The sequence below is a fragment of the Phoenix dactylifera genome, unplaced genomic scaffold (genome assembly GCF_009389715.1).
Source record: "Phoenix dactylifera cultivar Barhee BC4 unplaced genomic scaffold, palm_55x_up_171113_PBpolish2nd_filt_p 000763F, whole genome shotgun sequence".
NCBI classification, from domain to species: Eukaryota; Viridiplantae; Streptophyta; class Magnoliopsida; order Arecales; family Arecaceae; genus Phoenix; species Phoenix dactylifera.
Window position 1 is genome coordinate 57,657 of NW_024068134.1, and position 72,089 is coordinate 129,745.

The 72,089-nt window shown below is 38.1% G+C and overlaps 4 protein-coding genes across 5 annotated transcripts; 2 read left to right on the forward strand and 2 right to left on the reverse strand.

The window, feature by feature from the left end:
* Nucleotides 1-3,857: 3,857 nt before the first annotated feature.
* On the reverse strand, nt 3,858-4,995 carry LOC120107096. Its single transcript, XM_039120254.1, has 5 exons — nt 4,801-4,995; nt 4,630-4,722; nt 4,428-4,529; nt 4,012-4,341; nt 3,858-3,908 (listed from the first exon to the last, which is right to left on the reverse strand). Exons 3-5 carry the CDS (start codon nt 4,527-4,529, stop codon nt 3,858-3,860), a joined length of 483 nt encoding a protein of 160 aa, XP_038976182.1. The 5' UTR covers nt 4,630-4,722; nt 4,801-4,995.
* A 157-nt stretch (nt 4,996-5,152) lies between these two features.
* Nucleotides 5,153-5,664, reverse strand: LOC120107099. The gene is made up of 2 exons (XM_039120257.1): nt 5,458-5,664; nt 5,153-5,364 (listed from the first exon to the last, which is right to left on the reverse strand). The coding sequence occupies exons 1-2, from the start codon at nt 5,630-5,632 to the stop codon at nt 5,168-5,170; spliced, it is 372 nt and encodes a 123-aa protein (XP_038976185.1). The 5' UTR covers nt 5,633-5,664; the 3' UTR covers nt 5,153-5,167.
* A 12,622-nt stretch (nt 5,665-18,286) lies between these two features.
* On the forward strand, nt 18,287-34,780 carry LOC103698308 (pentatricopeptide repeat-containing protein At4g21705, mitochondrial). 2 transcript variants are annotated; one of them, XM_039120252.1, is made up of 3 exons: nt 18,287-18,423; nt 18,504-18,926; nt 33,430-34,780. In XM_039120252.1, the coding sequence occupies exons 2-3, from the start codon at nt 18,642-18,644 to the stop codon at nt 34,669-34,671; spliced, it is 1,527 nt and encodes a 508-aa protein (XP_038976180.1). In that variant the 5' UTR covers nt 18,287-18,423; nt 18,504-18,641; the 3' UTR covers nt 34,672-34,780. The 2 variants fall into 2 exon arrangements, with proteins under 2 accessions (XP_038976180.1, XP_038976181.1); XM_039120253.1 differs by having other exon boundaries at nt 18,324-18,361; nt 18,457-18,926.
* A 6,235-nt stretch (nt 34,781-41,015) lies between these two features.
* Nucleotides 41,016-44,183, forward strand: LOC120107097. Its single transcript, XM_039120255.1, has 2 exons — nt 41,016-42,567; nt 44,152-44,183. The coding sequence occupies exons 1-2, from the start codon at nt 41,016-41,018 to the stop codon at nt 44,181-44,183; spliced, it is 1,584 nt and encodes a 527-aa protein (XP_038976183.1).
* The last annotated feature ends 27,906 nt before the right edge of the window (nt 44,184-72,089 follow it).

Genomic DNA, 72,089 nt, shown 5'->3' on the forward strand with positions numbered 1-72,089 from the left:
GAGAAATTTTTAGAAGTGCTTATGGATGATTTTTCTATTTTTGGCGATTCTTTTGATGATTGTTTATTATATTTACAAGCTGTCTTAGCTCGATGTATAGAAAAAAATCTGATACTGAATTGAAAGAAATGCCACTTCATGGTGCCAAAGGAAATTGTCCTAGGACATATTGTTTTATCGAAGGGCATGAAAGTTGATAGAGCCAAGATTGACTTAATCGCCAAGCTACCTACACCCAGGATGGTTAAAGATGTTAGATCATTTTTGGGTCACGCCGGATTTTATAGGAGGTTCATCAAGGACTTTAGTGTCATAGCTCGACCATTATGTAACCTCCTATCCCTTGATACACCGTTCAATTGGACTGAAACCTGTCAAGAGGCATTCGAAAAGTTGAAGTCTACGCTTAGCACTGCACCCATCGTGCGACCACCCGATTGGTCATTATCTTTTGAGATCATGTGCGACGCTAGCGACTATGCGATAGGAGCTATCCTAGGACAACGTAAGGATAATAAGCCATATGTCATTTACTATGCAAGCAAAATCTTAAACGATGCTCAAATGAATTACACCACCACCGAGAAGGAATTGCTTGCAGTAGTATTTGCATTAGACAAATTTTGCTCTTATATCCTTGGTGCTCCTATTGTTATCTTCACGGATCATGCAGCGCTAAAATATTTGCTAAATAAGAAAGAGGCCAAACCACACTTAATACGATGGATACTTCTACTCCAAGAATTTGACATCACTATCAAAGATAAAAAGGGAGTAGAGAATATGGTTGCTGACCATTTATCACGGCTAGTTTTTAATGATTTGGTGCCACAATTTTTCATCAAGGACTTATTCCTCGAAGAGTAGTTGTTTGCACTTTCTACTATGCCATGGTATGCTGATATTGTAAACTTTCTTGTCACGATCCGGATGCTGGAGCATTGGGGATCGAATGATAAGAATAATTTCTTGCGTGAAGTAAGGAGTTATTATTATGATGCCCCCTATTTGTTCAAGTATTGCAATGATCAAATCTTTAGAAGATGCATACCGGATCATGAGATGCAAAGTGTACTCTCTTTTTGTCATGCCAGTGCTTGCGGAGGACACTTTGCATCTAAGAAAATGGCAGCTAAGGTATTGCAATGTGGTTTTTATTGGCCAACACTATTTAAAGATGCCCACGAGTTCTGTAGGACATGTGACCCATGTCAACATGTTGGGAGTCTAACTTGTAGGCAAATGATGCCTCTTCAGCCCATTACTGCTATTGAAATTTTTGACATATGGGGCATTGATTTTATGGGTCCGTTTCCGCCATCTTTTGGATACAAATATATATTAGTTGGTATTGAATATGTATCCAAATGGGTTGAAGCGGTATCTTGTCGAACAAATGACCACAAACTAGTTTTAAAATTTCTTAAAGAAAACATATTTTCTAGGTTTGGGATGCCTAAGGCTATAATTAGTGATGGGGGGAAACATTTCTGTAATAAGCCGTTTGAGATCCTATTATGAAAGTACGGCATCACCCCTAGAATTGCAACCCCTTATCACCCGCAGACTAGTGGCCAAGTAGAGTTAGCCAATCAGAAGATTAAACGAATTTTAGAGAAAATGGTGAATCCATCACGCAAAGACTGGTCTTTAAAACTTTCTAACGCATTATGGGCTTACCGTACTGCTTATAAAACTATTCTTGGTATGTCCCCGTATCGGCTAGTCTATGGAAAAGTATGTCATCTACCTGTTGAAATAGAACATAAATCGTATTGGGCCATTAGAAAATTAAACTTTGAATTGCAAGATGCTGGTTTAGCTAGAAAATTACAATTAAGTGAGTTGAATGAAATTCGTCGGGATGCGTATGACAATGCTAGACTTTATAAAGAACAAATAAAAATTTGGCACGATAAATCAATTCTAAGAAAATCTTTTGAACCTTCACAAAAAGTTCTTTGTTATGACTCCTGCTTACATCTGTTTTCTGGAAAGTTACGATCAAGATGGACAGGTCCTTTCATTGTAAAAACTGTTTTTCCACACGGGGCAGTTGAGATTGAGAATCCACAGGATGACAAAATTTTTAAGGTAAATGGACACAGATTAAAATATTTTCTTGAGAATTTTGCAGATGAAGAGGACTCCTTTCCATTGGGAGAGCCTTCTTATGACTGAGCATGACGACAAAGGTATGTGTATATTAGTTAGAATTAATTTTTTTCTTTTATTTCTAGTTTTCTTCTTATTTTGTAGGTCTTCTTTTCTGTATATCAACAGCTCAAGGTATTCCTCTTCTCTCCAATATTATTTTCTCTATTGTCTCTCATATATAGTTTTCTTGCATCTTTTACATTGAGGATAATGCAATGTTTAAGTTGGGGGGAGGAAAATATTTTGCACAAAAAAAAAGAAAAAAAAAGAGAGATTTCATTTTTGCATTTGATTTTTTCTATTACTTTCTTTTCTAAGCAAATACACATGTATTTTCATATTGAGTTTGTGCAACTATTAAGGCAAGGAACACATGCATACTATGACTGATCAGAGACCTATTATTAGATCTCCGCACGTGTACTTAATGACAATAGGAAGGCCTCAAGAGTTTACATTTGTTAACTGTATTTTTGTTAGCCTTATCCGTAAAAGAAGTACGAGTATCCTTGTTCGTACCATAAGGTTCATGATTTGGTTTTCATATAAAGATAGAGGTTGAACATCCCGACTAAATTACTTAGGTGCCTTATGATCCAAGCTTGGTTGACCTATAGTCACGGTGCAGTCATATATATAATAAAAATACCTATATGGTTCAGTCTACCTTCTTTTTTCTTGCATAATTAATATATATATAAAAAATTCTTATGATGACAAGTCTGTCCTCGTGGCGTAGTCTGGTTCGAGTAATTAAGTCCAAGGGGTGTTTCACCTAATGTCTTGAGCCAACTGGGTCGGGGGGTCATTGGCTGAAAGCTCGCTACATGGATCTTACTAGAGCCTAATGGGGTTGGACAGTTGTAGTCGTCATATGTGTTGAAAAAAAAAATAAAATAAAAATAAGCATGAATTAGTTGGTTAGGCTGAACCCAGTGACATGTGGTAATGGCTGGTTTGACTCCATTGTATTGGACTTCTGTGTACCCGGGTTGTTTAGTTGGGATTGATAGCTTTTTCTTTACATGCGAACCATTCTTGACAAATTTAGACAACGTGTGATATTCTGAAAATTTGATGGATTAGGTTCTAACAAATTGTAGAAAACACTTGTGAACACTACAAGAATAATGGTCATTAGCGACGCATTTTTTGGCCTTTAACGACGCTTTTAGGCGTCGCTAAAAAACATCCCGACGCTTTCCTAAGCGTCGGCAAAGCGTCGCCTATGCTACAGTGGAGAAAATGTTTTCCGACGCGTCGAAAAGCGTCGAACATTAGCAATGCTTTACCGACGCTTTTTAGCGTCGGCAATTGCAAACTTAGCGACGCTTTAAAGCGTCGCTAATTGCAATTTAACGACGCTTTAGAGCGTCGGTAAATGTTCAATTTACCGACGCTTTAAAGCGTCGTTAATTCAAACCTACCGACGCTTTAAAGCGTCGCTAATTGATTTCTGGTCGAAATTTTAACGACGCTTTAAAGCGTCGTTAGAATATTAATTTTTTTTAAAAAAAATTGAAAAATTTTTAAACCCTGTTTACAATATCAAAGCCACACACACTAAGCGAGATATACACAAAATCAAACATATTTATCTAAACATTCATATTGTCAAATTACATTCATACTATCAATTTACGTTTACAATGTACTTCAAAAAGCATAAAAAAATACATATAAACTCCAAAATAAATGCTTCAGGGGTCGCTAGCATCACCATCTCTACGTGCAGATGAAGTATCAGGAACCTGTAATAAAAAAACTTAAGCAGTTAAGAATATGAAAATTATTAAGCTCTTTAAGAAAAATATGATACTTATGCAAAATATTCAAGTAGATGTAGTAATTTACCTGAGGAGGGATAAACTGATGCAACAAAGATGTAATCTGATTAATCTGAGCCCTCAAAGATTGCATCTCTGTCTGGTGGCTCTGCTTCAACTCTTTTATCTCTGCCTTCAGATCATTAACCTCTGCAGTGCTACTACTCTGTCTAACATCTTGAGTATATCTACCCACTGCAGACAACTGAGTGGGGGTAACTCCAACGCCATAACCCCTCACTCGACCATAACGCTCCGAGCCCATCAATTCGGTAAACACCTGAGCTTCGACACCTCTGGTGTTGCCGATTGAAGATGACTCTCCGATACGCTCTGAAATAAGGGATGTAGCTCTGTCCTATATCTCTCAAAAACAATCAAATTAATTTTTAAAAAATTAAAATATATAAAAAATCATTGCAGAAATTATTAATAAATACATACAACTATATCTCTCGACTCCTCTCGGACAAAGCTGCCATCTCGGTGGGTGTGAGTCATCTTATAGAACTCCACCTCACCAGGTTTCCTCCCATGGTCTTCCATCTACAACAAAAAGTATATTGGAAGAGTTTCATCTTATAGAACTATATCATGATACATGCTATATGATACATGAGTTTCAAAAAGTTTCAAAAAAACTTACGAATTCAGCTCTGAGCCTCGCATAACTCTTCGAGCCTAAAGTGTGAGGAATTGTCTGAGATGCTCGTGCGGCTCGACCAATGTCAGAATATGTCTACCACGAAAAAAGTAAACATTGTAATATATTAAATATATTAAACATTATATAAGGTATTGAGAGAGAATACACAACCTGTCCTCTCTCGGAAAACCAATAGTGAACAAGCTCCCTCCACTGATGATGGTATACATCAGGAGGACAAACACGAGCAACCTCCTCCTCTGTCGTACCCCCGCGCTTCCAGTCGGCCTTCAACTTCGACTTATATTCTTTCCATTTGCGGTTAAGGGACTTTAGCACCCAATCATGGCTCTCTGGAGGGAGCACAAACTTTTTCTACACCAAAATAAAGAAGTTATAATAATATTAAATCGAAAAATTAAATTTATAATAGTAAGCAAATTAACATACAGTAGCTATCAAATTAACAATATTAAATTCAATTCTTTATCTGTACAAATTTAAGAAGCTCAACTTTATAAGAAGGAAGCATATCATTCTACTTATGATAGTTGAGCGGACACAACTGACCCCTACGTGCAACTGATCCTAAGAAACTTGATAAAAGGCTTCCAGCCCTCTTGATGGGCTGCCCTAGTTCGTTGCATTCGACGACCATCTTCTCATCCTCACGAAGCTGCCACACATCCCGTGCTCGAGAGGAACCCCGTGTCAACCTCACTCTCCCTTGTTCATCTATAAAAAATGATAATTAAAACATTGGAGGCAAATTAATTAAAATAATTAGATTGTAAATGAACTTAATATATGCACTTTAAATCAAATTACCTTGGATATGCAAGTCATCCATAACCTCCTGGCCTGGATGTTGCTGAGACTGGAACTCATGCTGAGACTCGGACTCGTGCTGCTGGGGCTGCTGGGATCGCATGGACTGAGCAGAAGAAGATCCCACCTGAGACTGCTGGAACTCCACATCTCTGAATCGTTTTCCTCGGTGCATTTTGTTACCTAAGCAAGTACTTAAGCAATTGAAATCTGTTTAGAAATGCAAGAGTAACTAATGTATAAATCATAAAATATTAAAAATTCATGGGGTACTCCACAGAAGGAAAGGCCCTGATCGCTAATGTATAGTAACTAGTAATGCAATTGCAAGAGTAAATAATTACAGTCCAACTCTTCCACTGGATAATGAATCAACCAAACTCAGAATCATTTGATTCAGTTCTCACGAAATAATTTATGGTTCGATTATGTCACAGTTGTCTACTTCTGATGGGTGGACTCCCTGTCTCAGGAGCTATTATTCATCTTATCTGAATGGAAAACTGGTTTCGGTCCTGAGATACAATCAATGTTGAACACTCCGAGTCCAGTCATGCACCTTTAATCGTCTGTCAGATTCTGGAATTCTGATTATGTACTCTGTCATCCAAATTGCACACAATATATTGCAAAACCTTGAGAATGATATATCAAATGTTAAAAAAATACTGAAGTGAGAAAATTTCAAGCATCTAATTGCAAATAGTGGATGAAGCACAAACCTTTCCTCCAACTAGACATTGAGGTGTAGAAGAATGAAGTTTCAACAACTACTAATAAGTTACCCATGTATGAGATTTGCAAGCTACATTAAGCTCCCGACCTCCTCTCTTCTCTTTTTGCATGCAGAGTATGAAGTTCCTTATCATCTATAATCACTGAAGGCTTTTCAACGTTTAAATCTCAAAACTAGTCACCCGAAATTTAACATATGCTCATACAGTATTTGTTATGCTCTAGTATATGATATTGTTCTGACACCACTTCTCTTAGTTGGTTAAGCTTTATTTGTTGAAATGTTCTTTTTTTAGTGCAGGAAAAAAGTTTTCTGGCTCTATTCAACTAACATCCCTAGCATTATGGGTTGGCTGAAAAAAATTTTTAAAGGCTCCAGTCATAAAATTTTTAAAGGCTCCACCAATTGTGAAGGTGTTATGTCTACCACTGCATGTTTCGGAAATGTTTCATTCAGCAAATAGTGGTAGTATTGCTTTAGAATGAGTCCTAGTGTTTAGTGTGTCTTAGTGTTATTTTATATGGGGATCCATGGGAATCTAAATTCTATGACCATATAGTCTTGTGACATAATGAAATCCTAATCACCGATGACAAACAAGAAAACTTCAGAATTATGTGCTTTGCAGCCAACTACACTTAAAGCAAATTCTGCATAGAGAGTAAAGAGCTCTTCTAAATGATTGGTGTTCACTGTTTGTGTCCACAGTCTGATAGGCAGAACTTGTACAATAAGAGCCGGTGCCTCCAAGATCAAAGATCATTCATTACACATGACAACATAATATTCTTTTAATTATGAAAGGAGAGAATCCAAAATAACATACTGCAAAGCTAAGGGAATGATGATTACAATTAGTTTCTTCTTGCTCCACGAGATGCATGAGATGTTGCTTAATAGACTATTACTAAGCCCCCTGATAGCACTGAAGTATATTCCAAATATTTTACATTATTGGTTAAACAATTTGCAGTACCAAAAGTAGTTAAAACAAATTCATACGCTACTAGTAAAAAAGTCAGTATCGGTAACATAGAAACAGATTAGAAAATTTTTCTTACCATTACGAAACTATACTCTTTCATTGTCCATCAATTGGCATAATATTAAAAGGCATACACTGAGTATAAGTCTCATTATCCTCCTCTTCCAACCCTTTTCCTATATCATACAAGTCCCTAGGTTTAGTCTTAATGACAACAGACCAATCTTTATCTTTTGAGTCTTGTACAAAAAACACTTGTCGAGCTTGAGATGAAAAAATGAATGGGTCATCTTTCAATAGCACACCGGTATGTATCAACTTTGAAAAATTTACAAGTGTGAAACCATTTATGTCTTGTCTCAAACCTCTAGATGAGTTTATATCCACCCAATCACATCGAAATAGTACTACCTTAAAGTTTCCATAATAATCCAACTCATAAATATCCTTCAGTGCACCGTAATAAGTTTTTCCCTCTGCATCAACCATAACCCCACTGTTTTGGGTTTTTCTAAATTTCTCACGTTCTTTAGTATGAAATTTGAAACCATTTATAATTAACCCATCATATCTGTTGATAATATTATTCGGACCTCGAGCAATGACTATTAATTCATTGGAACAATTTTCCTCCATCATCGTGGGCACCTAAAAAATTATAGAAGCAATGATTAATTATTCAATGACAATGTATTAAAAAATTGTGAAAATACCTAATAATGTATTAAATGTCTAACCTGTTTGAATAGCCATTCAGGAAATAACTCAACCAACCATCTTTGCTCAATCCTTGGGGTAGGACGAATGTTATTGTTGATGCTTCGCTGAGTTACTAAAAATTCTCTGCATGATCAGAAACTCTTTAGCTAAGCATTTATATCTGATATGACAGATAAGAAGATTACAATCATACTAACCTGCGATACTCGGATATTATATCACTGTGAAGTAACACATAGCGATGTGCTTGTGCTAATGATTTTTGGTCAAGAACAACACTTTTAACTGTCCCCAAAACTCTTCCCGCAGATGAGAACTTGTAAATTTCTGCATTCTCTACAATATCAAAATTCCTTGGAGGTCGATTGAGAGCAGTTTCAACACCTTCGAGATATCTCGAGCAAAATGTCAAACACTCCTCAGCAATATATCCTTCAGCAATCGAGCCCTCGGGATAGGCTCGATTGCGTACATAATCCTTTAAGCGCATCAGAAACCTTCAACGATAAATTTTTAAGATCAATATCAACACCGATATGATTTATAAATATAGACATTAGAGTTTAGCAAAATCACCTCTCAATAGGATACATCCATTGGTATTGAACCGGTCCACCAAGTTTAGCTCATCTTTAGATTTCTCCCATCGTGAAGATCCACATATTTGGCACGACTCTTCGTTAATATTTCCACTACGGAATAAAATACAGTCATTCGGACAACTGTGTATCTTCTCGTATCCAAGATCCAATTCTTTTACTAATTTTTTGGCTTCATAAGAAGATGATGGCAAAGTAACGCCTTCCGAAAATGCATCATTTAATAATTGGAGAAGCATAGTAAAAGACTTGCATCATTCAAATACTTCAAATGGAATAAATGCACAAGAAAAAAAATCTTTGTAAAATTCTTACAACCCGGATATAGTTCTTCATCACAAGATTTCAGCAAGTTATGATACCGAGCTGTGTCATCATCAGAGTGTATATGTTCTTCAACATGCATAAAATCAGTTGCTGTACGCTCATCACCTATTTCAGTTGCTTCTTGTCCTCCACTAATGTCTGTTAAATTTCTAATACTATGTCCAAGAGCATCTCTGAGTAAGCCCCTTATATCATCTTCTCCTACAGGTTTTTTTTCTGTATTACTGGATGCAAAACTAGAGGTGTCTTCTATATACGAGGGTTGGTTACATGGAGATGACAATATCAACTCTCCATGAAATACCCATTCAGTATAACCTCTTGTAAAACCATTCTACACTAAATGTTCTTCAACAGTTTTTGGAGCAAGAGAAGAAGCATTTACACATTTTCGACATGGACATAAAATCTTCCCATTCATATTAGATTTCTGAAAAGCAAATTTAATGAAATTCTGAACTCCATTCAAATATTCGTCACTGTATCTCGGCTTATTCATCCAACTTTTGTCCATTCTAAGAAAAAACAAGGTAAATGATACAGTCAAAAATATGCATGCGTACACTGACTCAAGCAAATTAAGTTAAACAAATAGCACTTAATCAATTAATTCAATGATTGCATAGCCTACATTTAAGAGCTATATATATGTATTACAATATGTCATCCGTATTAGATACCGGTATTGAATCGGTATGCTACGGTACGCTCCATACTGTCTAGTTTGAGCCGGTACGATGTACCATAGGATTGATAGTTTATCTATCAATTATCAATATTCGAGTTATTCTTCATATTCATAGATACATATATATATTAGTCATTAGTATACATGCACTAGTGAATGGTACGTGTTGCTAGTAATCATTAGCATGGAATTTCAATTGAGAGATTCCACTATATGGAATCAACCATCTGGTTACCAAAAAAATTTGCTTATCTTCTATCTTATCTTTTTCTTTTAATTTGCTGGATTTCTTATTATGTTTAATAAAGAGTGAGGCTATGTGCAAATTAGAATTCAATTAAAGAAATGCATTCTTTAAAAAAAATTAACATGCTACCTCTGTTCTTTCGTTTTCTTTTTTTGAAATAGCATTAAGTGATTAGACTTGTGAGTCGTACCTTAAGCACCTTTGAAAATTTTTAAGACAATTTCTAAATTATAACCTAAGCATGAAGTATTTTGGTAGTATAGAATGCACAAAGAAAAATAGCATGGTCCTAATCTTTGGGTTGGATAAAAGTTTGAGTCCATATAAAGTTTTACTGCTTTTCATGTAAAATACAACTTCCAATGAGTTTCACCAATTGAGCAAGGACAGCTGCAAACCAAGATAAATAAGAATTAAGTGGTCTGATTTGGTAAAAATATGAGGATGAACCCTTCTTTTCTTGTTTTCAAATGAGGCCTTCATGTTTAAACTTATGACAGTCTACAAGTTCAATCTTTATTAATGAAAAAAACATAGCCACATTCATCGACGAGACCTAAGTTGCTCATCCTTGAATGATGATGATGATGACGGTGATGTTAAGTTCCCAAAATCTCTACCTATTGCAATGCTATAAATTAGTTCCCAAAATTTTGAAGATAGCTAATATAAATAATTAATTTGAAAGTTCCTAAGAAGATCAGGAAAAGAGCAACGCGCATAGCACATCGAGCTCATAACAAAATATCGATCTACGAGGGATTTAAACTTTATGACCTTCGATTCGAATAGCATATTAGCTAACTACAAGACTGTAACTAATATTTATCAAGCCTTAACATGAAGTGCGAGAGAGAAACATTCCATCTCATGATTCTTTTTAATGATTGTTGCTAGTCGTATCTTCTTGCTATGTTCGCATTGCCCGTGTGACAAGATGAGAGAGCAAAATTAATAAGCAGTATGCATAAAATAGTGCCTAATAAAAGTTAATAAATAGTTACAAAATAGCAAAACAAATGCATAATCTAATCGGACAAACTCAGTGAAATAAAAGTAAGAGAGCAAACGAAACCATATATTTCCAAGACTACCACCTCAAAACTTAGAAAATAAGCTAACAAAGCAAAGGAAACGCCAGAATCTATACATTTACAGAGAATTCTAAAGCATAAACCGGAGATTAAAAAAGGAAAAGAGGAAAACGAGTTCTCAAGTACCTGATAAGAGAGCAAGTCTTCCTTTGATAACCTTCCCAAATTTCTAAGCCAACGAAGAGATCTGAAGAGCAGTAGATCTAGATCGCATGCAATCGCTCCAATCCACTGAAATGAAAAATATTAATACAGTAATGAATGAACATTCCTAAAATAAGGAGACAGAAAGAGAAAGATATATAAATATCTCCAGGCAGAGCTCTCTCCTTCTGAAAGAGAAGAAGATAATCCTATGATCCTATGATCGAAGCAAGAGAAGAAGATAATCCTTGCCGGCTCCAAACTTCAAACGCAGTGTGAGTGCTCTGTGGCGGAGGAGGAGGAAGTCGTCCACGAAGAGGAGGCCAACAGAGAGGGGAGGAGGGGAAGGAGATGCGGCGGAGATCGGTGAAAAGGGCTGAGGACGGAAGGGGTCGGTCGCCGAAAGGGGACGGAAGGGCTGAGGATTTAGGGTTGTGGCCTGTGGGGGGAGGGGATCGATTAGGTCTTGTGGTGGGAGGAGTGAAGTCCGACGATGCTTATAAGCGTCATCGTATTTTTCCTATGCCGACGCTTATAAGCGTCGGTAATGGTTTTTTTCCCGACCCTCTTTACAAGGGTCGGCGGTTACCGTCGGGGAAAAAAAAATGCCGACGCTTTCATTTAGCGTCGGCAATATAGAGTCGCGACAGCCCTTTATTGTTGTAGTGGAACTTGAGTAATGCACCTAAAACTCAGACGGTACCATGTTGTGGTGGAGGTATTAGTGCTCTAAGAAAGTCATTCTGTTTATGCATACTACACTTTAGTATTCTTCTTGTTTTGATAGTTGCGATGCTTGAGAAAAATATATATCACGTGTGTATTGACTTAGATTTCATTATATATCATTTTATGAATGATGTTTGTAGGTAACATCACTGCAAACCCTCACGAGACAACACTCATCCACTAGGATAACCTAGGGGTTTAACGGCTTGTTGCACGTGCTAAGTGCAATCGTGATTCCTACGAAAGTGAGTACTTATCTTAATTTTATGCAATTAGTTCTAATAAAATATCAAAGGATCAACCAACACTTTTTGTACTCTCATGTTATTGTTACTCTGAATTGCTAGAGACTAGCAATAAGCTAGTTGAGGGGCATGATAAGAGCACAAAGTACGATCTAAGTACTAATTAACTTAGCCTAATGCTAGCAAAATAATGATAAATAATAGGTGTTAACATTTGCATGATTAAATATTTTATCTTTAGCACTTATTATAATTTTTATCATTATTTTATATAAATTCATCCAAAAAGAATGCATCTTCCCAGCTGCAGAACAGAGTCCATGACTCTTCTTCCGCACACCCGAGCGACTTCCCATATTCCACGATGCATCCCAAGCTTCCAGCCATCTGTAGTCAATTGACTTTGTGTTTCCAAATCAGCATCATCCCAAGCGCCAGCATCAGCTTTTTCCATCTTCACCATCCTAGGTTCCACGTCTGCATTGTCCCGCGAACAGAGCTCCCTAGCCATCCGCATGCAGCCCATCATCCCGCGAGCATCTCCGCGTGCGAGCCAGCGTCCACAGGCGAGCCAGCGTCCGCGTGCGATTCTCCCACACCCAAAGTGCTGCGATCTTCCATTTCCGCTTGCAAACCTCCCAGCGTCCGTGCCCCATTCTCGCGATCGTCCCAGCATCCGCATCCCATGCTTTCGGACCCGTATCAGATCCCCCAGCATCCACGATCTTTCGGAGTCTCAAATCCACATCGTCCGCACCCGTGATCAGCTTCCGCGTCCGTGAGCTAGCATCCGTGGCGATTCTTCCGCATCCAATTCCCTGCAATCTTCTGTTTCCGCGTGTGCCTCTTTCCCCGTTTCAAAGCTTTCGTGATCAACGTCCGCGAGCAATCTTCCGGATTCCTAGCATCCCATGAAGCGTCGCAACACCCACGATCAGCCCCAGTCATCCCGTTCGTCCGCTCATCCCAGCACCATCCGCCCATCGTCCTCAGCCGAGATTCGCGTCCATTCCTTCCAAACCATCCGCATCTCATCCAAATTCCAGCGTCCGTTTTGATTTGCTTGGAAGATTATTTGAAATTTGGAGAGATTTTCCTTGAATAAATAGGAGGGGTTAGCGAGCCAGAGTGAGCGGGGGGCTTCCTCTCTCTCTCGGGTTGTTCTTGTTCCCACTCAAAAATAGAGGGGCTCTTATTCAAAGAAAAAAAAAACAGAGAGGGGAAGATGATCGGCTAAAGTCCTAGTTGATGGGTGAAGGAAGATCCTTTGATATACCGAGTTCATGATATAAATTCTACTCCTTTACTTTATACGATTTATCTTTTTGATTATGCCATGATTCTTATATGTTGAAAATGCTTTTATGATTTATGCTTATTGAAACATGTCTTCCTCGATTATTTGCTTCATCGTTGACATTATAAGGCACATTGAATACTCAAAAAGAGAGTTCGTTTTATCAAGAACATACTCCATAATTAAATTTTATCTGCTTATAATTCTTAAAAAAACAAAAGAATCATAGAATTTATCGCATGAATTTGATATTATCAAAGGAGATTCTGGATCCCTACACCATCTTAATCTATCCAAACTTCGATTATCTATTTACTGATTTATTTTCTATTTGCAAAACACCATCTTAATCCACAAATTTATTGAATTAATTAATCTGAAATTATACTAAATAATCTCATATATATATTTCATTCCCTGAGGATTCGACCTCGGACTTCCGAGAATTTACTACTTGTACGATTCTCCTATACTTGGGAGATCAGTTTCGCGAAAGCATTTTTGCGAACGCGTCACCTAGCCACAATATGATAGGATGCAAACTACATAGAACTAGTCAATCAGGAGACCAAGCATGGTGAATTGGCTAATCTTTGGAGCAAAGTTCCAACGTTTCCAATAACTTAATCTCAGCAAGCCAAAGAAATATGGCTAAAAGTTATGAGGTGTCCTCAAAAGCCTTTAGTTGATGCAAGAAGTCACAGCAGACCTAGGTACATACTTCGGTCCAAAAGATTAGCCATTTTTGTTACGAATGGATGGTGATGTGATAACTTTTCAGATACAAGGGTTGGGGGCAGTGACATGAAATAGGAAAATTGCAATGAACGAGGTACATACTTTGGTCAAAAGTGCCAACCATCTCTTCATAAATAGATAGTAGCAAGGAGGTCCTATAGTAAAAAAGGCTTGAGGGCAACTATATCAGGAAGGAAGCTAGCATCACCCAGAAATCTTATATACGATGGTTCTATGCTAGGCGATATTATCATCTTACTTTTGTATCAAGATCCTATAAGTTATGGATTAAATTGATTAAGTCAATGTAGGTGAGAATCATGTGATTCTTGCCAAAGTCTAAGAGTTTGGCTATATCACATGGATGGAGACCTAAGCCAACTAGATAGAATTTTCTAGACATGGAAAAAATAGGCAACGATTAAATCTTGCATTAGTCTAATAGAAGACTGAGGCAAAGTTTGTTGGGAATTGTGTTCTAAAAGTCAATCATCGGTCTGTTGATGATTGAATTGTATATGAATTAATGAATTAATAAAAGATTATTTGGCATTATTCATCGCATATATTCTGTATATTTTTTTGAACTCTTGTGATGTGATGAAGTCCTTAGGACTCTTTTAAGAGATAAAGGAGGATTTGTCTATGAGTCCTTAAACCAGTTCGCGACCAAACGACATGCTATTACTAAGACAATAACATTATCAAGAATACGTCGTTGTGTGTCATATCGTTGGTTGTTCTATTAACCAAGGAGTGTAGAGATACTGATATGCCATACAGGTGAAGTGTAGGAGTACATTTTACTAAACGTGACCAGTTCCTGAATGCTCTGCTGTCAAGAGATGTTTCGAGTGGATATGGCTATATGTGTCCCTCCGACCTAAGATCACTATGGCGACTAATAAGCAACTCACTGTACTTTGGTATCAGACTATCTGAGTTTCTAATTCAGTGATGGAAGGTTACTGGGTGCAGTCAATTACTTGCGAAGTCGGTGTGTGAGTCAAGATGGAATTGACCCCTCCTGGTGACATGAGATAATGCTCTTGTATTTAATTTAGCAAAACCTTGGCCAGGGTAATCCTTGTGAGGAGTCACAGGATTTGTAAAGTTGAAACACATTTTGGATGAACTAATTAAAGAGTTGACAGTGAACTTTGAAGTCATCCTATGCATTCGAAGTCATAGGAATGAATTATACGGTAACCAAAGTCCAAGAATTTTTGAATGTTTATTTGCAATCATTCGGCCTATTCGGATGTCGGGTACCATTGCTAGATAGTCATTTCGATTAGTACAAGAAGTTGTTCTTGTGCTACCAACTTAGGTTCGAACCTATGGGGTCACATGCATAGAATTTTCTAGGTTGATGAAATGGTTGACAGATAATTAAGAATCATCCAGGGGTACATTGGTCAATTCGATTGACAAATTATCCTAAGCAAAGATTGCAGTAAAATAATTATTGAATTATTGAAGGATTAATTAGCAATTAGATTGCTAATGAACTCAATTTGATTGAATTTTTGGGCTTACGTTGAGCCAAATTGAATAAGATTCAATTTGGGCTACATTAGGGTTTGACCTAATTGGATTGGATTCGATCCAAGTAGATTGGGCTTCACCAAATTGATAGAACTTGGCCAAATTGGATTAGGCCTGATCCGAGTCAATTAGAATTCCTTATTTGATGAGGATTATGAGTCCAAATAACCAGAATTGGATAAGAAGAAAAATTTCTAAATTTTAGGAACCTACATTATCTTTCTTGGAGAAGAATGATATCTTGATTTATCCCCAAAATTTTCCACACCTATCCTCTTTATTTTTGGCCAAAAATTGGCGTGAGAAGAGAGGAGGCGTAGGGTTATATTTTCTATAAAAATGACACCTCAAATCTTCCTAAAAAGATAAAGATGAAATTCCTAATTTATAGGGATTGCATGGCACATGAAATAGGGTGGTCTGCGGCTGAATTTTGGGCACATGATTCCTATATTTTAGGAATTAAAAATGCACAAAATTTAGATATATTTATCTCCTCTTAGTTGCCGAATCATCAGAATTTTTTAGGGATTTTATCAGCTAAATTAATTGGCTAAATTAGGTGTGAGGCGTGGGGGGGTCTTTTGGCTATAAAAGGACCCCCACACCTAGGGTTCCATATATACAATATTTAGAGGTTTTAAAAAATTTTGAAAAAATTCTCTGAGGGCCGTCATCCCTTTTCCTCCTTCTTCCTCACGTCTATCCTCCATCTCCCTGAATAACAATCAAAGGTTGAGTATTTAGAAGGAGAAAGCTTCAGCCATTACAGCGTTCCTGCGCAAGCTAGCTCTCCCGCAAAAGACGATCTATCTAGGGCTTCGTGTGGACAATCTATAGAGGCCGGATGCGTGTGCGGCTGCAAAGCGTGATCAGGGAGTCATCCAAAATCTTCAAGAAATCAAGTATGAGAATTGATCTCATTAAAGTTAAGATTAGATCTTAAACATGGTTGCTGAAATTTCAGAATTGTATGTTAGACATACAATTATTGTTTCATGCTTTACATAAATATTTAAATCATGGTTCTTATTTTTGTTGTAGAGATCTGATCTCTAGCATGCATAAAAATTAAATAGTTTAATTTTTAAATGCTTCCGCTGTAATTTTTGAAAATAAATGCATGCAGCAAGGGTTCCTTTCAAAGATACCAATCTCAGATTATTAAGAATAGGAGATTAGTTTATAGGCTGCACGAAGGAAGATAGCGAATACAAGCTACATAAGAATAAAGATAAGTTAAGGCTGATGAGGCATGGCTATCGGCTTGGTACATGCAAAACGATCATGCTTATATGTAGTGGGGAGATAGTTGATAGTAGTTATTGGAACCATCAAAAGTGGAGAACAAATATGAAAAGTAACAGGTAGAGTGAATAGTTATCATATATGTGGATAATTATTATGTATTAGTACAAATAAGTGGAATTGTAATCTATAAGAGGACTCTTTGACAATCAATCAATCCAGTTCATTTATCTTATCTTTACATTTACCTTTATCTTTTATCCTATTAGTTGGTATAACATAGTTCTTCTAATGTAGCTTCACACTACACCCCTTATCATAGCTCAATGCAACATCCTTATCTTAGTTTAGTGTTACAACCTTTCTACTATAGTCCCGTACTACATTCCTATTTGGATCCATCTTCTTTGAATGTGATGGTGGTGAATGTTCTTGAAGAACTAGATATCTGAAGCCACGCTACTCTCTATCCTTCCTCTAGGTCATTATTCTTTCGGTCGATTCAATGACAATGTCATGCCCGTACATGAATCTTCCAGTGCTACTAGAACTTGTTATCCCTTGCCTGCCAACTGAGTTCCTCGGCGCACCTGGAACAGGATGGAGGAGGGCTAACACTTATTTACATGTCTCCATTTATATGACTATGCATGCATATGTTTACAAACATGCATATTCATATAGATGCATACAGGATAATGGAATGAAATAAATCTAATAGAAATGAAATTTAAATTAACATTCCAAGGCCCAAGTTTATCCTATGCTTACTATGTGAAATATATGAAGTAAGAACCCACACCATTTGTGATAATCTATGTATCTTAAATTAAATTATTAACAAAGTTTAAATAATTAAAGATCTTTAATAATTGAAATATGTAAATTAAGAACCACCACACCATTTTCGAAATTTCTCTCTCTCTTCCCCTTCCCTCCTTCCCACCTTCCCTCTCCCTTCTTGGCTTGACCTCCCTCCAATATTCGAGCAGGCCTCTGCCCAACAACTCCGACTACCCCACCGAGCCTCAATCTATTACCAGCAAGAACCTTGTCTCCCAAGATCCCCAACTTCGACCCCTCTCTCTCTCTCTCTCTCTCTCTCTCTCTCTACATCCCCCTACACCACCCCCCAACTTCTCTAATGTCTTCTGCTTAACGCCTCCTCCATTGTGCCCTCCCTCTCACCCCTGCCATTAGCCCCATTGGCGCCCTTCAAGTTCAAGTTTCCCGCCCTCAACTGGACCCCTTTTTCACCAGCACCCTCGTCTGCTTCTCATGGCCACCTCGTCTAGGTCCTCCGCCTCTTCACCATGGCATTGGTCTCCTCCTTGACCATCCTACCTTTGTTGCATCGGTCATTGCCATTCAAGGAAGTCAGGCTCATTTGGATCGCACCCATTTAGGCTTTAGGTTGGGCTTGGGTTCGAGCTCAGGCTAGACTCCTGCTATAGCCCGAAAATTCTTTTTAAGGATGCCTGAAGCTAAAACTTTTCCAAACAAAGCCTAGGCTGCCTTCTATGTAGCCCAGCCTCATCCGTTCCAGTCCTAATTATCATGTATATGTGCAATTGTCTATCAAATCTTATGAGTAACAGATTGATCGCAATGATACCACTAGGTAACTAATATATAACTTTCACATGATTTTCAGGAGGAAATGAATTAAAACTTGAATTGAATTTTTCTGATTTGCTCCAGCGAGTAATTGGATTTGAGTCTCGGGAGAGCCCGACTATTAGGTAGGCCGAGATTTCAATATCCGCTGCTGTCTTTTCGCGAGTGGATATAGTTCCTCTCAGCATCAGAATACGAGAATCCGAAACTCCCTTTCCCTCGATGGACTCCGGTCTCTTCTCCCTTGCTCGTGGCCTGAGAAGAGCCTTCCAAGCCCGTCTCCGGTCCCCAGAAACCTTCGGTCTCCAGCCGAGCCGGTCTTATTGCATGAAGAAAGCTCCTCGCCAAACTCTCCAGTCCATGATATGGCCGCTCGGCCATCCCAGCGTCAGCCTCGCGCCGGAGCTCGACCGCTGGGTCGAGAAGAGGAATCGCGTCCGCCTCGTCGAGCTCCATAACATCATTCGCGAACTCCGGAAGCGCCGGAGGTACAACCAAGCACTTGAGGTTCATCTCTTCAACTGACGCTCTTAACATGTTTGTCTCTTTTCCTCTTAGAATATATCTCACTCCAGTTATATGTGCAACGTCAATATAGTAAACATATTTTGCTTATGAAGCTATCCACTTCCTCTAATTTTACTCTCTTTCGTCGAATTCCTTCTTCACTGTACATGACTAATAAAAGGCACAACTTAGCATAATAGCACTTCCATTAAAAAAAAAATCATAAGCATGAGCACGAAGGTGAGGGAAGCAAGTTTGACTTCATTCAGAATGTTTCCTTTGTGTCTACATCTTGGAGATCTAAAAGTTCATCTTCAGTAAACACTTTTCCATGATATGCAAATGCTACTCTTTGGATTGTGAGTTAGTGGATTTGTGGGTGTGTCTCTAAATCACACGAGGATCAGTATGTGCTTTGTATGATTCTTGCGTAATTATTGGGGTTTCATTATCAAAATTTCTAGTGTATCACCCTTAGTTTGGGTTGCTTTCGGTGTAATTAGATTAATGATCCACCAAGCGACCATTACTTGGTGCAATGGTAAAGGATTGGGCTGACAAATGCATTGGCATGGATTGGAGTTTTACTGCAGCAACTCTTTTGAAAAAAAAGGAAAAAAAAAGGAAAAAGCTAAAGAAAACTTTAGGTCTATTCCCAATCTATCCCTCCTAGGTTCCAGGTTGCTGAGACGATGAGTAGCCCTTTACATTAGTGATTCACTGATTGTGTAGATTATAGATACTGTATTTTGCAAAAAATAATTAAAGTCTTTACTATTTTTGGTTGTATTCCATAATGACCTATGCAAGTATTCAAATAAAAACACAACATGTGCATGTGCTTTTTTGGGCACGATGTATTTTTACCCTTTTTATAGGTGATTGGTTTTGTTCTGCTGCAAGTATTCAAATAAAAGAACTATAGGTTGTGAGCACATGAGACCCTCTATGTCAAAGGTATTTGAAAATTTATTTTTTTCTTGTTTTGTTTTCTTTGTGGTGGTGGGTGAGGGGTGGGAGCAGTTGGATTGCATTGGGGTTGCAGCAGCGAGGAAAAAGTTTGGGGAGAATAATCTGATTTATTTAAGTTGTGTCTTCAAAGACATCCGATAAAGTCAAATTTACTAAAGTTGTCAAGGAACAATTTCATAGGCAGAATTTGGACAACAGTAGCGGGCCTAGGGCATTATAACGGACCTACCTATTTTCTTGGACAATTAAATGCCATCGACTTAATTTATATAGGGAAAAGTTACAAGATTTTATATTTATGGAAGAATGGTTCATTTTTTCATTAATGACTGGCATTACGTTGGAAACCTAATCACTTGTTGGGCGATATGAAGCATTATTAGTGCAATTTCAACATATTTTCATTTCTCATGAAAACAAAGATGTAGTAACTTCTTGATCTTGGCAATATTGCTGATAACAAATTATAACTTGGTAATAGTGCTGGTGAAGGAGAATTTTCTGTGTAAGTATCAATGTATTGCTAATCATGTTGGCGGCCATTTTGGCATGCGTATCCCTATTATAGATAGTGCTATCTATACCAAAAGATAGAGAAAAATGCCAAAATATATGCAACTAGTATTCTGAAGTACGACAGAGGTATGTACCTGAGATCTTCTACCTTATGTGCCACATTTGCTTTGGAGTCTTGTTGAAATCTTTTTCCTCTTAAGTGCTTCCTTACCCTTTTTTTTCAAGAGCGTTCCTTTCCCATTTCTGCACCTAAATTCATTCTGCTACACACTACTAGCTAGATAGATGCAAAAACCTATTTTCAGTTGTGAATGGACACGAACAAGGGCATTGTTGGAGAGTCTAACTTAACATGATCAAAATCCAGAAAATTATTAATAAATATCAAATAAAGCCAATTCTTAAAATAAAAAATATTTTTGAACCTTAGTCACTTCTCTTTCATGGTTATCATGGAAATATTTCTTAACATTTCTAGACTCAGTCTCTTCATTCTTTACCATCAGTTAAATAAAGAACATATAAATTTTCTGTTAATTCTATGTTGTAAATTTTTGAAAGTTTGATGTCTGACTTATGACTCTTGTGATACATTTAAGTTCTTTTTTTCCTTTTTAATTGATGTGACATTCAGTTAATTCTAATTAATTTTTCTCCCATCTAAACCATTTCCAGTTGCTTTTTTATGGCATGGAGATGGGCTTTGTGCTTTCAAAAATGTTAGCTGACTCCTTTATAGAAATCCCATATCCCAAGTCATAGTAGAGACGTATTCCGGTTGTTTAAACATCTCCTTGTTAGGGATTCTATGATGTAGGGGCGCAGCGAAAGCGCGGAATTTCATAAATTTTCATAATGAAATTCCGTAACATCAGACCCTAAAACCAAGATCATCTTAATGGTAACAATCAAACTTATAAAATAAATGTAGGAATAAAAGAATACCTGTAATGCTAATTCCAATATTCAGAATTTTTACTAGGCGCCCGAGTGTTCACCCTCCAACATTGATCCATATGGGAACTTGCTTTAAGATTCTAACTCCTAAAGAACTTGATTCTTGATGCTGAATTCTTCCAAAGAATTCAATTGGCTTCTAGGCAAAATAACATTTCTAAGTGCTTTGCCTTTCTCCCTTTTTTCTTGGCTTCCTTCTCCTTCTTTCTAATTGCCTTTTTCTTTCCTAATTCTCCTTCTAAGCCTTTTGTCCTAAAGAAGACCTTTTGTCTTAATTTAGAACAACCTTGGAGAGAGATGTAAGAAAGAAGGGATTGGATTGATTGTGTAGAACCCGGAAATGCCAACTATTTATAGTTGGCGAGGGGGTGCACTTGGCGTGAAATTCTTCACGCCTCATGAAGGAAGAGGTGCCTCATCAAGAGGCGCCAATCCCCACATTCCGCACATGCCCCACACGCTCCTCATGCCTAAAAAATAGGGAAGAGGCGCCTCTCATCCTTATCCCTTCATCCAATGGCTGATGGTGATCTAAAAGCCATAAAAGATGGCGCCTCATTCATCTTGGGCATGAGGATAAGAAGAGGTAGTTAAATAGATTAGAGTCCTTTAACCAAATGGACTTTTCATCCTAATCCAATCATGGCGCCATCAAATCCAATCCAATTGGGTTCAAACCAAGCCAATTAGGTGCCAACTTTTGGTTAGTCCAAACTAGGATATAATTTAACCAAAAAGCCAATTTAATTAGATCAATCCAAATCAAGAATCAGATTCGAAACCAATTCGAATTAGAAGCTAGAGTTTGCAACACGTGCTAGCATGTTCATTATGCAAACATGATCTAATCTAATTAGATCCTTGATTAGTTCTCTTGTGTGTGACCCATTGGGTTCCATATCTAGTCAGTAGTAGGTCCGGATGCAAGTTGACCTGATTTAATTAGAACTTTTCTAATCGATTTAGGTCCAAACTGTGCAAATCCGAGCTTAACAATTAGAACTCTTTCTAATTAGTGATCGAATTAATTTTTTTAATTCGATCAAATCTACAAGACAAGATTGACGTCTAGCAACGTATCATGTCTACTTGAAAAATATGAAATTTGGTGGAAATACCCAAATATACCCTTCAGTGGCAAGTTACCGTGCAATTTAATTCTTCAATCAAGCTGCATTCCGAATATGTTTATGAGTATGGATCTATGTCAAACTCAATTACATATTCATTTCTCTCTCAGTATTCTAATGATAATTCGAATAATGAAATATTAGAAACTCTTTCTAATTTTTATTCTGCTTTGATCAGAGACTTTCTGAATTTTCATACGATTAGCGTAAGGAAGTTGCGATTTTCTCTTACTAGAAGTGATTGATTCCTTGTTGACTTACTCACAACCTTCATACACAATCCACCATATCCAGAAGACCCCGTACACGACTTTAGTCATGAATGAGTATGAACCAAAATATAAATTCATGTACACAAGATACCATGGTGGTCTAAGGATGATAGTGTTATTTTGATGATTAACACAATCATTGAGGAAATATCTAATTAAGTACTACAAGTTAACGTGATACATCATTACTGAGTTCGACACTCTTGATACATTAGAAGAATGACATCAAGATGTCTTTTAATGATTAATAATGAGATAAAATTTGTAATAGAAAAGGGATAGAGAATTTCAAATTCTAATTCAGCAAAGTTTCAAGTGAAATGTACTCTTAAGGGCAAAATAGTAATTTTCATTGTTAAGAGTATGTAGCACTACCATGGCATACATTTAAAATTGCTTGAAATATATTTCATTGATTGTATGGATGAGTCTAACCTTAAGATGCAGCAAAGTGTGGAATGAGTCGACCCCAACATAGGTGGAGTCGACCCTGGCACATCATGGAACCATCAGGCACACCTCTGCGAAAATGGCACGGATGAACAGTAGTGGAGTCGACCCCAAGTATGCTTGAGTCGACCCCAGGAGCGGAGCCGACCCCAAAGAACCTTGAGTCGACCCCAGCTTCAAGCCTCAAGAAAATAAGTCTCCGGAATTTACTGAGAGGGCCGACCCCAACTTTTCTTGAGCCGACCCCAGATGGAGCCGATCCTAGAAATGCTTGAGTCGACCCCACTGTAGCTTGAGTCGACCCCAAAAAGAGTTGAGTCGATTCCAGTGAAAAATAGCTGAAATACAAGGTTCTGTGATTCCTGAGAGGGCCGACCCCGCTGTAGCAGGAGTCGACCCCAGTGAAAGTTGGGTCGACCCCAATGGAAGTTGAGTCGACCCCAAGTATGATGAACAGTGGTTTGAGTCGACCCCAGAAAAGTTTGGGTCGCCCCTAGCACGGGCAGATGCATAACGGCTAGTTCTGCAGAAGTACTTTTTAACCTCCCAACGGCTAGTAACGGATAGTTTTTCAAATCTAACCAATGGGGAATAACCTAAACATATGGGAAAGTATTTATAATGACACTATTCATCAGAACAAGTCATCCTTTGTATAAAAATCAAAGATTACTCAAGAAAGAAAAAGCCCTAGTATTCTTCATTGAGGTGCTTCATTCAAGAGTCAAAAGGAAGTGGTATCAGAGCAAGGTGCTTTCATAGTATTTGTTGATCTTACGATCAAGAGTCAAAGATCATGACAACCCAAGTAGGATGTTCTATTAGCGAGGGACAATCCACAAATAGACCACCATTGTTTAACGGCACTAATTATACTTATTGGAAAGCTAGGATGAGGATATTCATTCAAGCACTAGACTATGACATGTGGAACATCGTAACTAGGGGGCCACACACACCCATAGTTAGTATAGAGGGCACAATCATTCCTAAGCCTGAAATGGATTGGAATGAGAGTGATAGAAGACTTGCACAATTAAATGCTAAAGCAATTAATGTACTTTACTGCTCACTAGATATAAGTGAATTTAATAGAATATCCACATGCATCTCCGCGAAAGAAATTTGGGATAAACTAGAGGTCACACATGAAGGAACTAATCAAGTCAAAGAGTCAAAAATAAATATATTAGTACATAAGTATGAATTATTTAAAATGGAATCTACTGAGTCCATAACTGAATTGTTCACCCGTTCACTGAAATCATAAATGGACTAAAGAGTTTAGGAAAGTCTTATGCTAACTCTGAACTAGTGCGAAAAATTCTCAGGTCTCTACCAAGAGTTTGGAAGGCCAAAGTAACTGCAATTCAAGAAGCAAAGGATCTCAATACACTGCAATTGGAAGAACTTCTAGGATCACTCATGACCTATGAGCTGACCATGAAACAAAACTCAGAAGAGGAGGTTAAGAAAAGGAAGACCATTGCCTTGAAGTCTACAACTCCAAAGCAGAAAACTGAATTAGAGGAGTCCGATAATGAGGAGGAATATGATGAAGAAGGAATGGCAATGCTTGCAAGAAAAATTCAGAAAATTCATGAAAGGTAAAAAGAAATTCCATAAAAGAAAATCTTTCATAAGATGTAGCTCAAGCCGGAAAAAGGAAAAAGAAAAGGAAAAGAAAAAATAAGTGCCAATATGCTATGAGTGTAACAAGCTCGGGCACTTCAAGATAGATTGCTCGGAATTGAAATGGATGGCAAGAAAACTTAAAAAAAGGAACCTCATGGCTGAATAGAGTGAAAGTGAGGAGTCAAGTTCGGAAGAGGAAGATCAACAAGAGACGGCCCAAATCTGCTACATGGCCAATGACAATGAGGTAGATTCTGAACTTGAATGTGATTTTTCAGTAGAAGAGTTACATGATGCATTTTTAGAACTGATGGAGAACAAAAAAGCTAATCAATAAAAATAAAGTTCTAAAAGATGAAAATCAATTTCTTATCAAAGATAAGCTGAAACTATCTAATAACTATGAAACATTAAGTAGGAGGTTCACAAATGAAACCAAAAATCTAATTGCTGAAAATGTCAAGCTAAAAAAGGATGCAGAAAAATACAAATCCTTAGTGGACAAGTTTACACTTATTTCAACTAAATTAAATATGATTCTTAATAGTCAAAAAGCTGTATATAATAAGGCTGGTTTGGGATATAAAACAAATAGGAAGCAAAAATACTTAAAAAACATATTTGTGAAAGCCAAAATTGAAAATATAACTTGTCATTACTGCAACAAAGTAGGACCCAAAGCATATGAATGCAATCTTAGAAAGCCTAGCTATAACAAATTGAGTGATAAAAGTAAGCTAAAGTCCAAAAAAATTTGGGTTCCAAAAGGAACACCAAGTACTAACCTTAAAGGACCCAACATGGTTTGGGTACCTAAAGCACATTCTTGACTTTGATTGCAGGAGTGTCTTACAGCTAATAAGAGGGATAAACGATGGTATCTAGATAGCGGCTGTTCAAGACACATGACAGGTGACATAGAACAATTTGTCATCTTGGAATCTAAGGAGGGTGGAGTGGTAACCTATGGAGACAATGGAAAAGGACTTATCATTGGAAAGGGTAAAATCTATATTACTCCATCCATATTTATAGAAAATGTTTTATTAGTTAATGGTCTGAAACATAACTTGCTTAGCATAAGTCAATTTTGTAATAACCTATGAATTAATGGTCTCAAAGTCACATTTGAAGCTTCAGTATACGAATTACAAATTCAAAAGATAATAGCATTGTACTTATGGGACATAGGCATGGAAATATTTATATGGTACATCTTCATGATTTAGGCAAGAAAAATGGATTATGCTTAATTACTAATGAAGAAAGAAAAAGTGAAACAAGTTGGCTTTGGCACCGTAGACTAAGACATGCTAGTATGGACTTAATATCAAAACTAGTCAAGAAGGATCTGATAAAAAATGTGCCAAAATTAATCTTTGAAAAAGACAAAATCTGTGAACCATGCTCATTGGGAAAGCAAACAAAATCATCCTTCAAATCAAAGAATATAGTATCAACCACTATGCCCTTTGAACTCATACACATGGATCTATTTAGGCCTACTAGAACTGCAAGTCTAGGAGGGAAAAAGTATGGACTAGTCATAGTAGATGATTTCTCAAGATATACATGGGTTTCATTTCTTGCACATAAGAATGAAGCATTTTCAGCATTCTTGAAATATTATAAAAATATCATAACTGAAAAGAAGCTCATCTTAATTGCGATTCGAAGTGATCATGGAACTGAATTTGAAAATCAATACTTTGAAGAATTTTATAATGAAAATGGTATCTCCCATCAATTTTCAGCATCTAGAACGCCTCAACAAAATGGGGTTGTTGAAAGAAAAAATAGGACCTTGGCAGAGATGGTACGCACGATGTTGTGTGAGTCAAATCTTCCAAAGTACTTTTGGGCTGAAGCTGTAAGTACTGCTTGCCATATTTTAAATCGTGTTTTAATACGACCTATAACCAAGAAAACTCCTTATGAACTTTGGAAGAATAGGAAGCCAACTGCTAAATATCTTAGAGTATTTGGATGTAGATGTTTCATTTTAAACAATGGCAAGGAGGATCTAAATAAATTTGATGCCAAGTCAGATGAAGGTATCTTTTTAGGATACTCTACATCTAGCAAGGCATACAGAGTATTCAACAAAAGAACTCTTGTAGTTGAAGAGTCAATTCATATCATTTTTGATGAGTCTGATAGTGAGTCTCCTAGGAGAGAAAATACTTCTCATGATGATGCAGAAATTTTTGAGTTCGAAAAATTGAATCTTAATGACGTACCAAATCAAGAAAACGAAGATGATCATGTACCACCACAATCTCAAAACTTGCAAAAGGGATGGAGGTACGCATATGGGCATCCTAAAGACTTAATCATTGGTGATCCATCTCAAGGGGTAAGAACTCGATCCTCTCTTAGAAATATAAATGACTATCTTGCTTTTGTTTCACAAATAGAACCTAAGAATTATGAAGAAGCTGAAAAAGACATAAATTGGATAAATGCTATGCAAGAAGAATTAAATCAATTCAAAAGAAGCAATGTATGGACATTAACTGAGAGACCAAAACATAATTCTGTAATTGGAACAAAATAGGTCTTTAGAAATAAATTAAATGAAAATGGGGTAGTTATAAGAAATAAAGCTAGACTTGTAGCTAAGAGATACAATCAAGAAGAAAGGATAGATTTTGAGGAAATATTTGCTCTCGTAGCCAGATTAGAAGCTATTAGATTACTTCTAGCTTTTGCATGCTTCATGGATTTCAAATTGTATCAAATGGATGTAAAAAGTGCCTTCTTAAATGGTTATATAGAGGAAGAAGTATATGTAGAGCAATCTCCTGGTTTTGAGAATCATGAATTGCCAAATCATGTGTTTAGATACATAAGGCATTATATGGATTGAAACAAGCACCTAGGGCTTGGTATGATCGATTAAGCAAATTTCTGCTAAATAATGATTTTAGTAGAGGAAATGTAGATAAAACACTTTTTCTCAAAACAAAATTCAGTAGCATTGTCAACGGCTGAGGCTGAGTATATAGCTGCCGGAAGTTGCTGTGCTCAAGTACTATGGCTTAAGCAATAACTAGAGGACTATGGAATTAAATTAGACAACATTCCTATAAAGTGTGATAACACTAGTGCCATTAACCTTACCAAAAATCCGGTTCAGCACTCTAAAGCCAAGCACGTTGAAATAAGATATCATTTCATTAGAGATCATGTGCAAAATGGGAACATATGTATTGAGCATGTATGTACCGAAAAACAATTAGCTGACATATTCACAAAACCTTTAAGTGAAAATAGATTTTGCATGCTTAGGAGGGAATTAGGCATATGTGATCCCTTTGATTGAAAGAAAATGGAAGGAACAAGTTGCCTTATGATACTCCTCTCTTATTTTAAAAATCCCATGAAACATGAGTAAAATTATTCATTTCTAGATTCCTTACTCACATATCAATGTTCCACAAAGATTTGGCAAGGATTGGAAGAAAGGAAGAATTTAAAAAAAAAAAAAATTTGGCCTGAACTAGGGCCGACCTAAGCCAGAATGGGGTCGACCCCACGTTGAGTCGACCCTAGCAGAAACTGGGGTCGACCCAACGATGGGACCCCACTTTTAAAAGGGACCCATGAGCTACTCTAGGGCACTGTTTCATTTTGTGCTCTTCCTAAAATCCTATTTTTCACTCTCCAATCTCTTCCAATCATCTCCAAACAGTAGAAGATTGCATCCCCAAGCCGTTGGATCAAGACCTAAGGAAGCATTTGTGAAAATGGGACCCAAGCGAGCCGTTGCTAAGAGATCCGGGAGAGTTTCACGGTCAACCCTTATAAATAGACATGCTAGAGATTCTTCTACAGTGCCCCCACAAGGTGAGACACGTGTAGAGCCTCCTCCTCCTCCCTCCCCTTCAGTTCAACTTGCAAAATATGTGGGGAGACCGGTTACCACGGGAAGAAGGATCCACTCCGAATTTTTGGATCAAGAAGGGTTCCGTTTGGGGGATTGGATCCAAAGGCAAGGATGGGAGTATCTTTGCTCCCTAGATTTGGTGACCTATCCGGGCTTGGTTCGTGAGTTCTACGCCTTCCTAAAAGTTGGACCGGGAGGGCTTGTGTCTGAGGTCCGAGGAGTAAGGGTTAGGGTCTCGGAAGAAAGTTTGAGTGAGTTGCTTCATCTCCCCTGCGAAGGTACAATTCCAGAAAGATCGGAGAGCAAGTTGAGAGCTCTACAGTTGATCTTTGAGAGAGATGATTTTGAGTACTCCGAAAATGTGATAGCTAGCTCTCTATCAGCTGAGATGAGGTTGTTGCACAACTTCATAGGGCGGATTTTATTTTCGAAGAGTGGGAGATTTGATCACATATCTGAGCGAGATTTGGTTATTATGGAGCACGTCATTCAGGGCATTCCCTGAACCTCCCAGCTATGATGATCAGGCAGATGAGAGAGGCTATCTGCAAATCGAGAGTTTTCCTGCCCTATGGTATGATACTCACCCTGGTCTTCCGACAGCATGACATATCTGTGGCGGGAGAGATCTCTAGGCATCTATTATTCACTGACACTTACACTGCACGGTCCCTAGTTCGTATGGGTTATGAGAAGGTGAACGGGCAGTGGGTGCGTGGAGGAGCAGGGATACATGCACCGGAGGGTGATGCACCAGAGGTTAGAGACCCCATCCCTGAGGCTGAGGTACCTGAGGATCATCCTACGGCACCTTCAGAGGCTGGACCGTTGTCATCCATACCCACGGGGTGCACAGAGGAGTTTTGGAGTAGAATGACTGAGCTTGTGTCAGCTCAGGTGAGGACTCTCTCTGACGGATTGACAAGCAGGATGGACATTATGACTGCTGAGATTAGAGATCTCAGAGAGCAGGTGGGAGCATTACAGAGAGAGAGAGGCTCATGGTCCATCTGTGCCCTGAGCAACTGAGTCGGAGGATTCGGCACAGAGTCATCCAACTCAGCGAGGTCCACGCCAGACTCAGTCCCATCAGGCTCGACCTTTCCTCGCCACTTATGCTAGGAGGATGAGGACTAGATCACAGCCCTTAGATACCCCCTAGGCTGATGTTAGCATTATGATTAGTGCCTAGGATTTATCTAGCTCTCATATGCATTTTGCTTTGTTGATGTCCTTTGTACTTTGATTGAAGAACATTGTATTTTTAGCATTAATATACTACAATGTTCCATTTTGATCAATGAAATTTGAATATTTATTATTTACTGCTTCTATTTATCTATTGCCATACACTTGTTTGATGATAACAAAAAGGGGAAGAAGTAAGAAAAGAAAGAAGTTGAAATATAAAGGGACAAATAAGTTTGAAAATTATAGTAAGAGATAATATTCACTTAAGGGGAGCAATATGTAACAATGAAAATTTTAAAGTCTAAATTTTTAATCAAAATTTCAGAATTTGGCACATACCTCTCATGCCTCGATACATAACCTGAAACTCTTGCTTTATCTCAAATTTTTGAAGTTTCATCCTTAACCAAATACAAAAGAAAGGGGGAGAAAATCAAAAGTTCTAATTGGCAATATTTGGATGAAAGAGGGGGAGTCATCACTTTCAAATTTGAAAAGCTGAAATTCAGCAACCTGAGCTATTCTAAAACAAATCTTCTAATTTTAAGATAAGTATCAATCTGCTCATATTCAATATTTTGTAATCATCAAAAAGGGGGAGATTGAGGATGATAGTGTTATTTTGATGATTAACACAACCATTGAGGAAATATCTACTTAAGTACTACAAGTTAACGTGATACATTATTACTGAGTTCGACACTCTCGATACATTAGAAGAATGACATCAAGATGTCTTTCAATAATTAATAATGAGATAAAATTTGTAATAGAAAAGGGATAGAGAATTCCAAATTCTAATTCAGCAAAGTTTCAAGTGAAATGTACTCTTAAGGGCAAAATAGTAATTTTCATTATTAAGAGTATGTAGCACTACCATGGCATACATTCAAAATTACTTGAAATATATTTCATTGATTGTATGGATGAGTCTAACCTTAAGATGCAGCAAAATGTGGAATGAGTCGACCCCAACATAGGTGGAGTCGACCCTGGCACATCATGAAACCATCAGGCACACCTCTGCGAAAATGGCACGGATGAACAGTAGTGGAGTCGACCCCAAGTATGCTTAAGTCGACCTTAGGAGCGGAGCCGACCCCAAAGAACCTTAAGTCGACCCCAGCTTCAAGCCTCAAGAAAACAAGTCTCTGAAATTTACTGAGAGGGCCGACCCCAACTTTTCTTGAGCCGACCCCAGATGGAACCGACCCCAGGAATGTTTGAGTCAACCCCATTATAGCTTGAGTCGACCCCAAAAAGAGTTGAGTCAACCCCAGTGAAAAATAGCTGAAATACAAGGTCCTGTGATTCCTGAGAGGGCCGACCCCGCTGTAGCAGGAGTCGACCCCAGTGAAAGTTGGGTCGACCCCAGTGGAAGTTGAGTCGACTCCAAGTATGATGAACAGTGGTTTGAGTCGATCCCAGAAAAGTTTGAGTCGACCCTAGCACGGGCAGATGCATAACGGCTAGTTCTGCAGAAGTACTTTTTGACCTTCCAACGGCTAGTAACGGATGGTTTTTCAAATCTAACTAATGGGGAGTAACCTAAACATGTGGAAAAGTATTTATAATGACACTATTCATCATAACAAGTCATCCTTTGCATAAAAATCAAAGATTACTCAAGAAAGAAAAAGCCCTAGTATTCTTCATTGAGGTGCTTCATTCAAGAGTCAAAAGGAAGTGGTTGAGCAGATAAAAAAAGGCATTAAGAGCTCCACCAATGCTTGAAGAGCGAAGCATTCCTTGACAAAGAAGAGAAGAGCCTTGTCAAAGCGATAACTATATTCTAACTCTTTTTTGTAGCTTATAATTGTTATATCTGCTCATTTAAGAGTTTCAACCTTCTTCTTCTTAACAATCTTGTAAGGTTTGTTGGTGAGCCCGTAAAACCAACGGTGTAGGTTTGTTGGTGAACCCGTAAAACCAACGGTGAAGGTTTGTTGGTGAGCCCGTAAAACCAACACAGGTTTTTGGTGATCCCGGAAAACCAAGTGTAAAGGTTTTTGGATTGTGAGCCCGGAAAACAATCCAACTGTAATCCGTGGAATTATAGTGAATTCCCAAGGGGTCGCTTGGGGAGTGGACGTAGGTGCATAGCAGAGCACCGAACCACTATACTTCTTGTTGTTTGTATTGTGTATTGTTCTAACTTCACTACTTGCACTTAATTTATATTAACTAAATCACTCACTCATCAATTAATATAATTAAGGAATCGAAAATCAAGAAAAACCGATTCACCCCCCCCTCTTGGCTTGTCACCTTGGGCAACATGGTCTCAGGTTAAAGGACAAGTTGCACAACTTCCACTAAAAGAATCATCTTTTGACACGTAAGTAAGATTCCATAAGATATTCTCTTGGCAGGTCAATTCAGTGAAATCATTTTTTCTAATGAGCACCCATATCTTTGTATTAGTATCTCGACACAAGTGATTGTGAGATCAATCACCCTCTCCATCGAGCATACAGAAGATGTGCTAGTCTTTCCGGTAACATTGATCCCCGACTCAATATACCAACAACTGAGAATATTTTAGATTAAGGTTTTAGGATTTTAAATCTCACTTGCATGATCTCATCATAGTCATAAAACCATTGCCCTAATCTATGGGGTTCATCATAAATATAAGATGCAGCATATGATGAAACATCATGTCTTTTTCATTTATAATAAAATATCATGTACATGAGCTGGAAAATAAAAAAAAATCCTATCGCAATACAGATTGCGATTGGCTTGTAGGGCATTATTCTTTCACTCCTAAGCACGTGCACTATAGCATTAAATCAAGCACACAAATAAGTAGCACTTCATTTGGTAAAACAACAAAATTACAAAGCAATTTAACCCATATTTTGAGGTAAAAATCATGTTAGTTAGTCACTTAATAGATTTTAAAATATAATGTAAAGGAGTAACTTGGATGCATGTATCCTCAATGAACATATGATAGAAGGCAAGTTAAACACAAGAGCATTGAATAAACCTCTGGCAGTCTCCACAACAACTAAAATGTAATGAATCTCACTAATACGCTTTGGTATGGTTGACATGATAAAGTATCCTATCATAAGAGAGGTACATTGTACACTTGGTTGTATTAGTACTGGCATCATTGCAGTACTACTAGAATATATATAATAATACACTGGTATTCTAATCTTATTATCAAATAGTAGTTATTGAAAAGTGAATATAGTTGATTTTTTTTTATTAAAGACATGGAAGATGAAGAGCATGCTCAACAAAGAACTTAGCTTGAGTATTTGCACCTTCATCCTATGTGGTTAAAGTCGGCTTCCTCACAAATAGTTAATTTGGTTATCTATGTCATGTTTTTGTGTTTATGGCTTGTTGCATAAGTTGTGCTGAGAAAAATGAGGTCCTTGATATTGCTAAGATAAGTTATTTTGTAGCTTTTGTTATTTTGCTCACAAAAATTCTCAGTGTTTCCATGTGTGCCTAAAACGATGCATGGACAGGTTTCCGAGTGGATGAAAAATAAAGGCAAAGTATCATTTATGCCAAGCGACCATGCTGTGCATCTTGATCTGATTGGTGAAGTTCATGGATTGGCCTCTGCTGAAAGCTATTTCAATGGCATGCATGAGAAAGACAAGACGGAAAAAACATATGGTGCGCTCTTGAACTGTTATGTGAGAGAACGCCTAACTGAGAAGGCCTTGTCCCATATGCATAAGATGAAAGTGATGGGCTTAGCATCCTCCCCTCTGCCTTACAATGATATCATGTGCCTCTACACAAATACTGGCCAGCATGAAAAGGTTCCTCTTGTTCTGGCTGAAATGAAGGATAATGGGGTCTTACCTGATAATTTCAGCTACAGAATTTGCATAAATTCTTATGGCACAAGGCGTAATGTTGATGGCATGGAGAAAGTTCTAGAAGAGATGGAGCATCAGCCACAGATTGTCGTTGACTGGAACACGTATGCTGTGGTTGCAAACATCTATATAAAAGCAGGGCTTATTCACAAGGCTGTGTCTGCACTTCAAAAAGCAGAAGAAAAGCAGGACAAAAAAAATGGGCTTGGCTACAGCCATCTGATCTCCCTTTATGGACATTTAGGAATGAAATCCAAGATGCAGAAGCTATGGGAACTTCAGAAGTTAAATTGCAAGAAATTTATCAACAAGGACTATACGGCCATGCTTGGGGCGTTGGTGAAGCTTGGGGAGTTGGAAGAAGCTGAAGTGTTGCTTAAGGAATGGGAATCAAGTGGAAATGCTTTAGATTTTCGTGTTCCAAACATTCTCCTTATTGGGTACCGGCAAAAGGGTTTGCTAGAAAAGGCTGAGGCAATGCTTGATAATTTCTTAAACAAAGGGAAGACTCCACCAGCAAATAGTTGGGGAATTGTCGCAACTGGATATGCAGAGAAGGGCAAGTTGGACAAGGCATACGAGTTTATGAAGAATGCCCTTTGTGTTTATGTTCCAAATGCAGGGTGGCAACCAAACCCCAAGGTGGTTAAGAGTATACTGCATTATATCAACAATGAAGGGGACAATGGCATCAAGGATGTTGAGACTTTCATTGGTTTATTAAAAATTGCAATGCCCATGGATCAGGATATGTATCACACATTGATCAAGGCTAATGTTAGAGCAGGGAGAGATGTAGATGACCTTTTAAAGAGTATGGAAGCTAATGGAATACAACAGAATGAGGAGACGAGGAAGATTCTAAGATCAATATGTTAAAATTACTCCTGTTATTCATGAATAAGAATTTATATCTTAAGGAGGATATCAGATAAGAAAGGACATGCTTTAAGTTGATTTTTCCATGCTTCTTTTAGATTATTTTTAATATTGGTCTCTTCCAAGGTTGGTAGTTGATTTTTCCATGCTTTTCTAAGATTATTTTAAGTATTGGTCGCTTCCAAGGTTCATAATTGATATAGCTGGAGGATAAATGTCATTGGAAATGGAAGTAATACTGCATGGAAGACTCCAGTACATTTATGATAGATTATTAAAAAGTCTTGGTAGGTTTTATTTTGTGGGTGGTAGATTTTTTTTAACTTGCTTAACTTGAATTTCTCAAAAAAAATTAGAGAAAGATGGAAGAATCCCAAAAGTAGGGCTTAAATCCCTTTTTCTTTTATTGATGATCTACATCTCCTAAACTGAAGTACATAAGTCCTATTTATAATACTAGTGAAATCCTCTTTTTTAGAATTTGAGTCTAATTCCTTTTCTAGTTCTAATAGGAATTGTCCTCTAAAATTAAATATGACTAGTAAAAATAATTTAAAAAAATTAAAACTCTATAGGAGGTAAATCTTGACTTCTACATCAATTTTATCTCTTTCGCTTTGCCTAATTCTTTACAGATTGGAAGATAAGGTCGAGTCAAAAATTTTTCTAAAAAGAAAAGTTTTGGTTTAACTAGCCTATTTTAGGGCCCAAAAAATGAAATTTTATCTCAATTTAGCTTCTAGGGGTTGGCCCAAAGTTTTAGATTTCGAAAAGCTGCCTAATTGTAAGAAAATAATAATTTCAATCGGACATCATATGATCAAGTTATGGCTTTTGGAAGTTTGCCCCATGACTTGACTTTCTAATATGGCAAATTTTGTTTTTGGACTCTGTCCAGCCCTACTCTTAGTAGCCGAAGTGGTTCACATCGAGTCTGAAGATTCTCTTGGATCCAGGCCTACTTTCTTGTATCGCGGTTGAACCACAGTTTTTGTTCGAAGATGGTTTCTGGCGTGGCTTTTCTTTACTTTTGGGTCTCAATGAATCGCTTGCTTTGCTCCCGCATCTGGACTTCGTGATATGGGCGCTCATTGCCATCTTCATCGTCGACGATGACTAGGACGACTCATCCTCGATCTTGATCTCGGTAGATCGATTAGTGGAGCCAAGGGATGAGGGCTTGGCCTCTCATAAGTAGTATCGGATTCTTGTATTATCATCATAAACTTGTTGCAAGCATTAACAAGTTGCTTTGTTTGGGCAGCAGCTGCAAGGTCAATGTTATCTTGTGTTTTGGAGGCAGTGATCATAAACTCCTTTCCATCCTTTATGAATCAATACTTCTTCAAATGTTGGTAGAAGACTGTATCTCGATCCAAAGGTATGGCCTCTTAAGGATAACTTAGCAAATATCCAAAGGAACTACTTTACAAGTTACCTCATTAATATACCTCTCTATTATGGCGAACTTGAAGGTACATTGCTTGATGATCTTCACCTCGAAGTTCTTTTAAATTCAACCAAGAGGGTAAGGATATGGATGAAACTTGGACTTTAACCCCAACTTCTGAGCTAAATTTTAAGAGATAAGATTCTTCTGGCTTTTAGCATCTACAATAGTTTTGATAATACTCTGCTTCACCCGAATCTTCAAGTAAAAGAGTTCCTCTCGCTCCTTTAGATTAGAAACATTGTTGTTCCCATGTACGAACTTTACTAGGTAAGAGCATGGCTAGAAAGCTTAAGACACGTAAAAGCTACCTTTTAAACACTAGAGTATCTATAGATAGTAAAGTAGGTCTCTAACTAGTTTACACAATCAAATTGGCTCTAATTAGAAAAATAGGAAGAGAGGAAAAGTGATGTGGGAGATGACCTTAGGATGGCTCAAGATAGGGGTGAGAGAGAGTGAGCTGGGTTTTGGTTCAAGGGTTAGAGATATCAAGAGAGAAAACGAGGTAGCAATAAATAAAGTGTGCGGGAGAGAGAGATCTAGAAAGAGGTAGAGAAAGATAGAGAGAGGCAAACAGAGATAGAGAGAAAGAATGAGATAAAGATCTAGAGAGAGAGAGAGAGGGTAGAGAGAGTGAGCTAGAGGCACGGGGAAAAAAGGAATTGGGCTCGTCTGTGAGGGAGAGAGACGAAGGAGGAGAGAAGGAAGAGGCAGGTGTTCTGCCCCTTGATAACTGCATGTGCCACAGCCATGACATCTTATAGGAGAGAGAGGGAGAGAGATGAGGGAAAAAAGAGGGGAGATAGAGATAGAGAGAGGGAGGAGGTGAAGGGTGGTGGGAGGTTAGTCTTCGTCAGTAAGGTAGCCATTTCCCACTAAAAATTTGAAAATAGTGGTAAACCCAAAATCTCCAAAACAAGAACAATGGATAGATAAAAACTTACCATCCAAAGGAATCCACCTAAGCAATACAGAGTTTGATGAAAAAAAAAACTCACCACCCAAAGAAATCCATCCTAGGGATGCAGAGCTCTAGTGATCACCAATTACAGACAATCTTCTTGAGATATAAAGCAAGAACATGCTCACTATGCTAAAAAAAGCCTAGAAATATAGAACACCCAAAAGAAGAAAAACAAGCCAAAGGCTTACTTTTTTAATTCACTCAAACTCGAATTAAGTTCTCCCCCTAAAAACAAAACATAGGGCATGCTTTTATATAGGCACGTTTGGAATGCTTTCTAAGCAATTACAAATAATTCTAAACTTAGGGAGAAAGACAAAGTGCCATAAATAGGTGTTCTCTAAGTAGGCATCCCATAAAAAAGAAAAATATCATATATTGGCGTTCCATAAGAGCCCTAAATGTGAGGAAAAAGAAAAAGACCATATTTAGGTGTTCCAAAATTTATCTTTGCTTAGGCATAAACCAAAAATAAATTGCCATAAAAGGAATTCCTTTTTGGCTCCCTTGATTGAAAAGGACTCTCCTTAAGCACTCATGTTAAAATCACCATAGATAAAATTTCTTTTTAGCTCTCTCGTTTGAAAAAGACTCTCCTTGAGCACCCGTATCAGAGAACTAAGAAGAAGAAGGAAGACAAGAAGAAGAAGAATATGAAGAAGAAAAAGAAGGAGAAGAAGGAGAAGAAGAGGAAGAAGTAGAAGAAGAAGAAGAAGAAGAGGAAGAAGTAGAAGGAGAAGAAGAAGAAGGAGAGCGAAGAGGTAGAAGGAGAAGGAGATGCAAAAGAAGTAGAAGAAGAAGAAGAAGGAGAAGAAGGAGGAGGAAGAGGAGGAGGAGGAGGAGGAGGAGAAGAAGAAGAAGAAGAAGGAGTGATGCCGGAAAAAATAGAAGAGAAAGACAATAACGAACACTCCAGCACCAACCAAAAATTTGAGAATAGTGGTAAATCCAAAAATTTCCAAGAACAAGAACAATGGATAAATAAAAATTCACCACCCAAAGGAATCCACCCAAGGGATATAGAGTTTGATGGAAAAAAAAATCACCACCCAAAGAAATCTATCCTAAGAATATAGAGTTCTGGTGATCCTTATAGACAATCTATCTGAGATACAGAGTAAGAACACACTCACCATCCAAAGAAAATCCTAGAGATACAGAACATCCAAAAGAAGAAAAACAAGCCAAAGGCTTAATTTCCTAATTCATACAAACTCGAATTAAATTCTTTTCCAAAAATAAAACATAGGGCATGCATTTATATAGGCACGTTTGGAATACTTTTTAAGCAATTACAATTAATCCGAAACTTAGGAAGAAAGATAAATTGCTATAAATAGTTATTTCCTAAGTAGGCATCCCATAAGAAAGAAAAATATCATATATTGGCATTCCATAAGAGTCCTAAATGTGAGGAAAAAAAGACCATATTTAGGCGTCCCAAAATTTGCCTTTGCTTAGGCATAAACCAAAAATAAATTGCCATAGAAAAAATTCTTTTTGGCTCCCCAAGTTGAAAAGACTCTCTTTAGGCACCCATGTCATGCTCTCCCGATTGAAAAAGACTCGTCCTCAAGTCTGGACCAGCTTCATCTTCATCTCAATGATAAGGGGACAAGTTAGATACATTGAATGTAGTTGAAATACCATAGTCTCCTGAAAGTTCAACCTTGTAAGTATTCTCCCCAATACATCGTAATACCTTGAATGGACCATCAGCTTGAGGCATTAGCTTCCCATACTTTCCAGTTAAAAATGCTCCTTTTGAAAATGAATCCACACCAAATCTCCATCTTTGAAAGCTGCCAGCTTATGAAGCTTATTGATGCTAGCATGATACTTCTTGTTAGATGTATATCCTAGAAGCCAATCTAGCTGACACATAATTTATTCTGAGATATAGTATTGTACTTGACTTTATTATTATAGAATAATAATGGGCATCTTTTTTATTCATATTGTGTATATGTTTATGAATTCTCCAAAAAATTAATAAGATGATGATGCATATTTTCAAGAGTTGAGAATTTGAGCCATGTGTCATTGATGATTAATTCCTAAATTCTCCTGATTGATGGATCATCACAAGGACGGTGATTGATCTGATGAGATTAGTGCACATATCACTATCCTTTTGGATAGAGGAGTCTCGAGTCCACAGTGTAGGAACACTGGAGTGATGTGCAGGTGCTTGTTAGAGAACAAGGGTACAGAGCGTGACCAAAGCAAGAAGTCATTTGGATGTCTATCCACTCGTCGTGACTTACTTGATGTTGCAGTAGTATGACTGGTCTTTTGGCCTGCGGTGCTTCGGCTATTCATAGTGAGATGCTGTAGTTTGACTACACATATACATGATCTCTAGCCATATGGGTGGTGTAGATTGGCTGCAGTAGGTTCATTGTAGGAGTAGAGTGTGCATCTACATGGAATCTATCGACCTTGGTAAATAAGGAGTGGTCTTATGTGATTTATGAGACTGAATTCTTAATACCTCGGCCGGAGCAGTATGTGCAGTGGAAAAGAAGTTTTCCGCTCTCGAACTAAAGTCGAATAAATGATAGAGATACAACCAGCCTATCTAAAGATCCTTTGCATGGAATTGAAGGTCCTATGATTAGGGCCAGGACTAAGAGTATGAAACAAGCTTTGGAAAGCCTGATCATAAAAATCAAAGGAAAAGAAGACCAACGTGAGATAGAGGCTGCACCTAATTGGGTCACTTTCATACAATTGGGTGAAGATGCTTTGAGTCCAACCTGAAGACAACACTTTGGAAAGTCCAAATCACATGACAAGAAGCATTCATGGGAAGGCCAACTTTCCTATTGTATTTGGATTTTCGTGCATATTTTTGGGGTGATTTTTCAGATGATATTTTGTATTCCCCAAGTCACATTCAGACTTTCTTGTAGTTCCCAAAGTCACTATAATTACTTTGGGATCTTTTTCCTAAGTTCTGGTTACTTTTCTAGGAGTAGGTGTACCATGCATTTTTCCAAGCCTTGGTAAACGCAGCCTTGGTAAAAAATGCATGACAAGTAGTGCTATGTAATTTCCTAGGAGTTGCTTCTCTTTGAAGCCATCTCAGCCTTAAAATAGCACCTGATTGTACTTGAGAGGGGAGGACGCATGAATGAAATTTGAGAGTTTCTCTTATGTGAGAGCTTCACCTTTGTTCTTGGATTAGAACTTGATAGTGTTGGTTTTACCGACAGGTCGCGGTTAGGGTCATGCTTCTTTTGATAACTTTAGTTCTACTGGCAGGTTGCGGTTAGGGTCAAGTTCCTCTTTCTCTACCTGTTTTCAGGACGGTCCGAAGTGTGCTCTTATCATTTGGTATCAGAGCCCGGTTCCTGAAATCAGGTGTTATCTATCCTTTGTGTGTTTATCTTGTTTAATTCAAAAAAAAAAAAGTGTTCCGCTGTTGTTTATCTCTATATCCTTGGTGACATCTTCCTTTAATCGATTTGTGTCATCTTCCTTTGTTCTTTTCTGTTCTGCTATTTCAAAAAAAAAAAAAAAAAAAGAAGAAAGAAAGAAAAGAAAGAAGAAAGGAAGAAAGAAGAAGAAGAAGAAGAAAAAAAATTCGGGGCAAATTTTGCTTCTAATTTTCTTGTTGGTTCTTTAACGCTTCCATTGAATTGTTCTCAATTCAAACCTTCCTTGAACCCTTTGTTAGTTCCAATTAAATTGTTCCTTGCGAGTTCTTATTCCCTAAGGTTATCATCGACTCCTTACTGTTTTCTGTTGCGTAGAAACATCCAAAAGGTTCTCATTTAAGAGCTCATAAGGTGAAGCTGAGTGGTAAAAGGCAAAAGGGTGAGATCATCATCAAGAAAAAGCCATAAAAGAGTGTCCACCAGAGAGAGGAGTGTGTGAGGACCTATTCTGTTTAAACTAATCTTTTGATTGCAGCATACAAAGATGAGTAGTGAAGGTAGTGAACAACCAGATGTTGATATGAAGTTATGGATGAAAGCCATTGCTGATCAACTTACTAAGCTTGGTGCACGAATGAATGATTTGGAATCACCAAGCAGACTCAAATCTTTGAGGGGGCGGATGTTTGAAGAAGGAGAAGAAGAGGAGCATTCGGATGGAAGAAGTAATGGAAGGAGGCAAAGAGATGAATCAAAAAAAGATAGTTATTTGGGAAGTATTAAGATGACAATCCCTGCATTCCAAGGTAAAAATGATCCTGAATTATATTTAGAGTGGGAGAGAAAGGTTGAACATGTGTTTGAATGTCATAATTATTCCGAGGAGAAGAGGGTTAAACTAGCCATTGTTGAGTTCCATGATTATGCTAGTATTTGGTGGGATCAAATTGTGACTAGTAGACGTAGAAATGGGGAAAGGCCTATTGGTACATGGGATGAGATGAAGGCTGTCATGAGAAAAAGGTTTGTACCCAGCCCCTACTATAGAGATTTGCACAGAAAATTGCAAAGTCTAACTCAAGGCTCCATGAGTGTGGAAGATTACTATAAGGAGATGGAAATAGCCATGATTAGAGCCAATGTTGAAGAAGACCGAGAGGCAACTATGGCTAGATTCATTGGAGGTTTAAAGAAGGAGATAGCTGATGTGGTAGAATTGCAACATTATATAGAGATGGAGGATTTGCTGCACAAAGCTATTCTAGTGGAAAGGCAATTGAAAGCTAAGAGTACTTCCAAATTTACTACTAGTTCTTCATGGAGATCGAATTGGCAAAACAACAAATCTGTGTCAAAGCCAAGAGAAGATGCAAAGGCCAAAAATTCGATTGCTGCACCTAAAGGTAAAATGGAAACTAATTCGCCCTCTAGATCTCGTGATATCAAATATTTCAGGTGTCAAGGAGTTGGACATATTGCTTCTCAATGTCCAAATAAAAGAGCTATGATACTGCTGGATAATGGAGACATAGAGAGTGTGAGCTCAAGTGATGATGACATGCCACCATTGGAGGATTGTAGTGATGTTGAAGTTGCTGAACCTGTTGTTGGAGATGTGCTTGTTACTAGGCGTGCTCTCAACATGCAACCTAAGGCGGGTGTTAATGAGGAGCAACGTGAGCATATATTTCATACGAGATGCCATATAAACGACAAGGTATGCAGCTTAATCATTGATAGTGGAAGTTGTACTAATGTTGCTAGCACCTTGTTGGTTGAAAAATTGAGTTTGCCCACATTAAAGCACCCTAATCCATATAGGCTTCAGTGGCTGAATGATTGTGGAGACATAAGGGTGACTAAGCAAGTGTTGATTTCATTTTCCATTGGTAAATACAAGGATGAAGTTCTTTGTGATGTGGCACCTATGCATGCTGGACATCTACTTCTTGGGCGTCCGTGGCAATTTGATAGAAGGGTTATTCATGATGGGTACAAAAATAGATACACTCTTGTTATGAACAATCACACCATTGTTTTAACACCTCTCCGACCAACTGAGGCCTATGCTGATCAAATCAGAATTACAAGAGAGTGTAAGTTGAGAGAGGAGCAATTGAGCATTCAAGAAAAAGAGAGGAAAGATAAGAAAAATGAGAGTGAGCAGAAGAAATAAAAGAATAAATCAGAATCCAAAGAATAGAAGAAAAAGAGAATGAGTGCATTTGCAAGCAAAAGAGAGGTTGAGAGTGCTGACACGATCGAAGGGATTACAAAGCGAATCCCAACAACGTGCGGCTCGGTCTATCAAAGATAACCGATCAGCCTTCCTGGCGTGGGTACCTAGTCTCTATGACTTAGGTCACGCCTAACAACAATAATGCAGTGAAACACAACACCAGAAAACACCACAAAGGAGAAGAAGAAATGTAGGGGAAGAGAACTTTATTGAATAACCACTCAACTGATTACAATAAGCTCTCTTGGCCTCTCCAGCTCTCCCGGATACCAATCCCTCCCCTTTGAGGGTCCTCTTATAGAGGAGCAACCTCCAGTTACAAGTCCCTCACGAACTCAATTTCCCATGCACAAGATAAGGATGAATTCTAGATAAGATAGGAAAACCCCCATTCCCGCAGGATTCTGCGCAATCAGATAAAACCGCCAAGTTCATGCCTCAAACGAACTCCGATTACCATGAAACTAGATTCGTTGGATTCAGGACGAAAAATGCTTCCAGATGGCACCTTTTCCACTTTGAACGGACTTCTGTAGAGTTTCCAAAATGCCCCTCAAAGTGAAAACGCGTGGAAACAGCGTTACAGCCACGTCCTCTAACCATACACGTTTTCAGTTATAAAAACGTGTTAAAACGTGTCCCTTGCCTTCTGGAGACTTATGCCACGTTCCTCCATCAGTGGCACACATTTCCATGCATCCCAATTTCCCGGATTCAGTCCATGCTTCGAGATAAGCCCACAACGCTGAATCAGTCTCGTTGCAGCAGCTTTTCTCCTAATGATGAACCAACATGTATTCTCAACAATACACGCCTTGGAGCACGTCCCACGGCCCCATGCTCTTGGGTATTCCACCTACATCTTGCACACGTTTCCCTAGGTGATCCTAGGGCCCAGATTTGGTCTCCAAGTTGCCCAAATCTCTAGAGAGCACCGTCATGCAAACCTCAACGAACCTGCCGTGAGACCCAACAACAATAGTTCGGAAATCAATTCACAGATCGTCCAAAAAGATTAAAAGGAAAGGAATATAGACCCCGTTGCTATAAAGAGCAAGAAACCAATACTATCAAAGGATTAGGAATATTGACCCCGTGACTATAGGGAGTCAGAAACCAATATTATCAAGGGTTGGAGGTTTAAGTGGTTGTACTTGAAACTACCGTTTCTACACAAGAACAATAGAGAGAAAATTCTCACAAAAAGATTATATTTCGGAATTGCTTGATTACAAGTGAAAACACCAAGTATTTATAGGCAAAACAAGCCTTGGGTGCATTGAACCAACTAGAAAAACATTAAATGAAAGTTGGTGAAGATGAAAGGAATACTACTTAAAGTCTTAGCAGCAATTAATTAACCTTGGGAAGTTGCAGCAAAACTCCCAACCATTTTGACTAGGTTCATCATTCATTTGCAAGCCTCAAAATTGTTCTTCAGCCTTCCGAAAGCCAATGATAAATGCACCATAAAGAGGAATCTGAATTTGAAAGGATTAGACTCTTCTTTTTCATGTTTAGATAATTAATTGGGCTGGATATTGCTGAAATGAACTTGCCACATATTAACCATCTTCAAGTCCAAATCTTCATGTGGACTAGAACCTTCTCCTTGGGCTTGAGTTAATAAAGTTTGGACAGCTTCTTCAAGTTTCTTGGCTCGGGATTGGCCCAATTGGAATCTCCACATCATCTTGAGCATCTTCTCTGTCCTTGTCAAAGTCCTTGAGCTGGATCATATCATTCCCCCCTTCTTGAAAAGGATTCGTCCTCGAATCAAGATCTGCATAAAAGGGAGAAAGATCAGAAACATTAAAGGTAGAACTAATATCAAACTCACCTTTAAGATCAATCTTGTAAGCATTGTCATTGATCTTTTCCAGTACTTCATAAGGACCATTCCCACATGGATTGAGCTTTGATTTTCGTTGGCTAGGGAATCTCTCTTTGCAAAAATGTACCCAAACCAAGTCTCCTAGTTGAAAAATGACTTCCTTTCTTCCTTTATTGGCATGGGCAGTAGCTTGCTCATTTTGTTTAAGGATATGTTGGCGTGCTTCTTCATGGATTTTCTTCACCTTTTCAGCTTTCTTCTTCCCATCTAAACTGGTAATCTTGTTAACAGGTAAAGGAAGTAAATCCAATGGAGTTAATGGGTTAAAACCATAAACAACTTCAAATGGGGAATAAGAAGTAGAAGAATGCACAGTTCTATTATAAGCAAATTCAATAAAAGGAATGCAATCTTCCCAAGTCCTCAAATTCTTTTTAATTATAGCACGCAACAAAGTACCTAAAGTCCGGTTCACAACCTCTGTTTGAGGGTGACAAGTAGTAGAAAATAACAAAGTTGTTCCCAACTTACCCCACAAAATTCGCCAGAAATGACTAAGGAACTTAACATCCCTATCACTAACAATTGTCTTAGGAAGACCATGAAGACGAACAACTTCCCTAAAAAACAATTCAACAAAATGAACGGCATCATCAGTTTTATGATAAGGGATAAAATGTGCCATTTTAGAAAATCGGTCTACAACAACAAAAATTGAATCTTTTCCCCTTCTAGTTCTAGGTAAACCTAAAACAAAATCCATAGAAACATCAGTCCAAGGGTGACTAGGAATAGGTAAAGCTTTATATAATCCATGTGGTTTCACTCTTGATTTGGCCTTTTTGCAAGTGACACATCTGTTGCAAATTCTGTCAACATCTCTTTTCATGTGAGGCCAAAAGAAATGTTCTTTCAAAATTTTCAGAGTTTTAAAATACCAAAATGTCCCATTAATCCTCCCTCATGAGACTTCCTGACAAGAAGCTCACGTAAAGAACACTTCGGAACGCAAAGCTTATTTTCCCGAAATAAGTACCCATCTTGCTTGTAAAATTTTCAAAAGGTTTTGTTTCACAAGCTTCAAAAACTGTTGAAAACTCAGAATCTTGTGGGTACAGCTCCTTGATATGTTCAAACCCCAAAAACTTTGTTGAAAGACCAGATAGAAGAATATACTTTCTTGATAAAGCATCAGCAACAATATTATTTTTACCTTGCTTGTATTGGACAACATATGGGAACATCTCAATAAACTCAACCCAACGAGCATGCCTTCGATTAAGCTTACCTTGGCTCTTCAAATGCTTCAAAGATTCATAATCGGTGTGAATAACAAACTCCTTTGACCATAGGCAGTGTTGCCACGTCTCTAATGCTCTCACCAATGCATAGAATTCTTTGTCATAGGTGGAGTAGTTCAAGGCAGCTCCGCTCAACTTCTCACTAAAGTAAGCCAAGGGTCTCTTGTCTTGTATTAGGACAGCACCTATACCAATATCAGAAGCATCACATTCGATTTCAAAAGTTTTAGAGAAATCTGGTAAAAGTAATAAAGGGGCAGAACTTAGCTTTTCTTTCAAGGTGTTGAATGCTTTCTCTTGTGCTTCACCCCATTTGAATTCAACACTTTTCTTGATGATTTCTGTCAATGGAGCAGCTATAGTGCTAAAGTTTGGAACAAACCTTCGGTAGAATCCCGCCAAGCCATGGAAGCTCCTAACTTCGGTGATGGTAGTTGGTGTAGGCCAGTCTTTGATCACCTTTACCTTCTCTTCATCAACTTCTACACCTCTAGTACTTACAACAAAGCCAAGAAACACAATTTTGTCCAAACAAAATGTACACTTCTTAAGGTTAGCATGCAATTGCTCTTTTCTTAGCTCAAGTAAAACATTCTTTAAATGCCCTAAGTGTTCATGCAAGTTCTTGCTGTAAATCAATATGTCATCAAAGTAGACAACCACAAATTTTCCAATAAACTTACGCAAGAAGTGCTGGGTGCATTAGTTAATCCAAAAGGCATAACTAACCACTCATAAAGTCCAAGTTTTATTTTAAAAGTAGTTTTCCACTCATCTCCCTCTTTCATTCGAATTTGATGATATCCAGATTTCAAATCAATTTTAGAAAAGCTAGTGGAACCATGGAGTTCATCAAGCATGTCATCAAGACGGGGAATAGGATAACGATACTTTACCGTTATTTTGTTGATAGTACGGCAGTCAATGCACATCCTCCAAGTTCCATCTTTCTTGGGAACTAGCAAAACTGGAACAGCACATGGGCTCATGCTCTCTCTAACATGACCTTTGTTCACCAACTCTTCAACTTGTCTTTGCAATTCTTTTGCTTCTTCGGGGCTGCATCTATAAGCTGGTCTATTTGGAATTTGGGCACCCAGAACTAGGTCAATTTGATGTTCAATGCCTCTAATTGGTGGCAATCCTGGTGGCATCTCTTCTGGAAAAACATCTTGAAATTCCTGTAAAAGAGATATGGCTGTACTAGGCAAAGAATCATCAAGGTTAGTTGTTGAGAGGTAAGCTTCCTTATACAAGATCAACATCATTGGCTTCTATGAAACCATAGCTCTCTTAATCTCTCTTTCTTTTGCATAGAATTCACTTTTTTTTTCCTCTTTCTTTTTCTCACTTTTCTTATCAGATTCTTTTGTCACAATTTCTTTTGAACTCTCATTTTCATCCTTACTTTGTTTAGCACTGGTTGCTACAGATTTCTTAATTTGATTTTGCTCTTCAAGAACTTGATGAGGGGGTAAAGGAGCCAAAGTGATGTTTCTGCCATTCTTGGTAAAGCTGTACTTATTTTTGTAACCATCATGGAGGGTACGCCTATCAAATTGCCAAGGTCTTCCAAGCAATATGTGACTTGCTTGCATTGGAACCACATCACAAAGGACTTCATCAGAATATCTTCCAATGAAAAAAGATAGAAGTACCTGTTTTGTGACTTTTAATTCTCCACTATCATTAAGCCATTGAAGCCGATATGGATGAGGGTGCTTTTGAGTCTTCAACCCTAGCTTGTCCACCATCAGCTTGCTTGCCACATTCATACAACTTCCACCATGAATTATCAAACCACAAACTCTTTCTTTGACATGGCAGCGAGTGTAAAAGATATTCAGATATTCTCACGTTGTTGTTCATCATTGTCTATTTGAGCTTGAACATGGAGGGCTCTAAGAACAACTAAGGCTTGACCAACAACAGCCTGTTCTATATCACTAGCATCTTCAAGTTGTGGCATAGACTCTTTATCATTTTCTTCTTCAGAAACAATATCCCCATTATCTAGCAAAATCATGGTTCTCTTGTTTGGGCATTGAGAAGAAATATGACCAAAGCCTTGACATCGGAAGCATTTAATATCATGATTTTTTTTCAGTTTGGTTGGAAGAAGTACCTTTTTCAGATTGTTTGGTCACAGTTTTTTTCTTCTTTAGGCCTAGAAGTAGGCTTTTCTTCTTGTTTTAGAGTAGGACTCCATTTGGACTTCCAATTAGATGAACCAGCAGCTTCATGCTTGGATGATGATCTTCCTCCTCTTTTAAGTTGCCTCTCAACTTTCATAGCCATGTGGACCACATCTTCAATTTCCACATAATGTTGTAGTTCCACAACATTCGCAATCTCACGGTTGAGACCACAAATGAATCTAGCCATTGTTGTCTCTCTATCTTCTTCAACATTGGCACGAATCATGGTTATTTCCATCTCCTTATGGTATTCTTCAATAGATTTTGTTCCCTGTTTAAGACTTTGCAACTTCAAATGTAAGTCTCTATAATAGTGTGAAGGAACAAACCTTCTCCTCATGGCAGCTTTCATGTCATCCCAATTGTCAATTGGAATCTCTCGGTTTTTTTTTCGATTTAGAACCAATTGTTCCCACCAAACAATTGCATAGTCAGTAAAAGAAACAGCTGCAAGCTTAACTTTTTTTTCCTCCGAATAGTTATGACAATCGAAAACAAGTTCCACTTTTCTTTCCCATTCAATGTAAGCATCAGGATCATTTTTACCTTGAAAAGGTGGGAGAGAAAGTTTAATCGAACCTGTGTTGCGATCGACGACATCTCTATTTTAATGCATGTGCTGGCGATGTCGTCTTGGTCTATGATCTCTTTGTCTTCGTATGGAAGCTAGGAAGGTTTCATCATCAAATTCTTCATTTTCACCTTCATAAGTATCAACATGATCAGCTGGAGGAATGGAGGGACGTCTGTTTTGCCTTCTCCCTCGTGGCATAGCTCCTTGCTGCCTTTGATTCACTTGTTGGTCATTATGATCTAATCGTTCTCGGATTTCTTCAAGTTGGGCATTCATCCGCTGGAATTGTTGTTGCAGAGCTTGAATGTTCAATTTGGTGTCTATTGGTGCTTCCTCACTTCCGCCTTGAGACATGTTGTAAAAATGAAAAGAACTTCACCACTCCCTCACGTGTTTCACTCAAATATATTTCACTCAATCACTCGTATTTGCACACAATGATTTGGCTTTTTCCCTCTGATGATCTCACACACTCTTGCCTTTTACTACTCAATTTTCTCCTAAAAGTTCTTGAGAAAACTAAGGTAAATTTCAAAGCAAAGCAAATAAAAAACCAATACACTTAAAAATACAGATTTTTGAGTGGAGTCAATATGGGAGCAACAAGTGTGAAGAGTTTAGGAATATAAATGATGAGAAGAAATGGATATGAAAAGAAAAGCAAAGAATATGAACAAAAAGCAAATGGATATGAAAAGTTGAATGATGGATATATAGAGATGAAATATGAGAAATAGATGATAATAAAAGGCAAACTTCTCCTTCTTCTTTTCTTTCAAAACATTTAACCTTCTAACTCCTTTTGATCTCTTTTTTTTGCCATTTTTTTGGCTTTTTTTTTTTTACAACTTCAGTCTCCTCTTTTTATGTTTTCCTTTCAGTAATAGAACCAACAGCAATATCAACAAAGATGAAGCACGAAAAGAAATGGTAGAGAATAGAAATGAAATGGTTATGGATGAAATGATATCAAACGATGCAAAAGGATGAAAAAATATAAATGATAGAATATAAAAGCAAATAAGGGATAGGTAACCTGATTGGAAACCTTGGCTCCGATACCAAATGATGCAAACCTCAACGAACCTGCCGTGAGACCCAACAACAATAGTTCGGAAATCAATTCACAGATCGTCCAAAAAGATTAAAAGGAAAGGAATATAGACCCCGTTGCTATAAAGAGCAAGAAACCTATATTATCAAAGGATTAGGAATATTGACCCCATGACTATAGGGAGTCAGAAACCAATATTATCAAGGGTTGGAGGTTTAAGTGGTTGTACTTGAAACTACCGTTTCTACACAAGAACAATAGAGAGAAAATTCTCACAAAAAGATTATATTTCGGAATTGCTTGATTACAAGTGAAAACACCAAGTATTTATAGGCAAAACAAGCCTTGGGTGCATTGAACCAACTAGAAAAACATTAAATGAAAGTTGGTGAAGATGAAAGGAATACTACTTAAAGTCTTAGCAGCAATTAATTAACCTTGGGAAGTTGCAGCAAAACTCCCAACCATTTTGACTAGGTTCATCATTCATTTGCAAGCCTCAAAATTGTTCTTCAGCCTTCCGAAAGCCAATGATAAATGCACCATAAAGAGGAATCTGAATTTGAAAGGATTAGACTCTTCTTTTTCATGTTTAGATAATTAATTGGGCTGGATATTGCTGAAATGAACTTGCCACATATTAACCATCTTCAAGTCCAAATCTTCATGTGGACTAGAACCTTCTCCTTGGGCTTGAGTTAATAAAGTTTGGACAGCTTCTTCAAGTTTCTTGGCTCGGGATTGGCCCAATTGGAATCTCCACATCATCTTGAGCATCTTCTCTGTCCTTGTCAAAGTCCTTGAGCTGGATCATATCATTCCCCCCTTCTTGAAAAGGATTCGTCCTCGAATCAAGATCTGCATAAAAGGGAGAAAGATCAGAAACATTAAAGGTAGAACTAATATCAAACTCACCTTTAAGATCAATCTTGTAAGCATTGTCATTGATCTTTTCCAGTACTTCATAAGGACCATTCCCACATGGATTGAGCTTTGATTTTCGTTGGCTAGGGAATCTCTCTTTGCAAAAATGTACCCAAACCAAGTCTCCTAGTTGAAAAATGACTTCCTTTCTTCCTTTATTGGCATGGGCAGTAGCTTGCTCATTTTGTTTAAGGATATGTTGGCGTGCTTCTTCATGGATTTTCTTCACCTTTTCAGCTTTCTTCTTCCCATCTAAACTGGTAATCTTGTTAACAGGTAAAGGAAGTAAATCCAATGGAGTTAATGGGTTAAAACCATAAACAACTTCAAATGGGGAATAAGAAGTAGAAGAATGCACAGTTCTATTATAAGCAAATTCAATAAAAGGAATGCAATCTTCCCAAGTCCTCAAATTCTTTTTAATTATAGCACGCAACAAAGTACCTAAAGTCCGGTTCACAACCTCTGTTTGAGGGTGACAAGTAGTAGAAAATAACAAAGTTGTTCCCAACTTACCCCACAAAATTCGCCAGAAATGACTAAGGAACTTAACATCCCTATCACTAACAATTGTCTTAGGAACACCATGAAGACGAACAACTTCCCTAAAAAACAATTCAGCAATATGAACGGCATCATCAGTTTTATGACAAGGGATAAAATGTGCCATTTTAGAAAATCGGTCTACAACAACAAAAATTGAATCTTTTCCCCTTCTAGTTCTAGGTAAACCTAAAACAAAATCCATGGAAACATCAGTCCAAGGGTGACTAGGAATAGGTAAAGCTTTATATAATCCATGTGGTTTCACTCTTGATTTGGCCTTTTTGCAAGTGACACATCTGTTGCAAATTCTGTCAACATCTCTTTTCATGTGAGGCCAAAAGAAATGTTCTTTCAAAATTTCCAGAGTTTTAAAAATACCAAAATGTCCCATTAATCCTCCCTCATGAGACTTCCTGACAAGAAGCTCACGTAAAGAACACTTCGAAACGCAAAGCTTATTTTCCCGAAATAAGTACCCATCTTGCTTGTAAAATTTTCAAAAGGTTTTGTTTCACAAGCTTCAAAAACTGTTGAAAACTCAGAATCTTGTGAGTACAGCTCCTTGATATGTTCAAACCCCAAAAACTTTGTTGAAAGACCAGATAGAAGAATATACTTTCTTGATAAAGCATCAGCAACAATATTATTTTTACCTTGCTTGTATTGGACAACATATGGGAACATCTCAATAAACTCAACCCAACGAGCATGCCTTCGATTAAGCTTACCTTGGCTCTTCAAATGCTTCAAAGATTCATAATCGGTGTGAATAACAAACTCCTTTGACCATAGGCAGTGTTGCCACGTCTCTAATGCTCTCACCAATGCATAGAGTTCTTTGTCATAGGTGGAGTAGTTCAAGGCAGCTCCGCTCAACTTCTCACTAAAGTAAGCCAAGGGTCTCTTGTCTTGTATTAGGACAGCACCTATACCAATATCAGAAGCATCACATTCGATTTCAAAAGTTTTAGAGAAATCTGGTAAAAGTAATAAAGGGGCAGAACTTAGCTTTTCTTTCAAGGTGTTGAATGCTTTCTCTTGTGCTTCACCCCATTTGAATTCAACACTTTTCTTGATGATTTCTGTCAATGGAGCAGCTATAGTGCTAAAGTTTGGAACAAACCTTCGGTAGAATCCCGCCAAGCCATGGAAGCTCCTAACTTCGGTGATGGTAGTTGGTGTAGGCCAGTCTTTGATCACCTTTACCTTCTCTTCATCAACTTCTACACCTCTAGTACTTACAACAAAGCCAAGAAACACAATTTTGTCCAAACAAAATGTACACTTCTTAAGGTTAGCATGCAATTGCTCTTTTCTTAGCTCAAGTAAAACATTCTTTAAATGCCCTAAGTGTTCATGCAAGTTCTTGCTGTAAATCAATATGTCATCAAAGTAGACAACCACAAATTTTCCAATAAACTTACGCAAGAAGTGCTGGGTGCATTAGTTAATCCAAAAGGCATAACTAACCACTCATAAAGTCCATGTTTTATTTTAAAAGTAGTTTTCCACTCATCTCCCTCTTTCATTCGAATTTGACGATATCCAGATTTCAAATCAATTTTAGAAAAGCTAGTGGAACCATGGAGTTCATCAAGCATGTCATCAAGACGGGGAATAGGATAACGATACTTTACCGTTATTTTGTTGATAGTACGGCAGTCAATGCACATCCTCCAAGTTCCATCTTTCTTGGGAACTAGCAAAACTGGAACAGCACATGGGCTCATGCTCTCTCTAACATGACCTTTGTTCACCAACTCTTCAACTTGTCTTTGCAATTCTTTTGCTTCTTCGGGGCTGCATCTATAAGCTGGTCTATTTGGAATTTGGGCACCTAGAACTAGGTCAATTTGATGTTCAATGCCTCTAATTGGTGGCAATCCTGGTGGCATCTCTTCTGGAAAAACATCTTGAAATTCCTGTAAAAGAGATATGGCTGTACTAGGCAAAGAATCATCAAGGTTAGTTGTTGAGAGGTAAGCTTCCTTATACAAGATCAACATCATTGGCTTCTATGAAACCATAGCTCTCTTAATCTCTCTTTCTTTTGTATAGAATTCACTTTTTTTTCCTCTTTCTTTTTTTCACTTTTCTTATCAGATTCTTTTGTCACAATTTCTTTTGAACTCTCATTTTCATCCTTACTTTGTTTAGCACTGGTTGCTACAGATTTCTTAATTTGATTTTGCTATTCAAGAACTTGATGAGGGGGTAAAGGAGCCAAAGTGATGTTTCTGCCATTCTTGGTAAAGCTGTACTTATTTTTGTAACCATCATGGAGGGTACGCCTATCAAATTGCCAAGGTCTTCCAAGCAATATGTGACTTGCTTGCATTGGAACCACATCACAAAGGACTTCATCAGAATATCTTCCAATGGAAAAAGATAGAAGTACCTGTTTTGTGACTTTTAATTCTCCACTATCATTAAGCCATTGAAGCCGATATGGATGAGGGTGCTTTTGAGTCTTCAACCCTAGCTTGTCCACCATCAGCTTGCTTGCCACATTCATACAACTTCCACCATGAATTATCAAACCACAAACTCTTTCTTTGACATGGCAGCGAGTGTAAAAGATATTCAGATATTCTCACGTTGTTGTTCATCATTGTCTATTTGAGCTCGAACATGGAGGGCTCTAAGAACAACTAAGGCTTGACCAACAACAGCCTGTTCTATATCACTAGCATCTTCAAGTTGTGGCATAGACTCTTTATCATTTTCTTCTTCAGGAACAATATCCCCATTATCTAGCAAAATCATGGTTCTCTTGTTTGGGCATTGAGAAGAAATATGACCAAAGCCTTGACATCGGAAGCATTTAATATCACGATTTTTTTTTCAGTTTGGTTGGAAGAAGTACCTTTTTCAGATTGTTTGGTCACAGTTTTTTTCTTCTTTAGGCCTAGAAGTAGGCTTTTCTTCTTGTTTTGGAGTAGGACTCCATTTGGACTTCCAATTAGATGAACCAGCAGCTTCATGCTTGGATGATGATCTTTCTCCTCTTTTAAGTTGCCTCTCAACTTTCATAGCCATGTGGACCACATCTTCAATTTCCACATAATGTTGTAGTTCCACAACATTCGCAATCTCACGGTTGAGACCACAAATGAATCTAGCCATTGTTGCCTCTCTATCTTCTTCAACATTGGCACGAATCATGGTTATTTCCATCTCCTTATGGTATTCTTCAATAGATTTTGTTCCCTGTTTAAGACTTTGCAACTTCAAATGTAAGTCTCTATAATAGTGTGAAGGAACAAACCTTCTCCTCATGGCAGCTTTCATGTCATCCCAATTGTCAATTGGAATCTCTCGGTTTCTTTTTCGATTTAGAACCAATTGGTCCCTACAAACAATTGCATAGTCAGTAAAAGAAACAGCAGCAAGCTTAACTTTTTTTTCCTCCGAATAGTTATGACAATCGAAAACAAGTTCCACTTTTCTTTCCCATTCAATGTAAGCATCAGGATCATTTTTACCTTGAAAAGGTGGGAGAGAAAGTTTAATCGAACCTGTGTTGCGATCGACGACATCTCTATTTTAATGCATGTGCTGGCGATGTCGTCTTGGTCTATGATCTCTTTGTCTTCGTATGGAAGCTAGGGAGGTTTCATCATTAAATTCTTTATTTTCACCTTCATAAGTATCAACATGATCAGCTGGAGGAATGGAGGGACGTCTGTTTTGCCTTCTCCCTCGTGGCATAGCTCCTTGCTGCCTTTGATTCACTTGTTGGTCATTATGATCTAATCGTTCTCGGATTTCTTCAAGTTGGGCATTCATCCGCTGGAATTATTGTTGCAGAGCTTGAATGTTCAATTTGGTGTCTATTGGTGCTTCCTCACTTCCGCCTTGAGACATGTTGTAAAAATGAAAAGAACTTCACCACTCCCTCACGTGTTTTACTCAAATATATTTCACTCAATCACTCGTATTTGCACACAATGATATGGCTTTTTCCCTCTGATGATCTCACACACTCTTGCCTTTTACTACTCAATTTTCTCCTAAAAGTTCTTGAGAAAACTAAGGTAAATTTCAAAGCAAAGCAAATGAAAAACCAATACACTTAAAAATACAGATTTTTGAGTGGAGTCAATATGGAAGCAACAAGTGTGAAGAGTTTAGGAATATAAATGATGAGAAGAAATGGATATGAAAAGAAAAGCAAAGAATATGAACAAAAAGCAAATGGATATGAAAAGTTGAATGATGGATATATAGAGATGAAATATGAGAAATAGATGATAATAAAAGGCAAACTTCTCCTTCTTCTTTTCTTTCAAAACATTTAACCTTCTAACTCCTTTTGATCTCCTTTTTTTTGTCATTTTTTTGTCTTTTTTTTTTTTACAACTTCAGTCTCCTCTTTTTATGTTTTCCTTTCAGTAATAGAACCAACAGCAATATCAACAAAGATGAAGCACGAAAAGAAATGGTAGAGAATAGAAATGAAATGGTTATGGATGAAATGATATCAAACGATGCAAAAGGACGAAAAAAATATAAATGATAGAATATAAAAGCAAATAAGGGATAGGTAACCTGATTGGAAACCTTGGCTCTGATACCAGATAATGCAAACCTCAACGAACCTGCCGTGAGACACAACAACAATAGTTCGGAAATCAATTCACATATCGTCCAAAAAGATTAAAAGGAAAGGAATATAGACCCCGTTGCTATAAAGAGCAAGAAACCTATATTATCAAAGGATTAGGAATATTGACCCCGTGACTATAGGGAGTCAGAAAACAATATTATCAAGGGTTGGAGGTTCAAGTGGTTGTACTTGAAACTACCGTTTCTACACAAGAACAATAGAGAGAAAATTCTCACAAAAAGATTATATTTCGGAATTGCTTGATTACAAGTGAAAACACCAAGTATTTATAGGCAAAACAAGCCTTGGGTGCATTGAACCAACTAGAAAAACATTAAATGAAAGTTGGTGAAGATGAAAGGAATACTACTTAAAGTCTTCGCAGCAATTAATTAACCTTGGAAAGTTGCAGCAAAACTCCCAACCATTTTGACTAGGTTCATCATTCATTTGCAAGCCTCAAAATTGTTCTTCAGCTTTCCAAAAGCCTATGATAAATTCACCATAAAGAGGAATCCGAATTTGAAAGGATTAGACTCTTCTTTTCCATGTTTAGATAATTAATTGGGCTGGATATTGCTGAAATGAACTTGCCACATATTAACCATCTTCAAGTCCAAATCTTCATGTGGACTAGAACCTTCTCATTGGGCTTGAGTTAATAAAGTTTGGACAGCTTCTTCAAGTTTCTTGGCCCGAGCTCTTGTGATTGGCCCAATTGGAATCTCCACATCATCTTGAGCATCTTCTTTGTCCTTGTCAAAGTTCTTGAGCTGGATCATATCATTCCCCCCTTCTTGAAAAGGATTCGTCCTCGAATCAATATCTGCATAAAAGGGAGAAAGATCAGAAACATTAAAGGTAGAACTAATATCAAACTCACCTTTAAGATCAATCTTGTAAGCATTGTCATTGATCTTTTCCAGTACTTCATAAGGACCATTCCCACGTGGATTGAGCTTTGATTTTCGTTGGCTAGGGAATCTCTCTTTGCAAAAATGTACCCAAACCAAGTCTCCTAGTTAAAAAATGACTTCCTTTCTTCCTTTATTGGCATGGGCAGTAGCTTGCTCATTTTGTTTAAGGATATGTTGGCGTGCTTCTTCATGGATTTTCTTCACCTTTTCAGCTTTCTTCTTCCCATCTAAACTGGTAATCTTGTTAACAGGTAAAGGAAGTAAATCCAATGGAGTTAATGGGTTAAAACCATAAACAACTTCAAATGGTGAATAAGAAGTAGAAGAATGCACAGTTCTATTATAAGCAAATTCAATAAAAGGAATGCAATCTTCCCAAGTCCTCAAATTCTTTTTAATTATAGCACGCAACAAAGTACCTAAAGTCCGGTTCACAACCTCTGTTTGACCATCTGTTTGAGGGTGACAAGTAGTAGAAAATAACAAAGTTGTTCCCAACTTACCCCACAAAATTCGCCAGAAATGACTAAGGAACTTAACATCCCTATCACTAACAATTGTCTTAGGAAGACCATGAAGACGAACAACTTCCCTAAAAAACAATTCAGCAATATGAACGGCATCATCAGTTTTATGACAAGGGATAAAATGTGCCATTTTAGAAAATCGGTCTATAACAACAAAAATTGAATCTTTTCCCCTTCTAGTTCTAGGTAAACTTAAAACAAAATCCATAGAAACATCAGTCCAAGGGTGACTAGGAATAGGTAATGTTTTATATAATCCATGTGGTTTCACTCTTGATTTGGCCTTTTTGCAAGTGACACATCTGTTGCAAATTCTGTCAACATCTCTTTTCATGTGAGGCCAAAAGAAATATTCTTTCAAAATTTCCAGAGTTTTAAAAATACCAAAATGTCCCATTAATCCTCCCTCATGAGACTTCCTGACAAGAAGCTCACGTAAAGAATACTTCGGAACGCAAAGCTTATTTTCCCGAAATAAGTACCCATCTTGCTTGTAAAATTTTCAAAAGGTTTTGTTTCACAAGCTTCAAAAACTGTTGAAAACTCAGAATCTTGTGGGTACAGCTCCTTGATATGTTCAAACCCCAAAAACTTTGTTGAAAGACCAGATAGAAGAATATACTTTCTTGATAAAGCATCAGCAACAATATTATTTTTACCTTGCTTGTATTGGACAACATATGGGAACATCTCAATAAACTCAACCCAACGAGCATGCCTTCGATTAAGCTTACCTTGGCTCTTCAAATGCTTCAAAGATTCCTAATCGGTGTGAATAACAAACTCCTTTGACCATAGGCAGTGTTGCCACGTCTCTAATGCTCTCACCAATGCATAGAGTTCTTTGTCATAGGTGGAGTAGTTCAAGGCAGCTCCGCTCAACTTCTCACTAAAGTAAGCCAAGGGTCTCTTGTCTTGTATTAGGACAGCACCTATACCAATAGCAGAAGCATCACATTCGATTTCAAAAGTTTTAGAGAAATCTGGTAAAAGTAATAAAGGGCTGCAACTTAGCTTTTCTTTCAAGGTGTTGAATGCTTTCTCTTGTGCTTCACCCCATTTGAATTCAACACTTTTCTTGATGATTTCTGTCAATGGAGCAGCTATAGTGCTAAAGTTTGGAACAAACCTTCGGTAGAATCTCGCCAAGCCATGGAAGCTCCCAACTTCGGTGATGGTAGTTGGTGTAGGCCAGTCTCTGATCACCTTTACCTTCTCTTCATCAACTTCTACACCTCTAGTACTTACAACAAAGCCAAGAAACACAATTTTGTCCAAACAAAATGTACACTTCTTAAGGTTAGCATGCAATTGCTCTTTTCTTAGCTCAAGTAAACATTCTTTAAATGCCCTAAGTGTTCATGCAAGTTCTTGCTGTAAATCAATATGTCATCAAAGTAGACAACCACAAATTTTCCAATAAACTTACGCAAGAAGTGCTGGGTGCATTAGTTAATCCAAAAGGCATAACTAACCACTCATAAAGTCCATGTTTTGTTTTAAAAGTAGTTTTCCACTCATCTCCCTCTTTCATTCGAATTTGATGATATCCAGATTTCAAATCAATTTTAGAAAAGCTAGTGGAACCATGGAGTTCATCAAGCATGTCATCAAGACGGGGAATAGGATAACGATACTTTATCGTTATTTTGTTGATAGTACGGCAGTCAATGTACATCCTCCAAGTTCCATCTTTCTTGGGAACTAGCAAAACTGGAACAGCACATGGGCTCATGCTCTCTCTAAAATGACCTTTGTTCATTAACTCTTCAACTTGTCTTTGCAATTCTTTTGCTTCTTCGGGGCTGCATCTATAAGCTGGTCTATTTGAAATTTGGGCACCCAGAACTAGGTCAATTTGATGTTCAATGCCTCTAATTGGTGGCAATCCTGGTGGCATCTCTTCTGGAAAAACATCTTGAAATTCCTGTAAAAGAGATATGGCTGTACTAGGCAAAGAATCATCAAGGTTAGTTGTTGAGAGGTAAGCTTCCTTATACAAGATCAACATCATTGGCTTCTGTGAAACCATAGCTCTCTTAATCTCTCTTTCTTTTGTGTAGAAATTCACTTTTTTTTCCTCTTTCTTTTTCTCACTTTTCTTATCTGATTCTTTTGTCACAATTTCTTTTGAACTCTCATTTTCATCCTTACTTTGTTTAGCACTGGTTGCTACAGATTTCTTAATTTGATTTTGCTCTTCAAGAACTTGATGAGGGGGTAAAGGAGCCAAAGTGATGTTTCTGCCATTCTTGGTAAAGCTGTACTTATTTTTGTAACCATCATGGAGGGTACGCCTATCAAATTGCCAAGGTCTTCCAAGCAATATGTGACTTGCTTGCATTGGAACCACATCACAAAGGACTTCATCAGAAAATCTTCCAATGGAAAAAAGATAGAAGTACCTGTTTTGTGACTTTTAATTCTCCACTATCATTAAGCCATTGAAGTCGATATGGATGAGGGTGCTTTTGAGTCTTCAACCCTAGCTTGTCCACCATCAGCTTGTTTGCCACATTCATATAACTTCCACCATCAATTATCAAACCACAAACTCTTTCTTTGACATGGCAGCGAGTGTAAAAGATATTCAGATATTCTCACGTTGTTGTTCATCATTGTCTATTTGAGCTTGAACATGGAGGGCTCTAAGAACAACTAAGGCTTGACCAACAACAGCCTGTTCTATATCACTAGCATCTTCAAGTTGTGGCATAGACTCTTTATCATTTTCTTCTTCAGAAACAATATCCCCATTATCTAGCAAAATCATGGTTCTCTTATTTGGGCATTGAGAAGAAATATGACCAAAGCCTTGACATCGGAAGCATTTAATATCACGATTTTTTTGAGTTTGGTTGGAAGAAGTACCTTTTTCAGATTGTTTGGTCATAGTTTTTTTCTTCTTTAGGCCTAGAAGTAGGCTTTTCTTCTTGTTTTGGAGTAGGACTCCATTTGGACTTCCAATTAGATGAACCAGCAGCTTCATGCTTGGATGTTGATCTTCCTCCTCTTTTAAGTTGCCTCTCAACTTTCATAGCCATGTGGACCACATCTTCAATTTCCACATAATGTTGTAGTTCCACAACATTCGCAATCTTACGGTTGAGACCACAAATGAATCTAGCCATTGTTGCCTCTCTATCTTCTTCAACATTGGCACGAATCATGGTTATTTCCATCTCCTTATGGTATTCTTCAATAGATTTTGTTTCCTGTTTAAGACTTTGCAACTTCAAATGTAAGTCTCTATAATAGTGTGAAGGAACAAACCTTCTCCTCATGGCAGCTTTCATGTCATCCCAATTGTCAATTGGAATCTCTCGGTTTCTTTTTCGATTTAGAACCAATTGGTCCCACCAAACAATTGCATAGTCAGTAAAAGAAACAGCTGCAAGCTTAACTTTTTTTTCCTCCGAATAGTTATGACAATCGAAAACAAGTTCCACTTTTCTTTCCCATTCAATGTAAGCATCAGGATCATTTTTACCTTGAAAAGGTGGGAGAGAAAGTTTAATCGAACCTGTGTTGCGATCGACGACATCTCTATTTTAATGCATGTGCTGGCGAAGTCGTCTTGGTCTATGATCTCTTTGTCTTCGTATGGAAGCTAGGGAGGTTTCATCATCAAATTCTTCATTTTCACCTTCATAAGTATCAACATGATCAGCTGGAGGAATGGAGGGACGTCTGTTTTGCCTTCTCCCTCGTGGCATAGCTCCTTGCTGCCTTTGATTCACTTGTTGGTCATTATGATCTAATCGTTCTCGGATTTCTTCAAGTTGGGCATTCATCCGCTGGAATTGTTGTTGCAGAGCTTGAATGTTCAATTTGGTGTCTATTGGTGCTTCCTCACTTCCGCCTTGAGACATGTTGTAAAAATGAAAAGAACTTCACCACTCCCTCACGTGTTTCACTTAAATATATTTCACTCAATCACTCGTATTTGCACACAATGATTTGGCTTTTTCCCTCTGATGATCTCACACACTCTTGCCTTTTACTACTCAATTTTCTCCTAAAAGTTCTTGAGAAAACTAAGGTAAATTTCAAAGCAAAGCAAATGAAAAATCAATACACTTAAAAATACAGATTTTTTTTTTTTTTTTTTTGATGAAACGGGCATTTCATACAACACGGGTACGAATACACCCAATAGAGTCAGAAAACAAAAGGCCCCGAAGAGCTCTGGGCAACTCACACTCGCCTGACCATTGGGTGCTTCCTGAGTGGCTCGCAACATATGCCGCCACCCAGTCGGCCGCCCCATTGGCCTCGCGTTATACATGCATGGCCTGAAAACTAACCTCCCTCGCCATATCCCAAATGTCATGGATCAGAGAGTGAACTCCCCCATAGCTGCACGAGCCCTTTCGGACCCAGCTGATCACAGTAGCAGAATCTCCCTCTAACAGGACAGAAGTCGCCTGAAGCACACGCCGCACATAGCACATACCCATCCAGGCTGCCCGCAGCTCTGCCCCAGGAACCGAAGTGTCAAAAATCTGACAGCCCCCTGCCACCACCACTCCAGAGCTCGGTCCCCTGATAACAAAACCAGCCCCTCCTCTCCTACCTCCATCCAAGACTGAGCCATCAAAATTGACCTTGAGGAAACTCGGGGGTGGGGGCTCCCAGGTAAAAAATACCCTATGTGAAGCTGCCGAAGCAGAATGGGGGCCCCAGGTGTCCCGAGCTATCAAAGGTCTATGGGCTAAGTCTACATGTATAATCTCTGCTGCCTGAGCACTGGCCCGCTCCATCACAAAACGCGGTGAAGGCCTACCCTCGCCAAAAACACGGGCATTCCTGGCCAGCCATATCTGATAAGCTGTACAAGCTGCCTGAATAGCCATCCTGCGCCTCAGAGGGGTGCTCGCCCATCGCTGGACCCTCTCCAAAAAACAGTCCCTCCGACTCCACGCATCCTCCGGAATCCCAGTCAGCCTCCAAGCATCCCGCGCCCGATCGCACTGGAATAGGACATGATCCACCGACTCGTCCTCCCCACAATCTGGACATAGAGGAGAGAGGCCCACTCCTCGTCTGCTCAGCACTGAACACGTCGGCAAACACTCCCAAGCCACCTTCCAGAGGAAAAGAGCAGCCCTCTGGTGTAGCCCAAACCTCCACACCCAGCCACAATCTAGGCCTGGCACAGACTCCCGCTGAATAACTCGGAAAACATCACCAACCCCGATACTCGCTCTGCAAGTAGTGCTCCAGACCCTGACATCCGGACCTGCAGACACCGGAATGGGAAGTGCCCGAACCCGTTCTGCCAAATGCTCTCCAAACAGCTGGTCAAGTCTGTCACCATCCCACTCTGCCGCCCCCGGCCTGAGAAGGTCAGAAACCCGGAGTCCCTCTGCCCCCGATCCACTAAACATCGTCGGCCATAATCTCAATGGGAGCGCATCCACCCATGAGTCCTCAGTCACATCAATACTCCGTCCATCGCCGATCAACCATCTAGTATGAGCCAAAGCCATCGGCAAGTGCCGCCCAATCTTTCGCCATATAAAGGAAACTCTGCGGCCCCCTACCGCCTGTACAGTGAATCCCGCACGACCGTATCTAGCTAACATGATCTGGCTCCAAAAGCCCTGTGGCTCCAAAACAATCTGTACAACCCGTCATGCCAGTAGAGCCTCGCGCCGCGCCTGGAGTGACTGCACCCCTAAACCTCCCTCCCGCAGTGGCAAACATACCCTCTCCCAGGCCATCAAATGTACTCCGCGACCTCCCCCACCAGAGCCCCATAGGAACCTCCTCATGAGCCTCTCAATCTCCTCCAGTACAGTCTTCGGCACAACAGTATGTGCCATCAAATAAATAGGCATAGAGCATAGAACTGACCTGATCAGCGTCAATCTGCCCATCATAGAGAGAGAGGATGCTCTCCAACCCTCGAGTCTGCTCCGCACCCTCTGCACCAAGGTAGAGCACTCCGCCAAAAATACAGATTTTTGAGTGGAGTCAATATGGAAGCAACAAGTGTGAAGAGTTTAGGAATATAAATGATGAGAAGAAATGGATATGAAAAAAAAAGCAAAGAATATGAACAAAAAGCAAATGGATATGAAAAGTTGAATGATGGATATATAGAGATGAAATATGAGAAATAGATGATAATAAAAGGCAAACTTCTCCTTCTTCTTTTCTTTCAAAACATTTAACCTTCTAACTCCTTTTGATCGCCTTTTTTTTGTCTTTTTTTTGTCTTTTTTTTTTTTACAACTTCAGTCTCCTCTTTTTATGTTTTCCTTTCAGTAATAGAACCAACAGCAATATCAACAAAGATGAAGCACGAAAAGAAATGGTAGAGAATAGAAATGAAATGGTTATGGATGAAATGATATCAAACGATGCAAAAGGATGAAAAAAATATAAATGATAGAATATAAAAGCAACTAAGGGATAGGTAACCTGATTGGAAACCTTGGCTCCGATACCAAATGATGCAAACCTCAACGAACCTGCCGTGAGACCCAACAACAATAGTTCGGAAATCAATTCACAGATCGTCCAAAAAGATTAAAAGGAAAGGAATATAGACCCGTTGCTATAAAGAGCAAGAAACCTATATTATCAAAGGATTAGGAATATTGACCCCGTGACTATAGGAAGTCAGAAACCAATATTATCAAGGGTTGGAGGTTCAAGTGGTTGTACTTGAAACTACCGTTTCTACACAAGAACAATAGAGAGAAAATTCTCACAAAAAGATTATATTTCGGAATTGCTTGATTACAAGTGAAAACACCAAGTATTTATAGGCAAAACAAGCCTTGGGTGCATTGAACCAACTAGAAAAACATTAAATGAAAGTTGGTGAAGATGAAAGGAATACTACTTAAAGTCTTGGCAGCAATTAATTAACCTTGGGAAGTTGCAGCAAAACTCCCAACCATTTTGACTAGGTTCATCATTCATTTGCAAGCCTCAAAATTGTTCTTCAGCCTTCCAAAATTCTATGATAAATGCACCATAAAGAGGAATCCGAATTTGAAAGGATTAGACTCTTCTTTTCCATGTTTAGATAATTAATTGGGCTGGATATTGCTGAAATGAACTTGCCACATATTAACCATCTTCAAGTCCAAATCTTCATGTGGACTAGAACCTTCTCATTGGGCTTGAGTTAATAAAGTTTGGACAGCTTCTTCAAGTTTCTTGGCCCGAGCTCTTGTGATTGGCCCAATTGGAATCTCCACATCATCTTGAGCATCTTCTTTGTCCTTGTCAAAGTCCTTGAGCAGGATCATATCATTCCCCCCTTCTTGAAAAGGATTCGTCCTCGAATCAAGATCTGCATAAAAGGGAGAAAGATCAGAAACATTAAAGGTAGAACTGATATGATCCAGCTCAAGGACTTTGACAAGGACAAAGAAGATGCTCAAGATGATGTGGAGATTCCAATTGGGCCACTTCAAGAAGCTGTCCAAACTTTATTAACTCAAGCCCAAGGAGAAGGTTCTAGTCCACATGAAGATTTGGACTTGAAGATGGTTAATATGTGGCAAGTGCATTTCAACAATATCCAGCGCAATTAATTATTTAAACATGGAAAAGAAGAGTCTAATCCTTTCAAATTCGGACTCCTCTTTATGGTGCATTTATCATAGGCTTTTGGAAGGCTGAAGGACATTTTTGAGGCTTGCAAATGAAGGATGAACCTAGTCAAAATGGTTGGGAGTTTTGCTGCAACTTCCCAAGGTTAATTAATTGCTGCCAAGACTTTAAGTAGTATTCCTTTCATCTTCACCAACTTTCATTTAATGTTTTTTCTGGTTGGTTCAATGCACCCAAGGCTTGTTTTGCCTATAAATACTTGGTGTTTTCACTTGTAATCAAGCAATTCCGAAATATAATCTTTTTGTGAGAATTTTCTCTCTATTGTTCTTGTGTAGAACTTACGGTAGTTTCAAGTACAACCACTTGAACCTCCAACCCTTGATAATATTGGTTTCCGACTCTCTATAGTCACGGGGTCAATATTCCTAATCCTTTGATAATATAGGTTTCTTGCTCTTTATAGCAACGGGGTCTATATTCCTTTCCTTTTAACCTTTTTGGACGATCTGGGAATTGATTTTCCAAACTTTTGTTGTTGGGTCTCACGGCAGGTTCGTTGAGGTTTGCATCATTTCTGCATAAAAGGGAGAAAGATCAGAAACATTAAAGGTAGAACTAATATCAAACTCACCTTTAAGATCAATCTTGTAAGTATTGTCATTGATCTTTTCCAGTACTTCATAAGGACCATTCCCACGTGGATTGAGCTTTGATTTTCGTTGGCTAGGGAATCTCTCTTTGCGAAAATGTACCCAAACCAAGTCTCCTGGTTGGAAAATGACTTCCTTTCTCCCTTTATTGGCATGGGCAGCAGCTTGCTCATTTCGTTTAAGGATATGTTGGCGTGCTTCTTCATGGATTTTCTTCACCTTTTCAGCTTTCTTCTTCCCATCTAAACTGGTAATCTTGTTAACAGGTAAAGGAAGTAAATCCAATGGAGTTAATGGGTTAAAACCATAAACAACTTCAAATGGTGAATAAGAAGTAGAAGAATGCACAGTTCTATTATAAGCAAATTCAATAAAAGGAATGCAATCTTCCCAAGTCTTCAAATTCTTTTTAATTATAGCACGCAACAAAGTACCTAAAGTCCGATTCACAACCTCTGTTTGACCATCTGTTTGAGGGTGACAAGTAGTAAAAAATAACAAAGTTGTTCCCAATTTACCCCACAAAACTCGCCAGAAATGACTAAGGAACTTAACATCTCTATCACTAACAATTGTCTTAGGGAGACCATGAAGACGAACAACTTCCCTAAAAAACAATTCAGCAATATGAACGGCATCATCAGTTTTATGACAAGGGATAAAATGCGCCATTTTAGAAAATCGGCCTACAACAACAAAAATTAAATCTTTTCCCCTTCTAGTTCTAGGTAAACCTAAAACAAAATCCATAGAAACATCAGTCCAAGGGTGACTAGGAATAGGTAAAGCTTTGTATAATCCATGAGGCTTCACTCTTGATTTGGCCTTTTTGCAAGTGACACATCTGTTGCAAATTCTGTCAACATCTCTTTTCATGTGAGGCCAAAAGAAATGTTCTTTCAAAATTTCCATAGTTTTAAAAATACCAAAATGTCCCATTAATCCTCCCTCATGAGACTCCATGACAAGAAGCTCACGTAAAGAACACTTCGGAACGCAAAGCTTATTTTCCCGAAATAAGTACCCATCTTGCTTGTAAAATTTTTCAAAAGGTTTTGTTTCACAAGCTTCAAAAACTGTTGAAAACTCAGAATCTTGTGGGTACAACTCCTTGATATGTTCAAACCCCAAAAACTTTGCTGAAAGAGTAGATAGAAGAATATACCTTCTTGATAACGCATCAGCAACAATATTATTTTTACCTTGCTTGTATTGGACAACATATGGGAACATCTCAATAAACTCAACCCAACGAGCATGCCTTCGATTAAGCTTACCTTGGCTCTTCAAATGCTTCAAAGATTCATGATCGGTGTGAATAACAAACTCCTTTGACCATAGGTAGTGTTGCCACGTCTCTAATGCTCTCACCAATGCATAGAGTTCTTTGTCATAGGTGGAGTAGTTCAAGGCAGCTCCGCTCAACTTCTCACTAAAGTAAGCCAAGGGTCTCTTATCTTGTATTAGGACAGCACCTATACCAATACCAGAAGCATCACATTCGATTTCAAAAGTTTTAGAGAAATCTGATAAAAGTAATAAAGGGGCAGAACTTAGCTTTTCTTTCAAGGTGTTGAATGCTTTCTCTTGTGCTTCACCCCATTTGAATTCAACACTTTTCTTGATGATTTCTGTCAATGGAGCAGCTATAGTGCTAAAGTTTGGAACAAATCTTCGGTAGAATCCCGCCAAGCCATGGAAGCTCCTAACTTCGGTGATGGTAGTTGGTGTAGGCCAGTCTTTGATTGCCTTTACCTTCTCTTCATCAACTTCTACACCTCTAGTACTTACAACAAAGCCAAGAAATACAACTTTGTCCAAACAAAATGTACACTTCTTAAGGTTAGCATACAATTGCTCTTTTCTTAGCTCAAATAAAACATTCTTTAAATGCCCTAAGTGTTCATGCAAGTTCTTGCTGTAAATCAATATGTCATCAAAGTAGACAACCACAAATTTTCCAATAAACTTACGCAAGACATGATTCATTAAGCGCATAAAAGTGCTGGGTGCATTAGTTAATCCAAAGGGAATAACTAACCACTCATAAAGTCCATGTTTTGTTTTAAAAGCAGTTTTCCACTCATCTCCCTCTTTCATTCGAATTTCATGATATCCAGATTTCAAATCAATTTTAGAAAAGATAGTGGAACCATGGAGTTCATCAAGCATGTCATCAAGACGGGGAATAGGATAACGATACTTTACCGTTATTTTGTTGATAGTACGGCAGTCAATGCACATCCTCCAAGTTCCATCTTTCTTGGGAACTAGCAAAACTGGAACAGCACATGGGCTCATGCTCTCTCTAACATGACCTTTGTTCATCAACTCTTCAACTTGTCTTCGCAATTCTTTTGCTTCTTCGGGGCTGCATCTATAAGTTGGTCTATTTGGAATTTGGGCACCCGGAACTAGGTCAATTTGATGTTCAATGCCTCTAATTGGTGGCAATCCTGGTGGCATCTCTTCTGGAAAAACATCTTGAAATTCCTGTAAAAGAGATATGGCAGTACTAGGCAAAGAATCATCAAGGTTAGTTGTTGAGAGATAAGCTTCCTTATACAAGATCAACATCATTGGCTTCTGTGAAACCATAGCTCTCTTAATCTCTCTTTCTTTTGTATAGAAATTCACTTTTTTTTTCTCTTTCTTTTTCTCACTTTTCTTATCAGATTCTTTACTCACAATTTCTTTTGAACTCTCATTTTCATCCTTACTTTGTTTAGCACTGGTTGCTACAGATTTCTTGATTTGATTTTGCTCTTCAAGAACTTGATGAGGGGGTAAAGGAGCCAAAGTGATGTTTCTGCCATTCTTGGTAAAGCTGTACTTATTTTTGTAACCATCATGGAGGGTACGCCTATCAAATTGCCAAGGTCTTCCAAGCAATATTGACTTGCTTGCATTGGAACCACATCACAGAGGACTTCATCAGAATATCTTCCAATGGAAAAAAATAGAAGTACCTGTTTCGTGACTTTTAATTCTCCACTATCATTAAGCCATTGAAGTCGATATGGATGAGGGTGCTTTTGAGTCTTCAACCCTAGCTTGTCCACCATCAGCTTGCTTGCCACATTCACACAACTACCACCATCAATTATCAAACCACAAACTCTTTCTTTGACATGGCAGCGAGTGTAAAAGATATTCTCACGTTGTTGTTCATCATTGTCTGTTTGAGCTTGAACATGGAGGGCTCTAAGAACAACCAAGGCTTGACCAACAACAGCCTGCTCTATATCACTAGCATCTTCAAGTTGTGGCATAGACTCTTTATCATTTTCTTCTTCAGAAACAATATCCCCATTATCTAGCAAGATCATGGTTCTCTTGTTTGGGCATTGAGAAGAAATATGACCAAAGCCTTGACATCGGAAGCATTTAATATCACGATTTTTTTGTGTTTGGTTGGAAGAAGTACCTTTTTCAGATTGTTTGGTCATAGTTTTTTCTTCTTTAGGCCTAGAAGTAGGCTTTTCTTCTTGTTTTGGAGTAGGACTCCATTTGGACTTCCAATTAGATGAACCAGCAGCTTCATGCTTGGATGATGATCTTCCTCCTCTTTTAAGTTGCCTCTCAACTTTCATAGCCATGTGGACCACATCTTCAATTTCCACATAATGTTGTAGTTCCACAACATTCGCAATCTCACGGTTGAGACCACAAATGAATCTAGCCATTGTTGCCTCTCTATCTTCTTCAACGTTGGCACGAATCATGGTTATTTCCATTTTCTTATGGTATTCTTCAATAGATTTTGTTCCCTGTTTAAGACTTTGCAACTTCAAATGTAAGTCTCTATAATAGTGTGAAGGAACAAACCTTCTCCTCATGGTAGCTTTCATGTCATCCCAATTATCAATTGGAATCTCTCGGTTTCTTTTTCGACTTAGAACCAATTGGTCCCACCAAACAATTGCATAGTCAGTAAAAGAAACAGCTGCAAGCTTAACTTTCTTTTCCTCCGAATAGTTATGACAATCGAAAACAAGTTCCACTTTTCTTTCCCATTCAATGTAAGCATCAGGATCATTTTTACCTTGAAAAGGTGGGAGAGAAAGTTTAATCGAACCTGTGTTGCGATCGACAACATCTCTATTTTGATGCATGTGCTGGCGATGTCGTCTAGGTCTATGATCTCTTTGTCTTCGTATGGAAGCTAGGGAGGTTTCATCATCAAATTCTTCATTTTCACCTTCATAAGTATCAACATGATCAGCTGGAGGAATGGAGGGACGTCTGTTTTGCCTTCTCCCTCGTGGCATAGTGCCTTGCTGTATTTGATTCACTTGTTGGTCATTATGATCTAATCGTTCTCGGATTTCTTCAAGTTGGGCATTCATCCGCTGGAATTGTTGTTGTAGAGCTTGAATGTTCAATTTGGTGTCTATTGGTGCTTCCTCACTTCCGCCTTGAGACATGTTGTAAAAGTGGAAAGAACCTCACCACTCCCTCACGTGTTTCACTCAAATATATTTCACTCAATCACTCGTCTTTGCACACAATGATTTGGCTTTTTCCCTCTGATGATCTCACACACTCTTGCCTTTTACCACTCAATTTTCTCTTAAAAGTTCTTGAGAAAACTAAGGTAAATATCAAAGCAAAGCAAATGAAAAACCAACACACTTAAAAATACAGATTTTTGAGGGGAGTCAATATGGAAGCAACAAGTGTGAAGAGTTTAGGAACATAAATGATGGGAAGAAATGGATATGAAAAGAAAAGCAAAGAATATGAAAAGAAAGCAAATGGACATGAAAAGTTGAATGATGGATATATAGAGATGAAATATGAGAAATAGATGATAATAAAAGGCAAACTTCTCCTTCTTCTTTTTTTCTTTCAAAACATTTAACCTTCTAACTCCTTTTGATCTCCCTTTTTTTGTCTTTTTTTTTCTTTTCTTCTTTGTTTTTTTTTTACAACTTCAGTCTCCTCTTTTTATGTTTTCCTTTCAATAATAGAACCAACAGCAATATCAACAAAGATGAAGCACGAAAAGAAATGGTAGAGAATAGAAATGAAACGGTTATGGATGAAATGATATCAAACGATGCAAAAGGATGAAAAAAATATAAATGAGAGAATATAAAAGCAAATAAGGGATAGGTAACCTGATTGGAAACCCTGGCTCTGATACCAAATGATGCAAACCTCAACGAACCTGCCGTGAGACCCAACAACAAAAGTTTGGAAAATCAATTCCCAGATCGTCCAAAAAGGTTAAAAGGAAAGGAATATAGACCCCGTTGCTATGAAGAGCAAGAAACCTATATTATCAAAGGATTAGGAATATTGACCCCGTGACTATAGAGAGTCAGAAACCAATATTATCAAGGGTTGGAGGTTCAAGTGGTTGTACTTGAAACTACCGTAAGTTCTACACAAGAACAATAGAGAGAAAATTCTCACAAAAAGATTATATTTCGGAATTGCTTGATTACAAGTGAAAACACCAAGTATTTATAGGCAAAACAAGCCTTGGGTGCATTGAACCAACTAGAAAAAACATTAAATGAAAGTTGGTGAAGATGAAAGGAATAACTTAAAGTCTTGGCAGCAATTAATTAACCTTGGGAAGTTGCAGCAAAACTCCCAACCATTTTGACTAGGTTCATCCTTCATTTGCAAGCCTCAAAAATGTCCTTCAGCCTTCCAAAAGCCTATGATAAATGCACCATAAAGAGGAGTCCGAATTTGAAAGGATTAGACTCTTCTTTTCCATGTTTAAATAATTAATTGCGCTGGATATTGTCGAAATGGACTTGCCACATATTAACCATCTTCAAGTCCAAATCTTCATGTGGACTAGAACCTTCTCCTTGGGCTTGAGTTAATAAAGTTTGGATAGCTTCTTGAAGTTTCTTGGCCCGAGCTCTTGTGATTGGCCCAATTGGAATCTCCACATCATCTTGAGCATCTTCTTTGTCCTTGTCAAAGTCCTTGAGCTGGATCATATCAAGAACTAATATCAAACTCACCTTTAAGATCAATCTTTTAAGCATTGTCATTGATCTTTTCCAGTACTTCATAAGGACCATTCCCACGTGGATTGAGCTTTGATTTTCGTTGGCTAGGGAATCTCTCTTTGCAAAAATGTACCCAAACCAAGTCTCCTAGTTGAAAAATGACTCCCTTTCTTCCTTCATTGGCATGGGCAGTAGCTTGCTCATTTTGTTTAAGGATATGTTGGCCTGCTTCTTCATGAATTTTCTTCACCTTTTCAGCTTTCTTCTTCCCAACTAAACTGGTAATCTTGTTAACAGGTAAAGGAAGTAAATCCAATGGAGTTAATGGGTTAAAACCATAAACAACTTCAAATGGTGAATAAGAAGTAGAAGAATGCACAGTTCTATTATAAGCAAATTCAATAAAAGGAATGCGATTCCCAAGTCCTCAAATTCTTTTTAATTATAGCACGCAACAAAGTACCTAAAGTCCGGTTCACAACCTCTGTTTGACCATCTGTTTGAGGGTGACAAGTAGTAGAAACTAACAAAGTTGTTCCCAACTTACCCCACAAAATTCGCCAGAAATGACTAAGGAACTTAACATCCCTATCACTAACAATTGTCTTAGGAAGACCATGAAGACGAACAACTTCCCAAAAAAACAATTCAGCAATATGAACGGCATCATCAGTTTTATGACAAGGGAT

Bases quoted from the DNA above. Each gene is read 5' to 3' on its own strand.
- LOC120107099 (XM_039120257.1), bottom strand. From the start codon at position 5,632: ATGCACCGAGGAAAACGATTCAGAGATGTGGAGTTCCAGCAGTCTCAG. The intron at 5,365-5,457 runs GTAATTTGATTT...CATTTTTTATAG, and splicing joins GGATGACTTGCATATCCAAG to ATGAACAAGGGAGAGTGAGG.
- LOC103698308 (XM_039120252.1), top strand. From the start codon at position 18,642: ATGGACTCCGGTCTCTTCTCCCTTGCTCGTGGCCTGAGAAGAGCCTTC. The intron at 18,927-33,429 runs GTTCATCTCTTC...ATGCATGGACAG, and splicing joins GGTACAACCAAGCACTTGAG to GTTTCCGAGTGGATGAAAAA.
- LOC120107096 (XM_039120254.1), bottom strand. From the start codon at position 4,529: ATGGAAGACCATGGGAGGAAACCTGGTGAGGTGGAGTTCTATAAGATG. The intron at 4,342-4,427 runs GTATGTATTTAT...TGAGAGATATAG, and splicing joins AGGAGTCGAGAGATATAGTT to GACAGAGCTACATCCCTTAT. The intron at 3,909-4,011 runs GTAAATTACTAC...TTTTTATTACAG, and splicing joins ATCAGTTTATCCCTCCTCAG to GTTCCTGATACTTCATCTGC.
- LOC120107097 (XM_039120255.1), top strand. From the start codon at position 41,016: ATGAGTAGTGAAGGTAGTGAACAACCAGATGTTGATATGAAGTTATGG. The intron at 42,568-44,151 runs GTAAGTTGAGAG...ATTGTTCTTCAG, and splicing joins AATCAGAATTACAAGAGAGT to CCTTCCGAAAGCCAATGATA.